General features: G+C 42.7%; 1 protein-coding gene across 10 annotated transcripts; it reads right to left on the reverse strand.

Moving 5' to 3' along the window:
- Window positions 1-4,667: 4,667 nt before the first annotated feature.
- Window positions 4,668-57,256, reverse strand: amph (amphiphysin). Of its 10 annotated transcripts, none has more exons than XM_035914932.2 (23): window positions 57,114-57,256; window positions 56,386-56,466; window positions 55,381-55,435; window positions 52,713-52,807; window positions 52,527-52,622; window positions 52,342-52,449; window positions 52,131-52,216; window positions 38,682-38,757; window positions 38,507-38,589; window positions 33,529-33,667; window positions 16,993-17,112; window positions 16,828-16,911; window positions 16,384-16,410; window positions 16,239-16,262; window positions 14,220-14,462; window positions 11,886-11,915; window positions 11,063-11,095; window positions 8,361-8,651; window positions 7,752-7,796; window positions 7,180-7,230; window positions 6,213-6,401; window positions 5,992-6,093; window positions 4,668-5,884 (listed from the first exon to the last, which is right to left on the reverse strand). In XM_035914932.2, exons 1-23 carry the CDS (start codon window positions 57,180-57,182, stop codon window positions 5,780-5,782), a joined length of 2,232 nt encoding a protein of 743 aa, XP_035770825.2. In that variant the 5' UTR covers window positions 57,183-57,256; the 3' UTR covers window positions 4,668-5,779. The 10 variants fall into 10 exon arrangements, with proteins under 10 accessions (XP_035770825.2, XP_087687521.1, XP_006807080.2 ...); XM_087831395.1 differs by having other exon boundaries at window positions 12,222-14,462; XM_006807017.3 differs by lacking the exon at window positions 11,886-11,915 and having other exon boundaries at window positions 12,222-14,462; window positions 16,993-17,103.
- Between the last annotated feature and the right edge of the window lie 527 nt (window positions 57,257-57,783).

Here is a 57,783-nt window from a genome sequence, read left to right on the forward strand (position 1 = left end):
CCAACAACACACAGAACCATGATACTGAAGGGCATCTCTAATGGTGACCTCTGCTGGCAGCCAGCAGCGAGTCATACCCTGACTGGCCACCAGGGTACGCTTTACCCTTGGGATAGGAGCCTAAAAGGCAGCCCCCTGCACTCACTGCCTTTCTGGTTCTGGTCCCAACTACCGTATCTGCCCTCACCCGTCGCTAGGACAGATACGGATCGCATAATTGGCATCCCGGTTCGATTCCGCATCCGTCGATAGGTCACATGACTAGGTTCGGTCACCTGACAAAAAATATTCGGTCACATGTTAAATGACCGATCCCTGCCATGTTGGGTGTCTAACGACCCGGCAGGGCCTGGGGAGTACAGTGGTCGTCGAATCAGCCCGACCAGACACTGCTATCTCCAACTTTGAACTTTTTATTCGGTCAAATTTTGACCGATTTTGCCTAAGTCCAGAACCGTTGGTGTTATCGACACCCTGGTCTTCACCAGGGTGTCCAGAGGACCCCAAAAACCCCCCATAGAGACCACTTTCATCCCTCTATGACACTTACTTTTTGAGTTATTCCATTTTATTCGGTCAACTACTGGCTATTACCCCCTAACCCTAACCTAACCCTAACCCCCCTAACCCTAACCCTATCCTATCCTATCATTTAAACCTCATCATACCTGCAGTGGGCCACTGGAGGGAGAAAAATCACAAAGCACTGAAATTCAAATTTTGCCCAGCAGACCTCACAGTGTGTCTGTGTGTGTGTGTGTGTGACAGAGAGAGAGAGACAGAGAGAGAGAGAGGGAGACAAATCACAAAGCACTGAAATTCAAATTTTGCCCTGCAGACCTCACAGTGTCTGTCTGTCTGTGTGTCTGTGTGTGAGTGTGTGTGTGTGTGTGTGTGTGTCTCTCTCTCTTTTACACAAAAAGCACATGTGAGTGCAGTTGCAACGCCTTTAATATACAATGCACAGGACTTGCCAGCTGGGCGCCCTCCTGTGGACCACAGAGGCAATAGATTGTCCCAAGCTGTTCAGATCCACGGCGTGAACACCTTCTGACACTTTGTACCGCATTGAGCCAGCAGAGGGAGCCCCTCTTGTCAAATCCCAGTTGCACAGCAGCTGCCCTGCTTCTGTCTGTGTGCTTTGGTGTGTGTGTGTGTGTGTCTGTGTGTGTGACAGAGAGAGAGAGAGAGAGAGAGAGAGAGTGCCACGTGCTGTGTATTTAAAAACCAAACACTCAAACAAACCAAAGAGAATGACAGACTCAGAAGGCGATTGTACTGTTTGTGGCAACCGATGATGTCTTGGTCTCCCCTTGTACAGTGCGTCTTGAAGGCATGTGTGGACCAGGAGATGACGCAGTGCTCCAAAGGCCTGGTTCTGCTGTCCCTTCTGCTGTCTCTAATCTATAAGTGGCCATTAGTGAGAAAAGCATCAGTTCCCTTAAACACTAGTAAAAAGCAGAGCTGGTTCAGCCTTTGGAGCGTAACTGAAATAAAAACAACTGCTAAATATTTTAAATTAACTCTTGAGTCATTTCAAGTTTTTTAAAAAACTTTTCTCCCAGCAGCTTCACACATACAAACTCAAACCTTTTTAAGTTTTCAGTTGTTTTTCTGCAGAAGCATAAAGTAATTGTAATTTTACTAATAATTTTCTGTAGAATTTAAAACTTTGACCACCAGGGGCGTTGTTTCTGACCAACATATGTTTAGGAAGTCTTTTTCCTTCATTACATTACCTTACATGATTATGGAATAATCCAACCCAGCTGTAAAGTGACGATAAGTTTTTTCACAGGTCAGTAATGTGATGGTGGACACTTCCTTAATCAGCTGAAGACAAAACGTCACAACAAGCCAGTAACTCATAATCTACAGAAGAGACGACCAGTCAGGCTCTGAGGTCTCATCCCCGGAGCTCCAGATTTCCTGACAGTCATTAGCTTTCATTTTATTGCTCCAGTTACTGGCATAGATTGTCTTTCAGAATAGAACGGGAGTTGGGAGTTGGGGCACTGGGCTGGCAGCAAAAAAATGTCAATCATATATATTTCACGTCTGCATTATTCATAATTGTTTTTCCTGTCCTGTTTGGTTCTTTAGCTGTCAGAATTGTTGTCTGAAGGCCAACAAAGATACCCAATGGATTTACTTTACCAAGTGGATCATCACGGCCTTGCTGTAGACCTTTATTTAGAATAAACCTTTATTATCCCACAGATGAGAAATTTCGGTGTTACAGAGCTGTGTCTGTGAACGGAGAACAGCCATGTGCACACCTGTGTGGATTTAATGTGCTCGTATTCAAAAGGTTTCTCAATGTAACAATCTGCTAGAGGGTGTAGGGAGCCATAGCCCCGCCCCCCATTGCATGAAGCAGGCATGGAGAAGATCCAGGTCCCAGACATCCAGAGGCCCCAGAGTGCGAGAGCCCAAGGAGGACCACTGGAGGGGCATCTGAGCCACCCTCCTGGGAAGAGCTGAGGAGAGCCCCAGACGAGGGTTCACCCAACAGCCATGGAGTTTTCTCTCACTGGTAAAGAGTGAGTTTGGTACCTCTGATGAGCAGAATCCAGTGCTCCTCAGTACCGACAAAGACCAACACAAGACTCTGCACCGTGTGACGGTAGCTCAGGTGTAAGGGTAGCATGACAGGATGGCAGGGTACGTGAAGGCAGCACAGCCGAAAAGTCAGGAGTCAGCACATCATCGTACAGATCAAAAAGAGGCTGAACAACTCTGAGGTCACACTGAGGTTAATTATGGAGTTCCACAGGGTTCAGTGCTAGGACCAATTCTGTTTACATTATACATGCTTCCCCTAGGCAGCATTATTAGAAGACATAGCATACATTTTCACTGCTATGCAGATGACACCCAGCTCTATCTTTCCATGAAGCCAGATAACACACACCAATTAGTTAAACTGCAGGAATGTCTTAAAGACATAAAGACCTGGATGACTGCCAACTTTCTGCTTCTTAATTCAGATCAAACTGAGGTTATTGTACTCGGCCCTGAAAATCTTAGAAATATGGTATCTAACCAGATTGTTACTCTGGATGGCATTACCTTGGCTTCCAGTAATGCTGTGAGGAACCTTGGAGTAATTTTTGACCAGGACATGTCCTTCAACGCACATATTAAACAAATATGTAAGACTGCTTTCTTCCATTTGTGCAACATCTCTAAAGTTAGAAATATCCTGTCTCTTAGTGATGCTGACAAACTAGTTCATGCATTTATTACATCCAGGCTGGACGACTGTAATTCATTATTATCAGGATGTCCTAAAAACTCGCTGAAAAGCCTTCAGTTAATCCAAAATGCTGCAGCAAGAGTCCTGACAGGGACTAGAAAGAGAGAGCAGATTTCTTCTGTTTTGGCTTCCCTTCATTGGCTTCCTGTTAAATCCAGAATTCAAAATCCTGCTCCGCACATACAAGGTCTTAAATAATCAGGCCCCATCTTATCTTAATGACCTTGTAGTACCATATCACCCTATTAGAGCACTTCGCTCTCGCTCTGCAGGCCTACTTGTTGTTCCTAGAGTATTTAAAAGTAGAATGGGAGGCAGAGCCTTCAGTTTTCAGGCCCCTCTTCTGTGGAACCAACTTCCAGTTTGGATTCAGGAGACAGACACTATCTCTACTTTCACGATTAGGCTTCAAACTTTCCTTTTTGCTAAAGCATATAGTTAGGGCTGGACCAGGTGACCCTGAATCCTCCCTTAGTTATGCTGCAATAGGCTGCCGGGGATTCCCATGATGCATTGAGTTTTTCCTTTCCAGTCACCTTTCTCACTCACTATGTGTTAATAGACCTCTCTGCATTGAATAATATCTGTTATTAATCTCTGTTTCTCATCCACAGCATCTCTTTATCCTGTCTTCCTTCTCTCACCCCAACCAGTCGCAGCAGATGGGTTTCTTCCTGTTAAAAGGGAGTTTTTTCTTCCCACTGTTGCCAAAGTGCTTGCTCATAGGGGGTCATATGATTGTTGGGTTTTTCTCTGTATCTATGAAGCGCCTTGAGGCGACCTTTGTTATGATTTGGTGCTATATAAATAAAATTGAATTGAATTGTGTTTTAGAGGCAGGTCTTCCTCCAGCTCCCATCTATCAGCACCTTGGTTGATTACCTCACCTACAAGTGATTGTCCAATCAGCAGTTCGTTGGCTGGAGGAGGACATCCATTCAATGCTGGATTGGTTACTAAGAACAAGCATCTGGACCCTGGATGTGAGTAATCCTGACAAAGAGTTATCTTGTGGAAAAAGGATTAAGGATCTTACTTAGGAGCTTCAGCATCATTTGTTTTTAAATCATTCATTGCAATTAAACACACTAAGGTGAGAACTGCAAGTCTGCATTTTGAGTCCACCAGGGAACCCTAGACATGACAATACTTAACCCCTAAAAATTCACGTTTTGGCCCAAACTTGGCAGGCAGGTGCATGCTGCTACCAGGATGCCACAGAATTTGTGGATTCTAGGCGTTAGGGTTATTCAGTCATTTCCAGTGAACCCCGTTTTAGAGCTGGCTATAGCCTAATGTAAACCATTGAAATCTTTAAAGAATAATTAAAAACATAATTCTAATAGCATACCCTTTTTTATCTTTTGACTGATTTCTAAACATTAAAGATACCATTTGGTCCAATTACTTGATTGAAACATTAATGTTTTATTATTTATTTTATTAGCATAGAACCATATACAATATCAAACATGGAATTTACTATTTAATTCATTACACCAATATTATCTCAAGGCTGTGTGCATCACATAAAGGTCTACTGGGAGGCTTCACCTGGCTATTAAAACCACTTTGATGAAGGTTTACATTTTCTAGAGTATAAGAGTAATTTTTCTGAAGCCTAAAATAATAATTGCAGACTGGTTTGTTAATACCTTCTATTTGATGAAACACTTAAACCGTTGACAAAAAAATTTCCTTATTTGCTTTTTTTTTTTTCTTGTAACCAAATTTTCAGATGATATGCCATACACAAATCTATGCGTAACACACAAGAAATTCTTTATTTGTCATCTTTAGTATATGTACTTTGAATATTTAGGATTTTCATGCAGCATTTGCACTACTTTGTGTGCCAAAACCCAGACAATAAACATCAGTATCCCCTTAGCAGAACCAAAGCAACACTGGCCAGTGAGTTAGTTCATCAACACATATTACAAATGAAAGATCAATCACCACACACCCAATAATGATAACACAGAAAACATCAACAGTGATTCAAGAGTTACAGTTACAACGTGTCAGAAAAAAGAAACCCAAGTTTCATGTTGCACTCACAAACAAATCACAGCATTAAAGTTTCTGTAGTCTTTCATAGCAAAACAAAATGATTACCACACAGTGCAAAGACAGTTTATCTTTTTCCTTTGTTTTCACCTGGTCACTTCAAGCTTTTTGTTGTTGAGTTATTATTGTTTTATATATAATTTCTATTTAAACAAAAGGCATATCTTACTTCCACAGGAGGGTGGAACATACTACCACACCATGCTTAAATCATCAGGGGAACTGGGAAGAGTACTACTCTCTCTCTTCTTTTTTTTCCTTTCTTTTTTTTTTTAAAATAACATTTCATTTTAGTACAGTTTCACCTGCCAGAGAAACTTTATTGTTTGTCCAGCAGACAGCTGCAGCAGGTACAACGTACAAGAAAAGGAATGGCTACATGCTGATTCAATGGCTGGGACACAGATTACTCATGTTTCTACTTATCATTTTGCCATGTCAGGGAACATCTTACTCCAAATGTTGAGTAAAGTTTTCTGGGAAAAGTCCTTTTTGAGCACCAGCTCCAAATGTTAACCAGTCGCTTTCCTTGATCCCTGTGAGCCAGCCGGCATCCTGCAGCAAACATACAAAAACATCAGAACAATCCTGTTAAGATGTTGTTTTTCATGTTGGTGAAGAACTTTTATTTATTACATTTCTGTGTGACCAGCTATTATCACCTGATCTTCCACTGAGGCAGTGGGAACCACCAAAACCACATCGCCTCTCTTCAGGTCAAGTTCATCTGAATTTGCAGCCTCAAAGTCGTGTATGGTCTCCACCTGCAGGTATCCATCATAGTTTACAGACATTAGACTCCACATTTTAACAGTTCGTTAGAAAAGTATTTTTCCTCCTCAATTGATAGCATAAAATATTTGCTTTTACTAAGAAGCCTCACCTTGTAAAGGAAATCATCAGGAAGTCCAGATGCTCCCCCAGAAGGACTGATATGCTTGATGTTCTGGTTTTCAGTTGTCACCCCATTGTCGCTGATTGTAGTGGGAGAGATGATGTCAGCATCTCGGTCATCATCACCTTCATTACTTGAGGCAGGCTCAATCACAACAGAAGGGATTGGCATATTTTCCTGCAAAGGACATTCAGCATTTAGCGATCACATCTAAATACTTTCATTTCATATTTATAGCATCACAGAAGGTTACTGCTGCAGAGCATCTTGCGAAATGAAATGTCCCACTTAATTTCGCATTATTTTTCTATGGCTGAAAGAGTTAGCTGATCTCAACCCAGCAGGGCACTTTTACAGTTAATAAATTCAAAACAGAGGGCAGAGAGCCACAAACAAGCAGCAGCTGATTGTGCTGCAGTAAAGACCTGCAGAGCATCTCAAAAAGCAAACAACATTCTAGTGTAATGATTCTACAGGCCGTTACAACTGCAAATGATTTGCTTTCAAGTATTAAAAACAATTCTTATATCTGAAATTATGTCAGTTTTTTAGTTTTGAGCCTTGGTTTAGACCAGGGGTCTGCAACCTTTAACACCCAAAGAGCCACTTGGACCTGGTTTCCACGCAAAAGAAAACTCTGGGAGCTGCAAATACTTTTTGAAATCTAAAATGAAGATAACACTGCATATATTGTTTTTTTTTACCTTTATGCTTTGTGTGAACAACTGAAGTAAGTAAGTAAAGTTTATTTATTAAGCGCTTTTCACAGACAGGCAGTCACAAAGCGCTGTACACAAATATTAAAATAAACAATACAATCAATAGACATTATACACAATGTAAAAGATCAAATGTAAATAATGTAAAGACACTCTCTCTCTCTCTCACACACACACGGGCATTGAGTTAAGTTTCATGATTTCTTCTGAATCTAAAGTGATGATGCTGCACTCACCGATGAAGCTGCTTCACTGGGAGAAGTTTTGGCCTGTTCAGCAGGAGGAATCTGTTTACAGACAGAAATCATTTCCATTTGAGAATATTTGTGTGGCCTTTGAATGTTTGAACAAACATTTAATAATAACTTTTGCTCTTGTAAAATTAGAACTTTGACCTCCCTGTTCACATGTGAGAAAAGAGATATGAAACAGTGACCACCACCCTGAATTCAGCATGTGTAAAATCACAGGGAAAAAAAGGGATTTTGTTTCAAAAAATGACCAACGTAGGGGTCAAACCATTATTCTTCAAGGTCTCTTTCAGAGACCTGCATTCATTCTCATCATTTCATTTCAACACTTCATCCATCCTCTTCAGGGTCATGGGGGGGCTGGAGCCTATCCCAGCTGTCTTCGAGTGAGAGGCAGGGTACACCCTGCACACGTCGCCAGTCTGTGCCAGGGCTAACACACAGATGCAGACAACCATTCGCACTCACATTCACACCTATGTTGTTCAATAATTGTTGCCAATAAAAAGTAAAAATGACAGTGAAAGCAAACAAACAGAAGAAGTGGAGTATCCTACCTCACTGACCTCTGCCTGTTCTGAGCCTGGAGATACCACTGTTGACTTTGGGAAAATAAAATAGATTTTGCGTTGATACCTGCTCAATGATCCAGGTAAGGAAATCCAAAAAGTTGATTCTGTTCATCTGGACGTTTTCAGTGGGAGAAACATTTTATCGTCATCCCACTGGAAACGCTACGTCCAGATGAACATAGACAACTTTTTGGGAAAACAGTAGAATATAACGATTTAAACTCAATGATGCTAATTGAAAAGGCTTTTGTTTTTGTTTTGTTTTTACAAGCAGCATTGTTTTATGACATTTAGTTCATTTTGTGTCATAAAATGGATGGGGTAGGGTAAAGATTGGGGTATGGGTTTGTTGGCATGAAATGAGAAGGGCAAAGGGTTAAAATCCTTACACAAAAAGACATTTCATGTGCACTGGATACAGGCTTGAAACAGAAGAATGATTTCCACACTGACACATCTCCAGTGTGGAGTTCAATGATTTTCTCATTCAGTGATGATGATGATACGATGAGATGGAGGTCACAGTGATGATATTGATGAGATGATGATTAGGTTATCACAAAAGGCAGCATTTTTACAAGGTTATCCACTCACAGCAGGCTTTTCCTCCTTCAGGCTGTCTGAACGTGTGTCTGTATCGTCCTGACCAGCTGGAGCAGCTCCAGATTCTTCCACCTCACCAGCAGGGGGAGCTGGAGGTTCCTCCATCTCTGCTCCTGCAGTGGAAGATACAGGTTCCTCTCCAGCTAAAAGAGGTGGGCACTCATCTTGCTCTCCTCCAGTAGTGAGAGATGGAGGTTTGTCTTCTGCTGCAGGCTCTCTTGAGCCTGCAGCTTGGGCCTCTGCAGCTTCCAGAGTGTCATTTGATTCACTGTTTCCTTCATTCTTTTGCAGAGAAAGATGGCATTCAACTTTAAATGTCCCACTTCATTTCACAATATTTAGTATGATGTTCATTAAACGCCAACAGAATTCATAATATCAGCTCCCAGCATTTAAACAGTTATATGATTACAAGTTAAGCTTTAGGTCAGTCTAAGACTTTTCACTGGCAGAAATAAATACATCTCAGGACTGATATCAAATATTTACATGATGTAAAAAAAAAAGTATGTAGTTACCTATGTAGGTGATAAGTACATACATATGCAGCTCTGTGAAAAACTAAGTACACCCTTAATTAAGGAATTAGGAGGTTCCATAGCAGCCAGGTGCTGAAGAAAATGCACCAATTATGATTGTTTATCAAGTGTGAGCACCTCTGTAAGAGCAGCTCTTCTGGAAATTTGCTGGTTTGCACCATTCTGGTGTGTGTTAATACAATGTCACAATCTTCCCTGGCGTGAACGTCACAGCAAATTTACCCCAACGTTAGATCATAGGATGGCTGTGGTTCAGTGGGTTGTCTAGGAGTCTGGAGGTCAATGGACGATTCCACAGCTATTTCAGCCTTAATGTCAAAGTATCCCTGGCCAAGATACTGAATTTTCCTCCAATGCATGCATTACAGTGTTTAACAAGGGATTTTGGCTTTTAAAACAAACAAAAAAAACCCACTTGAATGAATGTGTGTGTGAGTGGGTGAATAACAGGGCTGGACTGGAACAAAAAAATCAGCCCGGGCATTTTGACTAGAGACCGGCCCACCAGGTATTAAAGCCATAAAGCCTTTGAATGAAAACAAACACTGTTGTGACAGTGATGTACAGTCTTGTTGGTATATATGTATGATTTCTATACATTTTAGATCAGATAAAAACTTTGGTTTTTAAGATTCAGATCATTATATATTAAAGCGAGACATTTTAAATGAGAAGTACTTCTTTGTGCCCTCCTCTCCCTGTTAATGCCCTACCTGGCCCCCTGGCAAAACTTTGCTAGACCCGCCCCTGCACAGTTACCAGCTGTCAGCTACTTAGAAAAGGATCCTGGTGTTATTTGTCTCTCAGAAACAGTTCATAACTTCCCTTCAACTCATCCATGTCACCTAAAAGGTAAACCTGTTACTCCATCACCTATTCAGCTCTGATGATTCAGTAAGGACATCTCCTGGTTTCATCTGCATGTTTCCCTCTCTTACCACATATCCAAACCGATATCATGACCAGCAACTCTACTAACCTCATGAGTAAAATACAGTTCACTATCAGTAACACAGCACCCACCCAGCTGTATAGAAACTCCGTCATGCTAGCTAGTACGCAGTACGAGTTATTGTAACTGACTGTAAAAAGTCAGCACAGCGAAAATAAACTCCACATAAACTTGGTTTATATCTGACCCAGATACACTGCAGTCATAACTTCTTACCTGAAGTTCAGTTCACCTGACACTCGGACCGGCAGCCGCCTCGTGTCTCTCCTCCTCCTGCCTCCCCTTTCTCTCATCCACCTGCTGACTCTGTGGAAGCTCCGCCATAGCCACTACCAAACAACTGACTTATTTTTACACATCGGCCAGCATTAAAAAAAAACGTAAAAAAAACAAACATCGGTCCACCAGGCAAATGCCCGGTATGCCCGATGGCCAGTCCAGCTATGGTGAATAAGGCTTGTAAGCACAAAGCCTGCAGTGGTCAGCTAAAGCACAAAAGCAGTATGCAACTACAAGTCCATTTATCATTTACTGTGGAAAACTCCAAAAAAATACAAGAGCTCCATCTCAGACTCTTCAGTTTGCAGGTTTAAGCTTAAACTTCATGGCAGTATGACTTAAAAAAAAAGCCTGAGCATGCAGGACTGCAGGGGAAGGCTTCTTCTGTCTAAAAAGAAAGCCTCCTGGAGCAGTATCCTTCAGACAGACAAGACCAAAGTGGAGATGTTTGTCCATAACACACAAAATCAAACCCAGCATATCAGCAAAAACACCTGAGAGCAGCTGTCAACACTGTGGAGGAGGGACGATGATCTTAGTGCACCGTGAACTCTTGTCTAAGTGTTCTAGAGTCAGTGTGAGGCTGTCTGTCCCACAGCTGAAGTTCAGACCATCAGCAGCAGCACAAAGATCCAACAGAACGGCTGAAACAGGAAAGAATGGAGCAACTACGATGGTCCAGTCAGAGTCCAGAGCTCAACCTGAGTGAGATGCTGTGGTTGGACCTTCAGAAGGCTGTGCATAAGTGAGTGGACATAAACTCCTTCACAGTGACAGAGAAAGTCCCACAGAAAGCATCACAGCAGGTTAATGAAAAATGAAGTGGATTCAGTTTTTCACAGAACTGTAAATGGGTGTGTAGATACTTAGTTAGATGGAAGATGGGGAGGGGGGGGGGTTACACAAATGTTTATAAAACTCACCATCTTATCAAAATCTGCGAAAAATGATGGATCCTTAAGAGTGCATGTGTTTAATAAAAAGAGAAAAACAAGTCACAACTGACTGATTGAGATTTGCATCCTTTTTTAGCATTCACAAATAAAAGGGAAATATTTAAGAGATGGGGATCTAGGATAAGATAAGATGCAATCAAAGTTCTGCAACTGCACCTTCAAAAATTATGGTCCTATGAGAGGAGATCCATGATTTCAACAGTTATCATACATAGAGAATTTCCCCCCGTGAAAGTTTTCTCAGATTTCTTCTCTAACATGCTATGGTTAGAATCTTTGGAGAAAGCAACCATCTCCAGATTTAACTCAAATGCAGGTTTAAGGAGCTACGTTTGAAAAATTCAAATGTAGCAGGAGTGCTGTTGCTTTACTTTCAGTACATCTGCAGAACACTCTCATCAAACATTGTTGTGACATAGAACAGAGACACTTGGAGAGGAGACTAACATTACTTGGACAATAAAGGCTTCTTGGCTTTGGGGAAGTAAGCTGTTGGGTTCGCCGTCTACTTTCAAAGTCACTAGTCTCTGGCAGTGATCTCTGAACTCTGCATTGACCCCTTCCTGCTTGTAATCTTTTTACGTTGTTCTACTCTAAGTCTGAAAATTGTTTGTAGAAACTAGAGAAAATAGTAAAAATGACAATGAATTAGAGCGAATCATTGGTGAAACCCAAACTTTCAGTTGACTTAGTAAGAATGATCTTCTACCAAAACCCAGACACTAATCACAACAACTCAATTCATTTCAGTGTTTTGGATCCAAATACTTTAAGCTTAGAATAAAATTACCTGTGAAAATCCATTAAATGTATTGGCCACCTAAATTGAATTCCAGAGATATATGTTAGTATTAATAATATTAGAAGCCTTCAAGTAAGACCAATCTAATAACAAGATGGACTAGATTTGAAATGGGTGTAAACATGGAATGAACAAGCAGAGGATAGTAAGAGATGGAGGCAAGCAAAAGGAAAGGCAGGAGGAGCTCAGGCTGAGGTCCAGGTTTTAGGACTTTCACTGTTTCTCAGTCTCTGGGAGGGTGGTAGACAGGAAAGGTCTGTTTGAAATTTGTTTCTATTCTTTTCTAATCTACCATTCAACTACAGAAGGAAGGGAGTCAAGTACCTCTTCCTTTTCTGTATCTAGCTCTTGGTACAACTTTCCAAATCTCCGGTTTGCCGCCTCATCTTCGGACATGTCTGAATTTTCTGGTTCTTTGTGAATTCGGGGATTTTTTACTTCTTTATTTCCTGCTGCTGCTGTTCCACAGATGGATGCAGAATTTTTGCTGCCACTACCTTCCTGCCAGGAGGTATTGCTGGAAGCAGGAGCCCCGGTCCCTGAAGAGATGGCTGGGAAACTGTTGGAAAAATCCCACCCACTCTTTCTATCCCCAGTTAACACAGCCTCACCTTTCTTTGAAGTCTCAGCAAATGGATCAAATTCAAAACCACCCCTTTTGTCTCCACAATGTGATTGTGCAAAAGGATCTGAATCAAACGCACCTCCTCCCTGTTTTTCTTCAAAAGGATCAGAATCAAACGCACCTCCTCCCTTTGTTTCTGCAAAAGGATCGAAATCAAATGCACCTCCTCCCTGTTTTTCTTCAGAAGGATCAGAATCAAACGCACCGCCTCCCTGTGTTTCTTCAAAAGGATCGGAATCAAATGCACCGCCTCCCTTTGTTTCTGCAATAAGTTCTGGATCAAACGCACCGCCTCCCTTTGTTTCTGCAATAAGTTCTGAATCAAACGCACCTCCTCCCTTTGTTTCTGTAAAAGGATCTGAATCAAACGCACCTCCTCCCTGTTTTTCTTCAGAAGGATCAGAATCAAACGCACCTCCTCCCTGTGTTTCTTCAAAAGGATCGGAATCAAATGCACCGCCTCCCTTTGTTTCTGCAATAAGTTCTGAATCAAACGCACCTTCTCCCTGTGTTTCTGGAAAAGGATCGAAATCAAACGCACCTCCCTGTGTTTCTGCAATAAGATCGGAATCAAACGCACCTCCTTCCTGTGTTTTTGCAAAAGGATCGGAATCAAACGCACCTCCTCCACGAGTTTCTGCAAAAGGATCGGAATCAAACGCACCTCCTCCCTTTGTTTCTGCAAAAGGATCGGAATCAAACGCACCTCCTCCCTGTTTTTCTTCAAAAGGATCAGAATCAAACGCACCTCCTCCCTGAGTTATTGCAAAAGGATCGGAATCAAACACACCTCCTCCCTGTGTTTCCGCAATAAGATATGAATCAAACGCACCTCCATGTGTTTCTGCAAAAGGATCGGAATCAAACGCACCTCCTCCCTGTGTTTCCGCAATAAGATCTGAATCAGACGCACCTCCTCCGTGTGTTTCTGCAACAGGATCGGAATCAAATGCACCTCCTCCCTGTGTTTCTGCAAAAGGATCGGAATCAAACGCACCTCCTCCCTGTGTTTCCGCAATAAGATCTGAATCAGACGCACCTCCTCCCTGTGTTTCTGCAAAAGGATCAGAATCAAACGCACCTCCTCCACGAGTTTCTGCAAGTAGATCGGAATCAAACGTACCTCCTCCCTGTTTTTCTGAGATAAGATCAAAATCAAACGCACCTCCCTGTGTTTCAGAGAAATAAACTCTTTCATCTGTTTCTCCTTCAGCTTCACAGTGATCTTGATAAAGATCTAGTCTCTCTGGCACTGCTTCGGATGAATTATTTCTGTTTCTTTTGGCTGCAATACTAGAACAATCGGAAACAACTTCTCTTGTTTGAGGACAATCTCCTGGGACATCTCCACCTGCCTGAACCTTCTGGCTCTTCTCTTGGGTTCGATCATCATATGAAAGCTCATCATCAGCACTTGCCCAGCCTCCTCCCTGACCACCATCACCCCACTCCTCAGCAGTTTCATATTCAGATCCTGACCCTTCAGGAGACCTGGACCATTTGTCTCCTCTGTCCTCTGCAATTTCCTCAATTTGTTCACCGTACTCATTGGTGAATATAAGTCCCGGGGTAGACTTTCTGCGATCTTCCTTCCTTAATTCATCTGCCCCTGAATCTGCCTGCCCTGTACTATCATCCTCTCCACAGCACAGGGAGGAATGAAGGTTGGAATTAGGTTGAGATTCCCAGCTGCTAACCTCATCTTCAGCTGGTGTGATTTCACTGTCCCGGGTGATTGCTGTTGATTCTCCACCTGGCTGAATCCCTTCTCCCTGGGGCCAGCCCCGAGTCTCACCCTGCACCCCTTCTTGTGCCCCTTCCTGCCCCACAGTCGGACCTCCAAGGATAGCAGGTTCCTCAGCTCCTGAAGCATCTTCTCCGTTGGCTGACACTGAACCAAAATCAGCAGACCAGTCAGCGACAAAGCCGGTATCTGCAGCCTGCTTGGACAGGTAGCGAATGATGAATTAAAGTTTGCCCCTCCCCACTCTAACCTCAGTACAAGGTTGTGCAACACAGCATGTTATCAGGCAGACATGTGGTTTCATGGAAGGAAATGAGAATACAGTGTCGTCTGCACAAAGATGACCAGTCACAGCTGATCAAACTGTTTCAGTTTTCTGATAGAAGCACCTGCACTTCTTCAATGTAACTTCAAGGTGAAGTTTTAAAATAAACAATCAAAGAAAAAAAATCACTAGATTAGAAACCTTCTAGTCTACTGTTGGACTTTTGGGGGGCATTTTGCTTTCATTTGACCGTAGTCTATAGAATCGGTCAGGTCCTTGAAGAAGCAACGTGTACAACTCAGCAGTCATCTTAGATGTAAAGTAGATGATTATTTTTTTAATGAATGCAGATATAGCCATAACTTTAATTTCAATGGGACTCTGACCCATAGTCCCATTAGACGTTAGCTGCTGTATTTTTATTCTAGTGCCTTGCACCTGAACATTTTCACAGAGTTTGCACATTGAAATATATATTGTGGAGATTAGAATATTATTTTACTGTTACTATTCATAACCATTATCATTACAATTCGGACTGCCTTCGGCGCGTCGCTGTGACGTAATCGGTCTACAAATGCGGCCTCAGGAGGAATGCAGCCCGTGAATTTGGACACGACAAGAGTGTCCACTGGCCTGTAGGTGTAAATAGACTGCAGAGTCCTGGCCTGACGAGGTAGCTCTTCTGTGTTGTGCCATCTGCTTCACCAGAGGTTGTTTGGTTTCCCCGATGTATAAATCCTGGCAATCCTCCTGGTACTTAACAGCGTACACTATGTTACTCTATTTGTGTCGGGGGACCCGATCCCTGGGGTGCACCAATTTTTGGAGTGGCATATTTTGGGGTCTGAAAGAGACACCGTGTCTCAGCTGTTCTGATACAGCAGTCTTCATGTCAAACAGTCTTCATGTGCAAATAAAGAGTGTTGCTTGGCAACCAGGCATGCTGCAACTGTTTTGCATTAATTTCTTTGGGGTCAAAATGAATTAGTCGGTGGTTCTAGGTATGTGTTTGTTTGTGTTGTTTCTTTTTTAACCCACACACCTAAAATTCACAACATGAATGAATCCATTTTAGAGAAAGTTAAATATGAGATGATGGGGTTTTATTTATATATTTATATGATTTTTTTCCCCCAAACTAATTTTAAAAAGGTTATACTACTAGTACCACTACACATATAAACACTATAAGATTACAGCTTCCGAGAACCTATGCTGTGTTTTGGTGTATAAGTGGTTAATATATTTTTTGTCTTAAACTAAACAGGGGGTAAGACAACCAGCCTTGGGGAAATCTCCCATACGCTTTGGTCTTGATAAATGCTCAATCATCTATGTCAGGAAAGCCCAGAAAATGTATTCTGTTCATCTGGACACGGTATTTTGGAACGATGCATCCAGATGTACAGAATACATTTTGTGGGGCTTCCTGAATTTAACTAACTGCTCCATCTCCTCTTTTTGATAATGTTTTTTGAAACTGTGGAAATTGTAAATATGTGGCAACAGCTCTTCAGCGATACCACGACTAACTAAAATAATGATTTACATTTCCAAAGAAAGAAAAACTGACCCAGAAAGATCCATTTGTTGACCAGCGTTGACTTTGTGCAGACTATACTGGATTAACAAGACCATCTGATGGAGTGAATAACTTTATTAATAAATGATGTGTTACAGAGTGAACTATGTGAGTTTACTTACAGGCTGAGCAGCTTGGTTATTCGCCTTAAAAAGGGGATAAAACTGAATTTACCACTGCAATCTGGATTTATGGATTTACTTGATCGTTTTCTCATTAAATCAAGCTGTAGAATAAGAAGTAGTTGGGTTAGGGTTAGTTACTCACCGACCACATGTCCCATGGTACAGCAGTCTGAAAGGAGCAAAAATACTGAATAACTAACACAGTTTGTGAGGTACTGGCAGGAAGAAAGGAACAATGCTTGGACTGTTTGATTTGTCAAATATATTACAGTTTAAGAAAATCCATATAAAACCGCTTATCTTCAGAAGTAATTTTTAATACAACAAGAAGAAATATAAAAATCTAATCTGAGAATTAAGGACCGAAGAGCTACTAACAGGTGTGTCAGCAGCTGAAATGCCACCTGTCTTCTAGTCTGTTAGCTGATAGCAGGTGAATTATTTATCAGTTTGCTTCCCATTGTCATCATTACAGTAACTGAAGACTCAGCTCTCAATCGCTCCTGCTGAGATGTCAGAAATAAGACCTGTGCACTGCTATGGTTTTCAGGTGTATGTGTGGATGCTTTCGGGTAATAAAGGGAACCTGTGGTACTGGTGAAACGCTTTCATCTGGTTGAAAAGCATCAAAGTCCAGATCAAGAAGAGATTCGCCGGGCCGTTCATTGGGCTGCGGATGACAGTGCAAAAACAAGTAAGCAAGTCTGTAACTCACACGACATCTGCCGTCGTTATTCACATGGACTCATACCTGTGATGGCGAAGGAGCAGGTAAAAATTCTCCACCAAAGAGGTCGATGATCTGTTCCTCTACCACCTCCTTGGTTGGTGTGACCTTTGGTGGAGGAGGCACCGGTGGCCCCTTTTTAAGCTACAACGAACACAGCGAGCTGTTAACGATCATTTTGAAATAAATAAATAAATAAAAACATGCTGCCAAAGACAGACACCTTCTGACAAACTGTTTCAATGTCTGCACCAGCATTATGTGTCTAATCACTGCCACTGGACATAAAACACAAGAATCCCACAGAAAATGGATAGAGGCTGAAGCACTAAACCAACCTTTAAAACAGGGCTGGGGAACTCCAGGACTCGAGGGCCAGTGCACTGCAGGTTTTAGATCCCACCCCAAGTCAACACACCTGAATCGAACGATTAGTTCATTACCACGCTTCTGGAGAACTTCAAGCCATGTTGAAGATGTCATGGAAAACAGCTGACACGTCTAAAACCTGCAGGACAGAGGCCCTCGAGGCCTGGAGGCCTGGAGGCCTGGAGTCCCCCCCCCCTCATTTAAAAGGACTAACAGGCCATAGGAGGCGCTCCCACTTTCCTCCACCATGACATGTTTACTTTTCAGCTAAATTGTAAAAGTATGAAGCCAAATTTACTTCAATAGATGATTAATACTTATTTTAATTTTGATACTGTTTTTGAATTTGTTCATAGATTAGACAGTGATAGCTGCTATGTGCGTACAGATCACACAGAGTTTATGTCTGAGATCTGAGACCTTTATCACACAAGTACCAAATAAACCAGTCTGAAGAAAACCTTCAACTGTTCTGATGGCAGACGGCAGATTCTACAACACTGGTTCCTGTGACATCTTCAGAACTGTTGTGCTTTCCAGGAATTGGAGACGCACTCTACCATTTGCCTCGGCCCTGATGGAAAGCACGATGAGGTGAAGTGAAAGAGACCTGAGAAGGGCTCGGTCTGGTGTTTAGAAAGTTTGACTGGTGCATCACTGATTAAACATTTGGTGACAGACGTTGCTGATGTGGCTCTGCTATGGAGAAACAACATCATCCTTTAGATTAACTCACATACTTCACTCAGTTCTCAGTGTGATGTTTCATGCAGGTCATAAATGTTTTCCACATCATGTTCTCCTCCTGCTGCAGAGCTGCTCCATTGGGACTCCTTTATTCAGGATTTCTGTGGCTGAAGTCAGCTTAATTCATGGTCATGTTAACAAATCCAAACTGAACTGTGCTGAAGCTGAAACTCAATGTGGTCATTGTAGTCAAACTCATAAATCTGGATTAAGATATATATATATATATATATATATATATCTCACTCTTTCTCTCCATATCTCTCTCACTCGCGCTCACTCTCTCCATACGCCATCCCTGTCTTTGAAGCATTGAGTCAGGGTGGTGCCGCAGCCAAGCACCACTGTCGAGCAGGTGTTGTTGGCTGTAGGTGAGCAGGTGGGACATGGAAACATTTCGTATGCTTCACGTATGAATAAAGCGGTTGTCATATTCTTGAAAGAGCAGGGGTTTGTGCCCTCCACTCGCATCACTGTGTCAGGGGTACCTCCATTTATTCCCAATGTGGCTTTGGAGCAAGAGCTGAAGCGCTTTGGGAGATTTGCAAGTGGCTTCCAGACAGTGAGTCTGGGCTGTAAGGACACCAAGTTAAAGCATGTTCAGTCCCTTCGGAGGCAAGTGTTCATGTTTTTAGACTCCCCCACACAGACACTGGATGTCTCCTTCTGTGTCAAACATGAAGAAGGGTTCTACACGGTGTATGCTAGTTCTGGGAAGATGAAATGTTTTGAGTGTGGAGATGTGGGTCATAAGAAAATAATGGGTCCTCATAGGCAGCTTGCAGCGGGACCTGCTGTGGATGATAGTGGGGAGGGGGTGAGCGGGTAGCAGGCACTAAACGTGGCTGCGCCTTCGGCGTGGGGTGAGACCGCTGTTGCCCCGACTGAGGCTGTGCCCCTAGTGCGGTACGAAGCTGCTCTTGTCCTGGCTGAGGCTGTGCCTCCAGCGCGTGGTGAAACTGCCCTATCTACAGAGGATGCTGCGCCTTTGGTGCGAGGTGAGGTCGGCGTTTCTCCCGCGGACGCTACGGCTTTGGTGTGGAGTGAGTGATTGCATAACTACAACCAAGTCGAAAGAGAGGGTGGAGGCTGGACCTGCGGTCAGTACGTTGCAGAAATGGATGAAATGGGGAGCTCTGAGTTGGGTGTAGAGTGTGTTGTTGCCTCGGGGGAAGGAGGGGTGGAGGAGCAGCAGTGCAGGACGCCTGCTGGTTGTTATGGTAACGACGCGAATGACATGGGGTGTGATTCTGACTCTGATAATGTTTCTGTAGCAGACAGTGTATCTCAAAGTGCGGATTTGTATTCTTTGGAGGAAATCGTTGCTTTTCTGGATGACACCTTTGGTAAAAAGGTAAATGTTAGGGAATATTTCCCTGATGTTGAGAAATTCTTTCGGTCAGTTATGATTCAATTCAATTCAATTCAATTTTATTTATGTAGTGCCAAATCACAACAAAAGTCGCCTCAAGGCGCTTCGTAGATACAGAGAAAAACCCAACAATCATATGACCCCCTATGAGCAAGCACTTTGGCGACAGTGGGAAGGAAAAACTCCCTTTTAACAGGAAGAAACCTCCGGCAGAACCAGGCTCAGGGAGGGGCGGGGCCATCTGCTGTGATTGGTTGGGGTGAGAGAAGGAAGACTCTTCAGAAAGTTGTGGGATTGGACTTACTGGATGGTAAAAAGCGTTATCGCCTGAAGAAACATGTTACTGGTCTGAGGAAACAGTTGAAGCGTCTGAATTGATAGAGACAATGAAGTTTTTACGATAAAACATTATGATCATACAACACTGGGTGTTTCATCTCTGCTGGGTTTTTCTGTTTGCTTTCTTGATGGCTTCCTCTTATGTGCAGGGGTTGAGGGTGGCCTCCTGGAATGTGAATGGGTGCAGGGATGCGAATAAAAGAGCCTTATTAGCTGAGGTGATCAAACAGAAGAGACTAGATATAGTCTTTCTCCAAGAAACACATACTGACAGTTTAAATGAAATAGACTGGGATCTGTGGTGGCGAGGGCAGAAGTTTCTTAGCCATGGGACAAATTTTAGCGCAGGAGTTGCTGTTTTATTTTCTCCTTCTCTAAATGCAAATATTATTTTCAGCATAGAGATGGTAAAGGGCAGATTCCTTTTGGTGAAGGCTGAAATTGAAGGTTTTAGTTTTACTTTTGTTAATGTCTATGCACCAACCTTAGGGTCTGAATGTGAGATTTTGTTTAAAACATTAAAAGAAAAATTAAGTGGTGCTGCTCAAGGGGACTGTGTTGTGTTGGGTGGGGACTGGAATTGTTGTCTTGACTTTACTTTGGACAGGACTGGGGCGGAGCCGCATCTTCAGTCATCTTCTGCTTTATCAGATGTCCTACGGAACATTACTTTGGTTGATGCGTGGAGGATGAAGCATCCCTCATCCAGGCAGTATACCTGGGTGAAAGTGACTGATGGCAGGATTAGTGCAGCGAGATTAGACAGGTGTTATGTGTCTGTTTCATTTACTGCTCGAATTATTAACTGTCAGTGTTTTCCTGTTGCTTTTACAGATCATCACTTAGTTTTACTAGAGCTGTTTCTATCTACCACCAGCAAATCCAAATCTTTTTGGCGGTTTAATATAAAATTATTGCATGATCGGATATTCTGTGACAATTTTGGGGTTTTTTGGGATTACTGGAGATCAAGGAAGGGTGATTTTGATTCCCTTACTCAATGGTGGGAGGTAGAAAAGGCCCAAATTCATGTATTTTGTCAGCAATCTAGTTTTCTTTTTAACAGCCAATATCATGAGAACTGTGCAGGAACTTGAAAAAGAGATAACACATATGGAGAATGTGTTTGGTTCACAGTTAGGTCAGCAGAATAATGATGGTCTACATTCTAAAAGGCAAGAGCTTAACCATTTTTTACATGAGAGAGCTAAAGGAGCTTTGGTTCGAGCACGTTTCACCAGAGTCCAGGACATGGATGCTCCAACCACATTTTTCTTTAATTTGGGTAAGTCTGTGGTTCACAGAAAGCAAATGGTGTGTCTTCAGCTTTCGGATGGAAAGGTGACCACAGATCCAGCTGAGATGAGAAGGTATGCAGTGGCCTTTTACACAGACTTGTTTAGTGCGGATAGCTGTGATGTGGACTCTGCTTCGGAACTTCTGCATGGGCTTCCTCAGCTGAGCCCAGGGGATCGGGACGTTTTGAACAGGGATATGACCTTGGATGAGCTGTCTGCGGCTGTGTCTCAGATGGCTTCAGGCAAAGCTCCAGGAATAGATGGTTTACCATCAGACTTTTTTAAGCACTTCTGGAGTCTTCTGGGTCGGGACCTACTGGACGTGTTTAAGCCATGTTTTATAGAAGGGACACTTCCAGCTTCCTGCAGGCGTGCAGTTATCTCTCTCATATCAAAGAAGGGAGATTTAACCCTTCTTAAAAACTGGAGACCAGTGGACCTTTTATGTGCAGACTACAAGATTCTTTCCAAGGTTTTATCGAACAGACTGATAATGGTCATTGAACTGCTGATTGGTGTGGATCAATCTTACTGTATTCCGGATAGGTCTATGATTGATAACTTATTTTTAACGAGAGATGTGTTTGATATTTGTAAAGTGTACAATGCTAAAGTTGGCATCGTATCTATTGATCAGGAGAAGGCATTTGACCGTGTGGACCATGATTTTCTTTTTTCCACCTTGAAGACCTTTGGTGTTGGGCAGGGGTTTCTGACTTGGGTGAAGCTGTTGTATAGCAATGCTTGCTGTGTTATGAAGGTGGGAGGAGGGTTGAGTTGTCCTGTGCCGGTTCGGAGAGGGATTAGACAAGGTTGCCCTATCTCTGGACAGCTTTATAGCATTGCTATTGAGCCTTTTCTCTGTAGACTGAGAAGCAAGTTGAAGGGTTTCTCTTTGCCAGATCTGGTTCAGAGCCCTCCTGTCGTTGTGTCGGCATATGCTGATGATGTTAATGTTTTTATTACGGATCAAAGGGATGTGCAGGAATTGCAGGAATGTCTGGTTTTGTATGGAAACGCTTCCTCGGCTAGGGTTAATTGTGATAAGAGTGAGGCCTGCTTGGTGGGGCAGTGGAATTTGTCGAGTATTCCTAAGCTTCCTGGGAACCTTCGCTGGGGTCAAAGGGGTATTAAAACTCTTGGGGTTTACTTGGGGAATGATGACTTTGTGAAGCAGAACTGTGAGGGTGTGCGGGAACAGGTGGAGGCTAAGCTGTCTAAATATAACCGGTTGCTTCCCTACCTGTCCTACAGGGGTAGAGTTCTAGTAGCTAACAATCTAGTTGCCTCATCTTTATGACACATATTGCTTGTGTAGTGCCACCACCTGGTCTTCTGGAAGAGGTGCAGCGGCTTCTGGTGAAGTTTGTCTGGTCGGGACAGCATTGGCTTCGTGCGGCAGGCCTGTATCCTGTTTCCTCTGTCGCCATCACTGAGAGACTTTGCTGGAGATCGTGTCCTAGCTGATCAATGGGCTGATGACAGCGAATATGTTTTCCCTTCATTGATGGTCAGTCCTGCCTTTGTGGAGCAACCTGAGGGGAGTGGCGTGCTTCTCTCCCTGGGGACACCAGTGCTGGATAGTTTCTGCTCTTGTGGGAAGAAGCAGCTTTATTTATGCTGTGTTAAGGTGCTGAATTTCCGCTCTCTGGTTGGAATCAGGGAGTCAAAATGGACTGAGTTTTTTGCTTCGGATTCTACCCCTAAAGGCAGGTAGCAGCCTCCTGTTGAAAAATGGATGGCTGCCCTCCAGTGGAGGATTGTACATGGAGCAATAGCCACGAATAGACACAGAGCCCACCTGGACCCAAGCACTGGGGAGGGTTGTCCTTTTTGTTCAGAAAGGGAAATGCTGGAGCACTTAGTGGTCTGTTGTCCGCGGCTAGTGGGCTTATTTTCTTTGTTGCAGGAGTGGGTGGAATCTTTGGGGGAGACTTTCTCTGTACCTTTGTCTTTGGCCCTAAGTATTCAGTGCAGAAAAGACGGACCTTGTGTAACACTGATGAAGCGCCAATGAGCGGCTAGGAGCAGGACTCATTCCGCAATCGAAGCTTCCACTGGTTGGGTAGGAAGCTATCAAAGACGACGCTCTGTCCCCATTCTCTCAATATACTGATTTTCACACTCATACACACCATTCCCCCGTTTATGGACAATAGCGCTTGGACATCTCTCATGGACACTCAGATAAAACTCATGGACTTCAGTGTGGATCAGTGTTTTTGATGTCAACAAGTGTTGTTTATGGGGAACTGTTTTCTATGGTGCTTGGTACAAGCCGGAAGAATTGGCTTAGTTGTTTTGTGCACCCTCACTGGGTTTTTGGTTAATAGAATAGCTGCAGCAGGAGTGATTATTTAAGTTTTCCTTTTCTTTTCTTGTTAATTTTCTTTGAGGTTCGGTTAAATACATGATACCTGCAAAAGCATTTTGTGTTGTGTGTGTTTATTAATTACTGCCCATCAGCTCCTGTAGCATTCCTAGATCTTCTGATTAATAATAATAACCATAATACTTCACTGATTGATAATGACCATAATACCTCACCCAATACCTAGCCTGTATTGAGTCATTGGCGCTTCATCAGTGTTACATTTCTTGGCGAGCCAGCCAGGAGCTGATTTGGTTAGTAATTAATATATATTCAAACTCACCAATTTATTTTTCCCCATAATGGAAGTTTTTGAGACACTTGCCATTAAGATCCCAAATGCGGTTTTAATCGACGGAGTAACTGAGCACTCAGTTGATGAAGTCATACATTTCCTTGAACAGTATGGTGACATAGGCCGCAAGGTTACTATAGATTCACCAGAATCTGAATTTAATAACATGCTTGTCGCTGAGTACGCTTCGGGTTTATCTTTAACGCGTTTGTCTCAGTTGTTACCGCACACATCTATTTCAGATTCAGGTGACAAACTCCACATGGAGAGTCTATCTGAAATTTATGCATCAAAAGTTAGTGGTTCCAAGACAAATACTTACTTGGCAGACTTAAAAAGAATAGCCAAATTATCTGGGAGGGATTATGCATTAGTCCTCAGTGAGGGGATGACCCAGATACGCCGGTCCCTTGCAGAGCTCGACCCAGAGACTCTAGTGGTTGCAGAACCAGAAGATTCAAAACCTCCCGATTCAGTCTTTCCTCCTTCACTACCAGCCTCTCTTACGACAAAGTCCCCTTCTGTTGCCAGTGGTGCTGAAGTACAAGGTGGAGAGAGGCATTCTGCCTCCATTCCAGCGGCTGATCTCAACCCTCCTGAAGTACAACGCTATGTTGTGGAACACGTTGTTCGGAGTGGGGACAGCTCGCTGCATGCATTCCATCGACTGAGAGCGTTTTCTGGTAAAGTGCCCAGGCCAATTCAAGAGACAGATTATGATATATGGCGGTCAGGTGTGGAATTAGCCCTGAAAGATCCATCTATATCTGATCTGCAGCGCACCAGACTGATTCGTGACAGTCTACTGCCTCCTGCCTGTAATATGGTAAAACACCTCAGCCTTGACACACCACCAGAAGTTTATATGAAACAACTTGACTCAGCCTATGGTACTGTGCAGGATGGGGAAGAGTTATATGCCAAGTGGACATGGACACCTTCCAGGACAGTGGAGAAAAGCCTTCGGCCTATTTGCAGCGGCTGCAGGTGGCATTACAGCATGCAGCAAAAAGAGGAGGTGTTTTAGAGAAAGACATGAACAACAGACTGTTGAATCAATTCTGCAGGGGATGTTGGGATAACAATTTAATATCGGAACTCCAACTTAAACAAAAGAAACACAACCCCCCCAAGTTTCCTGAACTTCTCTTACTCCTTCGAACTGAAGAGGACAGAGAGGCAGCTAAGACATTAAGGATGAAACAGCATTTGGGACCGACAAAACAGAAAGCCACCGCTAATGCCCAGTTTGCCAATACTGGGGAAGAAACTAACCTCTGTACTGCGCTAACCACTCTGACTAAACAGCTCTCACAACAGATGGCAGCTATACAACAGCAGCTTGCAGCTTTGACAGCACTGCAGTGTAATGTCAAACCACCGGTTGCTGCCTGCCCAGCTTCAGCTTCAAGGCCCTATGGGCCGAAGAAGGTTGGTAAGAATCCAAAACCTAGCGTCTCCAGCCCTAAACCAGGGTTTTGCTTCCGCTGTGGAGAAGATGGTCACATTAAGCCACAATGTGAAAATGCACCCAATTCAGCATTGGTAAGTGCTAAGCGGAAACAATTTGACAACAAACAAAAGTGGCAGAAGCAAAAGTCCCCTGCTTCTGAGGATTTAAACTAGTTCCAGTTCCTGTTGAGGGACAAACAGGAGCTGAGCTGGACCAACCTTGTCCCGCTGAGAACAAAAAGCATGCCACGTGTGCAAAAATGCAGACAAAGACAAAGATCCACACTAGATTACCACCAGGATTAGTTGGATCCAGATGTACAGCAGAAGTCAACATCGCAGGTTGCAACTGCCCGTGTCTACTGGATACTGGTTCCCAGGTTACCACAATTCCAGTTTCATTCTATAATGAGCGTCTCTCTGATCAGCCAGTCCACCCATTGAATGAACTTCTTCATGTGGAGGGGGCTGCTGGTCAGTGTGTTCCATACCTTGGGTATGTTGAAGTTGCCATGACATTTCCAAAAGACTTCCTTGGGACTGACGTCCCAGTCCAAACGCTTGCACTTGTTGTTCCTGATGTGAGACCTGATTTTCCAACCTCAGTTCTTATTGGCATGAATACACTTGAAATTCTTTATGAACAATTCTCTTCTAGTAACTGTTCATCATTCCAGCCTACCTCTTACGGGTACAGAGCAGTTCTGCAAACTCTCCAAGTGACGTGCCAACAGAATTATAATGATCATCTTGGTGTTGTGACCACCCTTAGTAAATCTCCTGTGCTAATTCCAGCTGGCTGCACAGTTGTGGTCGAGGGTTCTGCCAAGCTTCTCAGCCCAGCTAGTCAATGTGTTGTCATTCAGCACCCGGGTTCAGGCCTGCCGGGTGGTTTGTGTGTCAGTAATTGTCTAGTTCCTCTTAAAGCTGGTACACACACTCAGGTCCCAGTTGTTGTATCAAACGGAACAGAGCAAGACATCTGCATACCAGCTTTGAGTGTCATTGCAGAGCTGGGAGCCTATGACTGCATAGTCTCTGAGCACAGTGTGACAAACCCCCCAGATCGGGAGATGTTGTCAACACCCCTCCCTTTCAATTTTGGTGAGTCACCAATACCAGCAGAATGGAGAAAACGGATCACAACAAAATTGAATGCCATGTCTGAAGTTTTTTCACATCATGACTTGGATTTTGGTTGCACTAAAGAAGTGAAGCATCATATCAAGCTCCATGACAATACCCCTTTTAAACACAAAGCAAGACCTATTCATCCCCAGGACATAGAAGCTGTTCGTAAACATCTTCGAGAGCTTCTAGATGCTGGTGTTATCAGGGAGTCGGAGTCATCATTCTCATCACCAATAGTGGTTGTCAAGAAGAAAAATGGAGACATCCGACTATGTATTGACTACCGCAAACTCAACCTTCAAACGATCAAGGATGCGTATGCATTGCCCAACTTGGAGGAGTCGTTTACAGCACTCACTGGATCAAAATGGTTCTCTGTGCTTGATCTCAAATCTGGTTATTATCAGATAGAAATGGATGAAGCTGATAAAGCCAAAACCGCTTTTGTAACGCCAATTGGGTTTTGGGAGTTCAACCGAATGCCTCAAGGAGTTACTAATGCACCTTCAACGTTCCAAAGACTCATGGAGAAGTGCATGGGAGACTTGCACTTGAAAGAGGTCCTGGTGTTTTTGGATGATTTGATCATATTCTCCAACACCCTTGAGGAGCACGAAGACCGTTTGCTGAGAGTGTTGAATCGCTTGATAGACTTTGGGTTAAAACTTTCTCCAGAAAAATGCAAATTCTTTCAGACATCCGTCAGATACTTGGGCCACATTGTTTCAGAAAATGGTGTTGAGACAGACCCAGAAAAGGTTGCCACCCTGAAATCCTGGCCAATTCCAACCAACTTGAAGACCTTGAAATCTTTTCTGGGATTCGCTGGCTACTATAGGCGTTTTATTAAGGGATATGCCATGATCGCCAAGCCACTCAACAACCTTACACGTGGGTACCCATCCACACACAAAAGCTCTAAAAATGAGACTTCTAAGAGCTCACAGTTTGATCCCAAGCAATCCTTTGGTTCCAGGTGGAGTCCTGAATGTCAGTTGGCTTTTGACACACTCATTGACAAACTTACCACTGCACCAGTTCTAGGTTTTGCTGATCCGGCACTGCCTTACATCCTCCACACAGATGCCAGCACCACCGGATTGGGTGCCGCCCTTTACCAGGAGCAAGAGGGGAGACTTAGGGTGATAGCCTATGCCAGTAGGGGTTTGTCATCCAGTGAAAGTCGTTACCCAGCTCACAAGCTTGAATTCTTGGCACTGAAGTGGAGCGTGACAGAAAAACTTCATGATTACTTGTATGGAGCAAGTTTTACAGTGGTCACGGATAACAACCCACTTACCTATATCTTGACTTCAGCAAAGTTGGATGCTACCGGCCATCGTTGGCTGGCTGCTCTTTCTACTTTCTCGTTCAAGATACAGTATTGAGCCGGCAAGCAAAATCTGGATGCAGATGCACTTTCCCGTCGGCCACATGATGGTACTTCCTCTAGTGAAACTGCTCAAAAAGATGAGGAGCTAATTAATCAGTTTACTCAACAACATCTCTTAAGCAGCAGTAACGGTGAAATATCAGTTGAAGTCGTCGATGCGATTTGCCAAAGCTGTGTTGTCAGGACCCAAGCTGAGTATAGCTTGGTCGAATCCCTGTCCATCAACACAGCAGTGCTTCCTGAGAATTACTCAGAAGATTCCCATGGACTTCCTGTTATTTCCACCCTATCCCGTTCTGAGCTTTATGAAAAACAGAGAACTGATCCAATTCTCCGGGAGGTTATTCACCAGTTGGAGTCAGGAGAAAAAGTTCCTCTGACAGCCAGGAAAGAGCTTCCTGAAATTCCTCTTCTCCTTCGAGAACTGAATAAATTAGAGCTGATTGATGGTATTCTCCATAGGACGAGATATAAAAATGAACAACCATCATATCAACTGGTCCTTCCGACAGAACTGCGGCAAACTGTTCTCCACAGCCTCCACAATGATATGGGCCACCTGGGAGTGGAACGGACCCTTGACCTTGCCAGGACTCGGTTCTATTGGCCAAGAATGGCCGTGGATGTGGAAAATAAAATAAAAACCTGTGGCCGGTGTATTCGCCGGAAAAGCTTGCCGGAGAAAGCTGCTCCTCTCGTTAACATTCGGACATCACGTCCACTTGAACTCATTTGTATGGATTTCCTCAGTCTCGAGCCCGACACCAGCAACACCAAAGACATCCTGGTACTGACAGATCATTTCACCAAATATGCCCTTGCCATTCCAACATCGAACCAAAAGGCAAAAACTGTGGCTAAATGTCTTTGGGAAAACTTCATCGTTTATTATGGAATTCCAGAAAGACTCCATACAGATCAAGGGCCAGACTTTGAGTCGAAATTGATAAAGGAGTTATGTGCCCTGTTGGGAGTCCAAAAGTGTCACACAACACCGTACCATCCAAGAGGAAACCCAGTAGAGAGGTTTAATCGCACTCTACTGGCCATGTTGGGAACTCTTGAACCCAAACAGAAATCCAAATGGAAACAGTTTGTAAAGCCACTCGTCCATGCATACAACTGTACCAAAAATGAAGTCACTGGCTACACCCCATACGAACTAATGTTTGGACGTTGTCCTCGTCTCCCCATTGACCTTGCTTTTAATCTTCCTGTACGTGAGAAAGAACATCAGACACATTCACAGTATGTACAAGACTTAAAAGCTAAGTTGAAAGAAAGTTATCTGCTATCTTCAAAGAATGCTGCGAAGAACGCTGAGAGGAACAAGACTCGATTTGACCAACGTATTATACCATCCAAGCTGGAAGTTGGAAGCAGAGTCTTGGTGCGGAACATAAGGCTGAGAGGTAAACATAAACTTGCTGACAAATGGGAACCAGATGTCTTTGTAGTGCTGAAATGTGCCAAAGATCTCCCCGTCTACACCGTAAAACCAGAATGCAAAGACGGTCCAATTCGCACATTGCACAGAGATCTCCTTCTTCCGTGTGGGTTTCTTCCTGCAACAGAATCAGGAACATCAGATGAGACTATTCCAATCACACCCCCTTTAACTCGTCAACAGCCCAAGAAACAACAGGAATCTCCTGAGTACTTTGTTGAAGAGGATGAATTGGAACCGACCTTTGTCCATCTTGCCCCGCTCCCGATGGGGTTTAGGGTGGAGAAGTCTCTCACCCCCCTACAGTCTTTTCCCAGTGGTGAGGAGGAAAAACTTCCACCAACATCTGTACCTGAAATGGAATCAGCTGGGGAAGCTCTGTTAGGATCTCAGAGGGAAGAACCATTGGAGTTTGATGCTGATGGGACATCCGAGAAAGATTTGCTTGAAATCTTACCCGAGCACGTTCTTGAAGCCGTATCTACAGACTTGTCCGGTCCTGAAGTCTCTGACAGCTTAACAGGCGAGCCTAGTCCTGTGACATTGCCAACTCTTAATAGCTCAGAGTCGGTTCTTGACCCCCCTCCGAGGCGGTCAACACGTCACAGATCGCCACCTAGGCGACTGCAGTATGCCCACTTAGGCAATCCATTGATATCAGTTGTTCAGTCTCTGTTACATAGTCTGTCAGATGCTTTAACCACCACAACCACCAATTCAAACCCTTCAGTCGTACATATTGTGTAGTGTTATTATGCGACGGGACGTGCATGTATTCAAGGGGGGAGGGTGTAACCCAGAGTAAAATCTGTTTCCTGCACTTATTCCTGCCATCGAATGCATCGCAGGTACATGACTCCAACCACATGACTTTGCTCAGCCAATCGGACGGCATGTGGGTCATAGTAAGCCTGTCCCGGCTTCCTCCTGTCAGATGCGTGGAGGCAAGCCAGGTGACAGAGCTGTTGCAGGTTTGTATTGGCAAACACTTGCTTTTTCCGTTTTAATGCTTCTTTTAACACCCACTAACTTATGCAACTTAGATGCTGGTTACTGTGAGCCAGAGCCATAGTGTTGTTGTGCACTGAACAGAACGGAATTGGTGAGTTTGAACTTTTAATTGATTGTTTGTATTGCTACCAGCTGGCGCTAATTGGTTGCTGCCGGTCCAAACAATTTGATTTTGATTTGACTGGTATTTGTTGAATAAATAGTGCTGTGAAGCTATATAGTCTGTATATAGCAGTTGAAATGTTTCAGTTGAATCCTTATTGGTTAAATATACTGTTTGTTTATTTGTGTACACAGGAACAAGAATAACTTAATGTTTTTAGCTTAATTGGCTGACATTTTTTGTATTATTCTTGTGAATTCTTATTGGCCTTGTTTATTTAATGCAGGCCAGGTGAACCCTTTTCGGGTATGAAAAAGGATGGCGAGCCAATGAGCGGCTAGGAGCAGGACTCATTCCGCAATCGAAGCTTCCACTGGTTGGGTAGGAAGCTATCAAAGACGACGCTCTGTCCCCATTCTCTCAATATACTGATTTTCACACTCATACACACCATTCCCCCGTTTATGGACAATAGCGCTTGGACATCTCTCATGGACACTCAGATAAAACTCATGGACTTCAGTGTGGATCAGTGTTTTTGATGTCAACAAGTGTTGTTTATGGGGAACTGTTTTCTATGGTGCTTGGTACAAGCCGGAAGAATTGGCTTAGTTGTTTTGTGCACCCTCACTGGGTTTTTGGTTAATAGAATAGCTGCAGCAGGAGTGATTATTTAAGTTTTCCTTTTCTTTTCTTGTTAATTTTCTTTGAGGTTCGGTTAAATACATGATACCTGCAAAAGCATTTTGTGTTGTGTGTGTTTATTAATTACTGCCCATCAGCTCCTGTAGCATTCCTAGATCTTCTGATTAATAATAATAACCATAATACTTCACTGATTGATAATGACCATAATACCTCACCCAATACCTAGCCTGTATTGAGTCATTGGCGCTTCATCAGTGTTACACTTGGTTCTGATAAATTTTTTGTTTGGCACAGCTAAGCTGGCAATATGGAAGACTAGGAAGAACCAGATGCTAGGTCAGGGTTGGACTGATGTTGTGCAAAGTCTAAAGGGCCTGTTGGCATCCCGTCTGAGAGTAGAGCATGCTTTTTACTCTCTGACTAATAGTCTGGACTCCTTTGAAACTATGTGGGGGATTGGACGGGTTTTGTGCTCAGTAGGAGCAGATGGGACACTTGTTCGTAACTTTTAAGTGTGTGTGCTGAGTACCTTAGTTAATGGTTAGTGTACAATGAATGTTGCTGATTATGTGGTAGCATTTTTGTGTTAGTTTTTTTAGTTTCACCTTTCAGCCTGTTTAGATTTAACTGTTTGGTATTTTCAGTTAGTTCTGCACCCACCCACAGGGTGAGTGGTAGGGCAGGTCACCTACTTACCGGAAGGTTGGTGGTTTGATCCCAGTCTGCATACCAAATCTTTGGGCAAGATACCACCCCATGTTGCTCTCTGAAGCAGTGTGTGAATGTCAGAACGCACTTAAAACAAAAAACAGTGCTTTACTGAATGGTTGAATGTATGTACAGTCCATTTACCATCTCTATGACATGATTACAATGTGAACCCCCACCATGTCAGACTGACAAGGAGGCATCAGACCCGACCCTGACTCATGTGTGGATCTTAACCCTCCTCCTTCAAAGTTCTGTAAGTAAGAAGAAACAGCAGAGTGCTCTTTTTCTTTCAGTCATCACTGAGATGTGATGACTTGTTTTCATTCGTTAGTACGGTCATAGTGTGCTCCAGTCTGCCGTGTCTCTATTTTAAAATTAGACAACAAATGTTTTTTAGAAATGATAAATCTCCTTTCTTTAATTTTGGTTGTATTTTGTTTTTGTAAAAATGTTTTTGATCATTTGTACACCAACAAACTTAATTATTATTGTACATCATACATAAGAATCTGCACATTACACAGCCAGCGTCTTTATTTGAGTCAATGAACCAATGCTCAGATATTCCTGTATTTTGACTTCAGGTGTCTGATGACATTTCAGTATCAGCAGCAGCTCATATGGGCTGGTTGACAATTGAGACCCTCCGTGTTTTGGTGTTTTTACACTATTTCCTGGTTAAGATATCAGCTCTTGCACTGCACCTTAGCAAACTCAACCAGTGTTGTAGAAACTTGCCATGACATTACAGACACACCAACATACACTGACATGTACAGAACGTTAAATGTTAGGAAAGGTCAGATCTCATGAACATCAGTAGAAACTAGGTGATGTTCTACTCTCGGGATCTACTGTGTTATATATGATCTGCAGACTGTATATAACACTGCTGTAGTGATCTACAGACGGAGGCACAGACACAGGACAGACAGCTCTTGTTCACTCACCAAATCAACAGACAAAAGTGTGCAGCAAAGAAAAAACAGTCCCAGAAAGTTACCGTGAAGTTCAAACAAACACACACCACTATCAGTCATGCATACCCATCGATCGCTTGTTATTATTGTTCAGTCTGATCAGGTCGAGTTTTGCAGTTAAAGACAATGGTGAGCTGTGACTTTGACATTATTGATCACTGACAGAAATTCCCATTCGCAGCCTTTGAGGTTGGAACAGCAAAGAGATTTCCGCCGTCAACAGTGGAGGACAAAAGTTGGTTAGCAGCACTGCCACAGAGTTCTGTTTTTAAAGGAAACACCTGAATGCTTTGGTAATGAGGCCATGTGATCGATCACTGCTGTGAGTGAGGTCGGGTGTTTAAAATTATTAAAATGTTCATGTTTTTAAAAACACAATCCAAATCCAGGGCTGTCAAACGCCAGTCCCTGAGGGCTGCTGTCCTGAAGCTTGTCCATGGTGCAACACACCTGAATAACGTTAGTGGCTAATTAGCAAGACTCTATAAAGCTTGACTGCAACCCCTAACCCTACTCAAGTAACTTAGAGTGAAGTAAAGGGTTTTGAAAAATGTACTTCTAAAAGTACTTTTATTGCACCATGTTCATTCACTCATGAGCTGCTGTTACACGAATCAAAGGGCTGAACTGCCTCCTCAGCTTGCAGTCAAGTCCTATAAAGTCTTGCTAATGTCATTCAGGTGTGCTGCAGCAGGAACACATGGAAAAGTTTAGGACTACAGCCCTCGAGGACTGGAGTTTGACACCTGCACCTATGAAATTAACTTCGGTCAAATATTCAAGTGCAAAACTAATTACTACATTTACATTTTTACATTCAATGAAAATTATTATTTTGTCCAGATACACAACTAGATCCAGTGACTAACATCTACATGGGAACTGACACTTACCTGCATTGGAGATTTGGGTCGAGGCGGTCCAGGTGAGATAGGACGGAGCATATGATTGGTGCTGAGATCTGGACTATCAGGTGGACTCTCGTCTTCTGGTGGTGATGGGGTTCTCGCGAGTCGTAGAGGTCCTGAATCACTGATGAACAGGACAGAAACTAAGCAAAGACTTCTGTCACACTCACATTCAAACTTAGTGTTGAAAAATTGTTAAACTGTTTATAAAATAATTAAATGAAGCAATTTTATTATGTTAATATATAAACAATGCAAATGTGCTCATAAGTGTGTTGGCGCGTGTTTGAGGGTTGAGAGCTTCATTCAGCGCTGTTGTCTGGATTTGAAAATTTGCAGGAACACGTAGAGTGCAGAGGGTTTTTGCAGCATGCTTACATACATGATAATGGTTAGAATAGTCTCTGGGTCAGGAAGTCCGAAAAAGATGTCCTGAACTGAAATCAGCAGAACAATAAGAGCAGATAGCCAAGGATACGCAGGGTGTATTTATGTGTCTGTGTCTTCCAGGAATCAGAGCAGACGGGAGGTCGGAAGTGAATGGATGGGAGGAGCACACTGCCACATTTGTGTTGGGAGAAGATGGCCATAATAATCTTTTGTTATTGTCACAGTATATAAGCTGGACAGCCCGTTTCACCGTTATTGTCAGGGCCCGGTGGATCAGCAGGTAGCTGATCAGTAGTATTGTTGTCTCTCTCTCGCCGGGGCGGAACTCAATGTGGGTTCAGGATCATGTGGTGGGGGAGTACGCTGGACAGACGGGTTCACCTAAACATTCAGTGATGGTGCAGTAGCAGTGGGAGACGCCCTGGTACGTCAGAGCTTCAATTCCCACCTGTTGCAGAGCTTGGACAGCATTCTAAGGGTGGCTGGGGATATTGAGTCTGAATGCACCATGTTTAGTACATTGATAATTTCATTATTAAGTGTGCCTATGCCAAGAGGCACACTTATTACTATTGCTCAGATTTATTATTATTATTATTATTATTATTATTAAGTGTGCCTATGCCAAGAGGCACACTTATTACTATTCGTCAGATTTATTCTTATTATTATTATTATTATTATTATTAAGTGTGCCTATGCCAAGAGGCACACTTATTACTATTGCTCAGATTTATTATTCTTATTAGGGTTAGGGTTAGTGTGCATAAGTGTGCCTATGCCAAGACCCAGTACAAGAATTATTCTTCTATCCCACCTACTTTTTGAGTTACACGACGTTTTGTAACACCAAAAAACGGCGGTTTTTGCCTCTCAGCGCTATCTAATTCTGACTGCTCATCACTCTGGTTTCCAGGCACCCCTCGCTCTTGTCAGTGGCGCAATTGGTAATGACACGGGTCTGCAGACCAAACGTCGTGGGTTCGATTCCACCTGGTTCAACTTATTGTTTTCCATTACGAATTAAATCACTATCACAGACCAGCAATTTATATTGCTAATTTATTGCAATCCTGTAAAGTTTTATGATTTTAGCAGCTTTTCTAATATGGACCTCAGCTTCTTGTTTAAGCTACCAATTAATAGACTATGACACCGTGTGTGTGTGTGTGTGTCACTGCGTTTCTCTGTGTGTTTGTCCATATTTGCAAATGTTCTTAGGCATGTTATTTTTGCCTTAGCTTTGTGTATCTGCTGGCTGTTCCTTCTTGCTTTTCTAATGTTTCTGCCAATTTTTTCACAGTTGAACAAGTAGTTTTGAGGAAAGTTCAGCTTTTTTCAGCTGGCCATTTTACTTCTCCAATATTTCTGCTTAAGTTATTATTAGTTTTCTGCTAAATTATAGAATATACAGAAAAGATTTGTACCAAATCATAGTATTTCTGCCAAAGCATATTATTTCTGCTAAGTCATTGTATTTTTGCTCAGTCTTAGTATTTGACCCAGAAGGTTAAGTGTCTTCACTTCTTTTCAGCACAAAGTTTTGCTTCTCCACCTGTTACAAGCACAAATTTAAGTTTATTCAACTCTTTTCTGCAGAAAGAGCAAGTTCATAGAATATTATCATTTTCAGTTTTCAAGTTTCAGTTTTCAAGTTTCAAGTTTCAGTTTTCAAGCTCTTTTCAGTAAAACCTTTAGCTCCTTCACCCCTTTTCAGCACAAAGTTTTGCTTCTTCACCTCTTTTCAGCAAATTTCAGCTTTTGCTCCACAGTGCACATTTTTTCCTCTCATCATATCTTTGTTTGTGACTTCTGCTTCTACACCTCTTTTCAGCAGGTAATTCTGTTTTTTCAGTTGTTTTCAGCAGATTCCACTACAAGGCATTCACACTGCATTTTCGCAGGCAATGCAACTTTTTCTAGTTTGGATTACCGTAATGACGACAATATCAACGGCGCGCACAGCGTCGCTGCTTTCAGGAACCATTGGAATTTTTAAGATTGCGCGAACCATTAATTAGTTACGGTAATCGAAGGGTGTATGCTTGGTGGAAAACTCCATATCCCACAATTCATAGCAGGCCTCTGCTGAGTCAAACAATGGCGGCCACCACTTAGTTTTTATTTTGCTCTTATTACTGTTTTTTTTTAATAAAATAAACTTTTAAGATATTTTCAGGCGAGAATGTAGCTGTGTAAACTTCAAATATCTGCTCGTTTTATCAAGACATCCCATATTAGCAACAGTGCTCTGACGACATCGGTCCCGCCTGACAGCTAGCCGGCTAGCTAGCTAGCGTGGCTTGGCTGAAAAGTGACCGGGCGTGACTTACAGTGAGAGCAGGTCACTCTCGTTTCACCCCCCAGTCTCTCGCAAAGACTCGGTATCACAGATGGACTTATTTTTCGTTTATATGGGCCGATGATTTATTTATTCATTTTAGTAACGGTATAAACAGTGAAAGGTGGTGGATCTGCCAGATGCTGGTCGATGTGGAAAAAATAACTCAGTTGTTTGGTGGTGGCTAACGCGGAGCTCAAACAGAGGGCAGCTGGTGGATGAGGGAAATCGAAGGCAGGAGAAGCAGACCCAAGGCGGCCGCCGGTCCGAGCGTCAGGTGAACTGAATTTCAGGTAAGAAGTTATGACCTGCAGTGTATCTGGGTCAGATATAAACCAAGTTTAGGTATAGTTTATTTTCTTTGTGCTGACTTTTTACAATCACTTACAATAACTTGTACTGCGTACTAGCTAGCATGACGGAGTTTCTATACAGCTGTGTGGGTGCTTTGTTACTGATGTTGAACTTTATTTTATTCATAAGGTTAGTTCGTAGAGTTTCCAACCGTTCTGTACAAACGGAATCGTATTGAGCTGAAAAGGAACACAGTTTGTCCCGTACTTCAGCTTGAATGGAAAAAGACACAAAGCTGGATTTATTCTGTTGTTACGCTGCACAGCCGACTCTTCTCCTCTCTGTCACTATCATGGGTCTTATGACCCAGTGTTTGAGTTTAGTTTATTTGATTGTTTATATGATTAAGCTCATGAGTTTTTCTAGTTCTTTGTTATTAGATTCCCCTTGTGTCTTCCAAACCCTGTTAAGTCTCCCTTGCCCTTCATGTGTTTCATGTCTGTTATGTTGTCAAGTTCATGTAGTCATGTCTGCGTTTCATTATGTTTCCTATTTTATTTTCTAAGAGGTTCTGTGTTTTGTTTTACTCTGTCCCTGTGGCGTTGTTACGTCCACGTTGTGTCTACTGTACCTTGTTTCAGGTCCCTATGTTCTGTCTTCTCAGTTGCTGTTAAGTCTGCATGTCTAGAGTTCAGTCAGTGTGTTTCCTGTTTTACTTTGAAGGTCCATGTCTCATGTGAGTGATTCTAGGTTACAGCAGGATACAAATAACATCAGGCTGATCCTGCCACGATTTGTCCCCCAGTCTAAATCACAGACAAACAGGATCCCACAGCTGTTTATGTTTTTAAACCCATTTTGCACAGAGAGGCATTTTTGAAAAATGTATTGATGCAATGTTGAATATTATTACACAGGAAAAAACAACTACAGTAAATTAATCACAGTGTGATGCCTCTGCCTTTGTAAACAGAGGGACAGTAACTGCGTGTAAAACCTGCAGACAGTCAGATTAACAGTGTTTTGTCTCTATCATTCTGCAATTCATCTCATGTAAACAGTAACGTGGCCACAGCGTGACGTGGAAAAAGGCACATACCTTTGACATTGCATAAACTCTGTATTCCTCGTCCACACGTAAACGCAAAAAACAAGTTTTAAAAAATCTCAGTTTTCAGTGATTCGAAACGCCGTTTACGTGGACGAAACAGCTGCGTGTTCAAAAATACCCGTGTAGGTGCGGACGCAGTGTAAAAGAGTTAGTAGTTTATTTCCTTACTACCTGTAATTTATTGCAGATTACTTGTATTTGTTTAATTGTTTACTAAATGTTTGAGGTGTGAAATGAACCGCAATGGAGCAAAATAAGGGTGTGTGAGGTTGGAGGATGTGTTTGTGCGTGCGTGTGCGAACATTTTTCTTGTAAAACAAAGGGAGGCGTAGCAAAAAAGTTTGGGAAACACTGTCTTAATCCTAAATAAATTCTAAAGAACTTTGAATCATTCTGGAAAAAGAACAGTTCAAATCATTAAAAGCCCCAAATTACCATGACATCTATGTCCATGATGAGTGCATTAAAACTTTGAAAAAAACCAAAACTCTATGGGTACTTTACAATGACCAGTTAATAAATCTGTGAAGGTTCTCAGTCATCCAGGTTATCGTAGTCCAGATGCTTTTCTTTCCAAGCTCCTTAGATGACCAGTTAATATGCATGTGTTTGAACTGTGGAAGGAAACTGGACTATTATCTTTAAATCCCAGCCACCCAAACTCTAGTTTGATTGGTTTATGTTGAAATATAACTAAAAACAGAATAATAAAATTGATTTTTTCTAAACCCATTGCTGCCATCACATTGTACAATCAGTTTAAGACACTGAAACCAAATGCTGATCTACCTTCGTTTTCCTCAGTTATGGAAAAAGCTTGTACTGACCTCGGAGCCCCTTGGATGGTGAATATCTTGTCAGAGTGCTGCTCTCGCAGTTGGGTCATCACTTCGTACAGTTCTCTGCACACCTGGATGGTTTAAAAGAGACATTTTTCAGTTCAAATGATTTCAAAGAAAAAAAGAAAAGCAACCCTGTTGGTTTAGGAAGTGAAAAACTCACCAGTGAGATCTCGCGATGAAACTTTGCTTCAAGACTCGTTACACTCTTGAAGGTGCTGATGTAGAAGCCAACTCGGCTGCACAACACAAAAGTAAAACTTGGTTGTTGTTGTTTTTAGAAATACTACAATTTGGGGCTGTGAATTTTTTTTCCTGTCCTGTCGGTGGCGCTGTCACTTGGTGTTCGCTCGCTCTGTGGTATAGTATCACTTCCTGTTCCTGCTCAAACACAGTGGTGTTTCTGAGTAGCTTATTTGCTTAGCAGTTTAATTAACAACTTTTAAATACATTCTTTTTTTTTCACAGTATAATCTTCACGTGCTTCATCCGAAGCACACTTTCTGTGTACTCACTACCTAATTTATAGCCAAAGTATTCACTCAGTGTCTCTGTACTGTTTCGCTAGCTTAGCTCGTAGCCGACCCGTTAGCACCATGGCTACTTCACCTGTCCCTTCTGCACTTTCTTGCTCATTGTGTCAGATGTTTAGTTACTCCTCGGCCTCCTTTAGCAGTAATGATATCTGTAACAAATGTAGCATATTTGCAGCTCTGGAGGCCAGGATTACCGAGAGAGACTAGAGACTCGGCTTTGCACCCTTCTCTCACCCTTAGCTAGCCAGGCCCCTGTAGCTGGTAGCGTAGGCCCCGCTAGCTGTTCCCCGGCAAATCCCAAGCAGCTGCGGAAAGAAGGCGGCTGGGTAACGGTGAGGAGGAAGCATAGTCCTAAACAGAAGCCCCAGGTACACCACCAACCCGTTCATGTGTCTAACCGTTTTTCCCCACTCGGTGACACACCCGCTGGGGGTCAAACTCTGGTAATTGGTGATTCTGTTCTCAGACATGTGAAGCTAGAGACACCGGCAACCATAGTCAATTGTCTTCCAGGGGCCAGAGCAGGCGACATTGAAGGAAATTTAAAACTGCTGACTAAGGGTAAACGTAAATTCAGTAAAATCATAATTCACGTCGGCAGTAATGACACCCGGTTACGCCAATCGGAGGTCACTAAAATCAATATTGAATCGGTGTGTAACTTTGCCAAAACAATGTCGGACTCTGTAGTTTTCTCTGGTCCCCTCCCCAATCAGACCAGGAGTGACATGTTTAGCCGCATGTTCTCCTTAAATTGCTGGTTGTCTGAGTGGTGTCCCAGAAATGATGTGGGCTTCATAGATAATTGGCAAACCTTCTGGAGGAAACCTGGTCTTGTTAGGAGAGATGGCATCCATCCCACTTTGGACGTTGGGACTTCCGTTTTCCGGCAATGGAGTAAGGTGTGTCGGCCACTAGCACCTGCCTAACTTTTTTAAAATTTTACTCTCTGAGCCCCATTTTGCTGTTAGATACGAATTTTTCGGGTCATTTGTAAGTGTCACGCTGGAAGGATGTCCAAGGGAAGGAGACAAATCGAGAAAAACCTTACTGGCGAGAGCTGTGCTAACGCTGGCGCAGCAGAGGATGCTAGTGCAGTCCTGAACCCGGCGCTTGTCGCCCTGCTCGAACAGCACAGAACAGCCATAGCCGCAGATTTTAAGGCTACATCGGATGTGATTAACGGTAAGCTGGACAAGATTCAAGCGGAAGTCGCAAATCAAGAACTACGAATTGGTGAGCTTGAATCGAACGCAGTGGATGTTGTTCAGCGTTTAGCGGCGCTCGAGGCTAAGTATGATTCACTACAGGAGGAAAACAAACTTTTCAAAACTAAACTTTCCGACCTGGAGAGTAGAAGCAGAAGGCAGAACATCCGTCTGGTGGGTTTGCCGGAATCGGTGGAGCCGGGTCCACGGCCAACTGAGTTCTTTTCCCGGCTGCTGGTGGAGGTCTTCGGCGCACAAACTTTGCCATCCCCCCCGGAGCTTGACAGAGCCCACCGTAGCCTTATGCCCAAACCGGGCCCTGATGGAAGGCCGCGCTCAGTCATTATCCGCCTCCACCGCTTCCAGATTAAGGAGCTGCTGATGAGGGAAGCACGGAGACGCCGAGGGACATTAGAGTACTGCGGACATAAACTTCAGTTTTATGAGGATTACAACGCCGACGTCCAGAAGCAGCGAGCCCAGTATAAGGATGTTATGGCCGAGTTATATCGGAGAGGCCTTCGTCCTTCCCTTCTCTTCCCCGCCAGGCTCCGCATTACTCTTTCAGATGGGAAAATCCGGCGATTGGAGTCAGTTGAGGAGGCCTCTCGCTTCATTCAAACCATGGAAGAAAACCGAGGCTCTCCATCCTGAGTTGGACACTGTAGCCGGTTAGAGCACTCACCCTAATTTACAACTATAACGGGTCGGACTAGTCTAAGTGGCGTCCTCGTTGTGACTGACATTATACAGCTGCGCTGTTGGCATAGCAATATATTCTTTGCTGTTCATTTTAAGGTAAAACTGGTTCGTTGTTTGGTTGATTTGTTTTTGTTCTTTCTCTTCTTCGTGGCCTGAAAACTGAGACCCTGGCTCGAGTTTAGGGGCTACTGTTCAAGGGTGCAGGTATGATGCTAGTGGTACGGGGAGTTCTTGACTAATATGGGAAGAAAGCAGGGGCTTACGCGGTTGCTTTTTAATGCAACCTGCTGGGTGATATTGGTGGGTGGTATTGTTTTAGGGTTTTTTTTTTACACAGTGATATGTTATTGTATTGCATTTTCTTTCTGGGGTGGGGTTGGTTGTCATGTTTTTGGTTTTTTTTTGTTTTTGTTTTGTTTTGTTTTGTTTGTTTGTTTTGTTTTTGTCCCCTCCCTTCCCTCCTTGGACAACTCTGTACATAAAAATATGGGACCTCCTCGATGAGCGGTAATCTTACCTTTGTTAGCTGGAATGTGAGGGGGTTGAACCACCCAATAAAGCGAAAGAGAGTCTTATCACGTCTGAAGCAATTTAAGCCCGGGGTAGTTTTTTTGCAAGAGACTCACTTGCAGGATTCGGATCACTCACGCTTGGCAAAATGTTGGTCAGGACAGATGTTTCACTCTAATTTTAAAGCAAAGGCCAGGGGTACAGCTATTCTTATCGATCGGAACATCCCATTTGTTCCATCTAATGTTGTGTCAGACAAAAACGGACGGTTTATAATAGTGTCTGGCAAACTCTGCGACAGGTCTGTGACTTTGGCTAATCTTTACGCACCCAATTTTGATGATGTGCAATTTTTTCAACGCCTGTTCTCACACCTCCCGGATTTAAATACTCGTTCTTTGATTTTGGGGGGCGATTTTAATCTTTATATGCATGCGGTATTAGATCGTTCATCCCCCAAACCTGCTACTCTTAATAAATCTGCAACTTATGTCAAGTCTTTTCTTGAAGATTATGGTCTCACGGATCCCTGGCGGTTTTTATTCCCTACTGGTAGAGATTATTCTTTCTTTTCACACATACACCACACCTACAGTAGAATAGATTATTTTTTTATTGACAATTTGCTAATTAATAATACTAGATCCTGCAGCTATGAAAGTATTACTGTCTCTGATCATGCCCCCCTCGTGCTCAAAATAGCTTTTCAGGGCTGCGACTCTGTGAGAAAGCTCTGGAGACTGGATCCGTTGCTGCTCACGGATGAACAATTTGTTTCTAACATCTCTTCTAAAGTTAAAATTTTTCTTACTGAGAATAGAACACCTGGTATGCCAAACAGGACTGTGTGGGAGGCTCTGAAGGCATTTCTGAGAGGAGAAATCATCTCAGTGGCAGCATTTAAAAGACAGTGTGATCAGCGGGACCAGAGGCTTATTTCAGACCAGATTTTAAACATCGACAGGCAGTACGCTCAGTCTCCTTCACCGGCGCTATATAAAGAACGCTTAAGTTTACAAACCAAACTCAATCTACTTTCCACTCGACAAGTGGAAGGATGTCTGATTAGGAACAAGAGCGATTTTTACGAACACGGTGGAAAGACTGGTAAGCTTTTGGCCACCCAACTGCGTGGTATTAGGGCTAAACAAATTATAACTGGCTTGAAGGCGGACGATGGAGTGGTGACTAGGGATCAGAAGGCGATTAATGACATTTTTTCTTCATTTTATTCTAAGTTATATACATCAGAATCTACTGTTAATGTAAAAGATTTACATGGTTTTTTTGACTCCATTGACATGCCCTCGCTTTCCCCAGAGCTCAGACAGACTCTGGAAGCCCCTATCTCAAAGGCGGAAATTCAGGCGGAAATAGCATCTATGAAATCTGGGAAATCTCCAGGCCCGGATGGATTTTCTGCAGACTTTTATAAAATATTCTCGGACGATTTGGCCCCTTTCCTTTGCGAAGTTTTTACAGAGTCGCTAGACTCTGGGGCACTTCCTTCATCATGCTACCAGGCCTGTATCACAGTGTTACTTAAGAAGGGCAAAGACCCGACTGACTGTGCTTCTTATAGGCCTATATCTCTGTTAAACACGGATGTTAAAATTCTGTCTAAGCTACTGGCGCACAGGCTGGAAAAAATTCTTCCTGCTATAATATCTCCCGACCAAACTGGCTTCATAAAAAATCGGCACGCCTTCTTTAACATACGGCGACTTTTTAATATTATCTATGCCCCCAGCCATGTTGTGCCTGAATGCCTTATTGCTATGGACGCGGAAAAAGCATTTGATAGGGTGGAGTGGGAATATTTGTTTTTTACTTTAGAAAGGTTTGGGATGGGCCCCTTATTTTGCTCATGGATCAAACTTCTTTACGCAAGCCCCACGGCTTCAGTGGTAACTAACTGTCGCTACTCTGACCACTTTAGGCTCCACCGTGGAACGAGACAGGGCTGCCCTTTAAGCCCTTTGCTTTTTGCCCTTGCAATTGAGCCATTAGCAATTGCAGTCCGTGGTAATGGGGACATAAAGGGCATATGGAGGGGGGGGATTGAGCATAGAGTTTCACTGTATGCCGATGACCTTCTTCTATTTCTTTCCAACCCGCTTACCTCCTTACCCGCTGTACTTAATATATTGAATGCTTTTAGTCGCCTCTCTGGATACAAAATTAATATGAATAAGAGTGAACTGTTTTTGATTAACGAGAGTGCTCAAAATCTGGATTTGGTAAATGTTCCCTTTAAAATAGTCACAGATCACTTTGATTACCTTGGGATATGTGTCACAAAGCAATTTAATTGTTTGTTTAAGAAGAATCTCTTCCCCCTGCTGGAACAGTGCAAGCATATGCTGTCCAGATGGTCCCCATTATCCTTATCTTTAATAGGTAGGATTAACTCAGTGAAAATGATGCTACTTCCAAAATTCTTATATGTTTTTCAATGCCTCCCTATCTTGATTCCAAAATCATTTTTTAAATCTCTAGACTCACTAATCACTTCATTTATTTGGAATGGTAAACCTCCCAAATTGAAGAAATCTATTCTTCAAAGGCCCAAGCCGGTTGGAGGTCTAGGCCTCCCTAATTTCCAGTACTATTATTGGGCCACCAATATCAGGTGTTTATTGTATTGGAGACACTACCATCTCGAACCGTCACCACCAGTTTGGGTTGCCATGGAGTCATATTCAAGTGGGAAAATTTCTCTACCTGCGACTTTAGGTTCATCACTCCCTTTGGTATTGCCTCTACCCAGTAACAATAGAGTTGTCCAGCAATCTCTTAGAATCTGGTCTCAGTTTAGGAAGAGTCTGGGTCTCCGGGCTTTCTCACTTCAAAGCCCGGTTGCAGCGAACCACCTATTTGTTCCCTCAATGGCAGATAATGCTTTTCATATCTGGCATAAAAAGGGCCTAAAATCCTTTGCAGACTTATATGAAGATGGACAATTTGTAAGTTTTTCTCAAATATCCGCCAAATTTGGCATAGCTCCAGCTCAGTTTTTTAGGTTCTTACAGGCCAGACACTACGTGCAGAGTGTGACAGCAGAATTCCCCCAGATGCCTCCACACAATCCAGTAGATGATTTTTTAATGGTAAACCCAACCTCAAGGGGCATAATATCAGCCTTGTACAGCTCAATTTCCAATTTACAAGGCTCTTCAATAGCTGTTATCAAATCTAAATGGGAAAAGGACCTTACCTTTCGTATTACGAATGAACTGTGGGACTCTATCCTTGGCCAGGTTCACAATATATCAATGTGTGCTCGACATACACTCATCCAATTTAAGATAGTTCATCGGGGGCATTGGTCCAGGGATAGACTGGCACACATATACCCAGGGGTGGACCCAGCCTGTGTAAGGTGTGGGGGTGCCCCTGCTACATTGTTTCATATGTACTGGTCCTGCCCTTCTTTGTCCACCTTTTGGAAATCTGTTTTCCATACCATGTCTGAAGTCCTGCAGCATCAAATTGAACCAGAGCCACTCTGTGCTATGTTTGGTGCGGTCCAGAATCTGAATCTGTCCATCTCCAGACTCAAAACATTAAACTTTTCATTATTGTTGGCCAGGCGAGCTATACTGCTGAAGTGGAAAGACTCATCTCCCCCCTCACACACGCAATGGCTAAAAGATGTAATGTCTTGTATGGATTTAGAAAAAATTAGATATACAGTTCGTGGGTCTAAAAATAAATTTTATAAACTGTGGTCCCCCTTTCTGGACTTCTTTGAAAGGCCCACAACTACTGTTACTGAGTAGTCCAAGGAACCCCCCCCCCCTCTTGTTTTTTTTTTTTTGTTTGTTTGTTTTGGGGGGGTTTTTTTTTTTTGGTTTTTTTTTTTCCTTTTATGAGTCTGTTTGTTGTTTTTTGCTTTTGTTTGGGTTTTTTTTTTCTCTGTTTGTTTTTTGGTTTAGTTGGGCAGCAGGCTGCCAATTATTTGTTGTTTTAGGGGTTAGGGTGGGAACAAGATTGAAATTTTGGAATATTCTGAAGCATTTTGTGTTATTGTATACATTGTATTGGAACCTTTGTCTAATAAAAAGACCTTTGAAAGAAAAAAAGAAAAAAGAAAAAGATCCATCCCACTTTGGATGGAGCAGCTCTCATTTCAAGAAATATCGACAAATTTATTAAACCCCTCAAAACATGACTATCCAGAGTTGGGACCAGGAAGCAGAGTTGCAGTCTTACACGCCTCTCTGCAGCTTCTCTCCTCCTGCTACCCCCCCAAAAACCCATCTCCATAGAGACTGTGTCTGCCTCCAAAAAGACAAAAAACAAACTAAAAACCAGCAACAAACAACTTAAACATTTACAAAGAAAGAACAATACAGTATCCACATCTGAACCAAAGAGTAAAACAGTGAAATGTGGATTATTAAATATTAGGTCTCTCTCCTCCAAGTCTCTGTTAGTACATGACTTAATAATTGATCAACAAATTGATTTACTCTGCCTTACAGAAACCTGGTTGCAGCAGAATGATTATGTTAGTTTAAATGAATCAACACCCCCGAGTCATTCTAACTACCAGAAATCTCGAAGCACAGGTCGAGGGGGCGGTTTGGCAGCAATTTTTCACACCAGTCTATTAATTAATGAAAGACCAAGACAGACTTTTAATTCATTTGAAAGCCTGATGCTTAACATTGTCCACCCCAGCTGTGAAACTCAGAAACCAGTCTTACTTGTTATCATCTATCGTCCACCTGGGCCTTACACAGAGTTTCTGTCTGATTTCTCAGACTTTATATCTAATTTAGTTCTGAGCTCAGATAAAATAATTATTGTGGGTGATTTTAACATCCATGTTGATGCTAAAAATGACAGCCTCAACATGGCATTTAATCTGTTGTTAGACTCAATTGGTTTCTCTCAAAATGTAAAAGAACCCACCCACCACTTTAATCACACTCTAGATCTTGTTTTAACATATGGCATAGAAACTGAACATTTAACAGTGTTTCCTGAAAACCCTCTCCTGTCTGATCATTTCTTGATAACATTTACATTTACAATAATTGATTACGCAGCAGTGGAGAGTGGACTTTATCAAAGTAGATGTCTTTCTGAAAGCGCTGTAACTAAGTTTAAGAATATAATCCAGCCACTGTTATCATCGTCAATGCCCTGTACCAACACAGAGCAGAGCAGCTATCTGAACGCTACCCCAACAGAGGTCGATTATCTTGTTAATAATTTCACCTCCTCACTACGTACGACTCTGGATACTGTAGCTCCGGTGAAAACTAAGGTCTCTAATCAGAAGTACCTGACCCCGTGGTATAATTCTCAAACACGTACCCTAAAGCAGATGACTCGTAATCTGGAGAGGAAATGGCGTGTCACAAATTTAGAGGATCATCATTTAGCCTGGAGAAATAGTTTGTTGCTTTATAAGAAAGCCCTCCGCAAAGCCAGAACAGCTTACTACTCATCACTGATTGAAGAAAATAAGAACAACCCCAGGTTTCTCTTCAGCACTGTAGCCAGGCTGACAAAAAGTCAGAGCTCTTTTGAGCCAACCATCCCTTTAACGTTAACTAGTGATGACTTCATGAACTTCTTCACAAATAAAATTTTTATCATTAGAGAAAAAATTACCAATAATCATCCCACAGATGTAATATTATCTACAGCTACTCTTAGTTCCATTGATGTTAAGTTAGACTCTTTTTCTCCAATCGATCTTTCTGAGTTAACTTCAATAATTACTTCCTCCAAACCATCAACGTGTCTTTTAGACCCCATTCCTACAAAACTGCTCAAAGAAGTCCTGCCATTGATTAATTCTTCGATCTTATATATGATCAACCTATCTCTAATAATCGGCTATGTACCACAGGCCTTCAAGGTGGCTGTAGTTAAACCTTTACTCAAAAAGCATCTCTAGACCCAGCAGTCTTAGCTAATTATAGGCCAATCTCCAACCTTCCTTTCATATCAAAAATCCTTGAAAGAGTAGTTGTCAAACAGCTAACAGATCATCTGCAGAGGAATGGTTTATTTGAAGAGTTTCAGTCAGGTTTCAGAGTTCATCACAGCACAGAAACAGCTTTAGTGAAGGTTACAAATGATCTTCTTATGGCCTCTGACAGTGGACTCATCTCTGTGCTCGTCCTTCTTGACCTTAGTGCAGCATTCGATACTGTTGACCATAATATCCTGTTAGAGCGATTAGAACATGCTGTAGGTATTACAGGTACTGCACTGCAGTGGTTTGTATCATATCTATCTAATAGACTCCAATTTGTGCATGTAAATGGAGAGTCCTCTTCACACACTGAGGTTAATTATGGAGTTCCACAGGGTTCAGTGCTAGGACCAATTCTGTTTACATTATACATGCTTCCCCTAGGCAGCATCATTAGAAGACATAGCATACATTTTCACTGCTATGCAGATGACACCCAGCTCTATCTGTCCATGAAGCCAGATAACACACACCAATTAGTTAAACTGCAGGAATGTCTTAAAGACATAAAGACTTGGATGGCCACTAACTTTCTGCTTCTTAACTCAGATAAAACTGAGGTCATTGTACTCGGCGCTGAAAAGCTTAGAAATATGGTATCTAACCAGATTCTTACTCTGGATGGCATTACCTTGGCCTCCAGTAACACTGTGAGGAACCTTGGAGTCATTTTTGACCAGGATATGTCCTTCAACGCACATATTAAACAAATATGTAAGACTGCGTTCTTCCATTTGCGCAACATCTCTAAAATTAGAAATATCCTGTCTCAGAGTGATGCTGAAAAACTAGTTCATGCATTTATTACTTCCAGGCTGGACTACTGCAATTCATTATTATCAGGATGTCCAAAAAACTCACTGAAAAGCCTTCAGTTAATCCAAAATGCTGCAGCAAGAGTACTGACAGGGACTAGAAAGAGAGAGCATATTTCTCCTGTTTTGGCTTCCCTTCATTGGCTTCCTGTTAAATCCAGAATTGAATTCAAAATCCTGCTCCTCACATACAAGGTCTTAAATAATCAGGCCCCATCTTATCTTAATGACCTTGTAGTACCATATTACCCTATTAGAGCACTTCGCTCCCACTCTGCAGGCCTACTTGTTGTTCCTAGAGTATTTAAAAGTAGAATGGGAGGCAGAGCCTTCAGTTTTCAGGCCCCTCTTCTGTGGAACCAGTTTCCAGTTTGGATTCGGGAGACAGACACTATCTCTACTTTTAAGATTAGGCTTAAAACTTTCCTTTTTGCTAAAGCATATAGTTAGGGCTGGACCAGGTGACCCTGAATCCTCCCTTAGTTATGCTGCAATAGATGTAGGCTGCCGGGGGATTCCCATGATGCATTGAGTTTTTCCTTTCCAGTCACCTTTCTCACTCACTATGTGTTAATAGACCTCTCTGTATTGAATCATATCTGTTATTAATCTCTGTCTCTCTTCCACAGCATGTCTTTTATCCTGTCTTCCTTCTCTCACCCCAACCGGTCGCAGCAGATGGCCGCCCCTCCCTGAGCCTGGTTCTGCCGGAGGTTTCTTCCTGTTAAAAGGGAGTTTTTCCTTCCCACTGTCGCCAAAGTGCTTGCTCATAGGGGGTCATATGATTGTTGGGTTTTTCTCTGTATCTATGAAGCGCCTTGAGGCGACATTTGTTGTGATTTGGCGCTATATAAATAAAATTGAATTGAATTGAATTGAAGGTTCTCAATGCTCCAGGTTATGGTAGTCTAAGGTGCTGGGAAAGTGATTGGACTTCATTATGTTTTGTGAAGACATTTCACCAGGGAAGTGGGGCGAGAGGACCTGGGGATGACGCTCAAAGCTGGGATGCTATTATAGTTTTGCGATGATGGTCACCTGCAGGCACCAAGTTTTATATGAATCACCTTTTTCTTACTATTTCTTCTTTTAAGCAATTTCCCTAACTTTAAAGCGTTTCAACTCAGTGACCTGGCAGGGCTCTAGAGTGCGACCAATTTGGTCGCAAATGCAACGAGTAACTGTTCGAGTAACAAAAAAATAAATAAAAAATACTCTGCAACTCTGAAAGTCTCCATGTGGTCAACAGCAGACACACATTGTGCCCCCATCGTGGTCTAAACCAATCAAAGATAGTCAGGGGCGGGACCTCTCTGATTGGTCGTGGTCCAGATATTCATGTAATCCGTGTATACGTTTGAAAGTCCAGGGCAGGCGGACAGAGAGAGGTGAGTAGCTTGAATAAAGTGATATCGATTCATATTCACATCCTGAATCAACTTTTAAATATAAATGTATATAAATGTATTTTGTCAGAAACGCCAGAATCTCAGGTTAAAGCTCACAAAACTATTTCAACAAACAGCAAATGAGAGCACGTAAACAGATGCCACACAAAGACGTAAACGCAGAAAGCGGACCCGACACATCCAAATCAGCTTTCTCTTCCTCGGCTTTTCTCGCTGAAAAGCCGACAGCTCACGATTCTGATGCGTCGGGTCCGCGCTGTGTTTACGTCTTTTTTTGCGCTCGATTCTGAGCTGCAGGTTTTGTCTCCAACCAAAGTTCACTGAACCAGCAGCAAAAGAAGCAACAAACTACGCTTCACATTTGATAAACATCATCATGAATTCCCTCTTACTTTTGCTATTTTGCCTCCACCACGATAACAATCACACTTCATGCACAGCTCTCTCTCTCTCTGTGTGTACTTCAAGAACAGTTTCCCCATCTCAAATCGTGATAAATGCACTGCCCAAGTGGCCCCTCTCCCCACTGCCTTTCAGCAGCAGGCGGTAGCAAACAGGTCGTCAGAGGAGGCCGATGTGATGATTAAGTTTAACATTTACTACAATATTGCCAAAGAGTGCCAAACACTTTAAGCACAAGATTGCTAGTTAATCATTTACAAATCAGTATTGTCTGTATGGACTGCAATCCCCCCCCCCCAAAAAAAAGGTGCACATGTAAAACTGCTGTGTTTTAGAAATCTACTTTTATTATCCAAATGGAGACACTGCACTGTACTTGTTATTAATCTCTGTCTCTCTTCCACAGCATGTCTTTATCCTGTCTTCCTTCTCTCACCCCAACCAATCACAGCAGATGGCCCCGCCCCTCCATGAGCCTGGTTCTGCCGGAGGTTTCTTCCTGTTAAAAGGGAGTTTTTCCTTCCCACTCTCGCCAAAGTGCTTGCTCATAGGGGGGTCATATGATTGTTGGGTTTTTCTCTGTATCCATTATTGTAGGGTCTACATTACAATATAAAGCACCTTGAGGCGACTGTTGTTGTGGTTTGGCGCTGTGTAAATAAAACTGAATTGAATAGAGGAACTGCAGGAATGAGTCACTGATCCATAGTCTGATCAATTACCAATTCAATTAAACATATTTGTTCAATATGTGCGTTGAAGGACATGTCCTGGTCAAAAATGACTCCAAGGTTCCTCACAGCATTACTGGAGGCCAAGGTAATGCCATCCAGAGTAAGAATCTGGTTAGATACCATATTTCTAAGATTTTCAGGGCCGAGTACAATAACCTCAGTTTGATCTGAATTAAGAAGCAGAAAGTTAGCGGCCATCCAGGTCTTTATGTCTTTAAGACATTCCTGCAGTTTAACTAATTGGTGTGTGTTATCTGGCTTCATGGACAGATAGAGCTGGGTGTCATCTGCATAGCAGTGTAAATGTATGCTATGTCTTCTAATGATGCTGCCTAAGGGAAGCATGTATAATGTAAACAGAATTGGTCCTAGCACTGAACCCTGTGGAACTCCATAATTAACCTCAGTGTGTGAAGAGGACTCTCCATTTACATGCACAAATTGGAGTCTATTAGATAGATATGATACAAACCACTGCAGTGCAATACCTGTAATACCTACAGCATGTTCTAATCGCTCTAATAGGATATTATGGTCGACAGTATCGAACGCTGCACTGAGGTCTAGCAGGACAAGCACAGAGATGAGTGCACTGTCAGAGGCCATAAGAAGATCATTTGTAACCTTCACTAAAGCTGTTTCTGTGCTGTGATGAGCTCTGAAACCTGACTGAAACTCTTCAAATAAACCATTCCTCTGCAGATGATCTGTTAGCTGTTTGACAACTACTCTTTCAAGGATGTTTGATATAAAGGAAGGTTGGAGATTGGCCTATAATTAGCTAAGACTGCTGGGTCTAGAGATGCTTTTTGAGTAAAGGTTTAACTACAGCCAGCTTGAAGGCCTGTGGTACATAGCTGATTATTAGAGATAGGTTGATCATATTTAAGATCGAAGAATTAATTAATGGCAGGACGTCTTTGAGCAGTTTTGTAGGAATGGGGTCTAAAAGACACGTTGATGGTTTGGAGGAAGTAATTATTGAAGTTAACTCAGAAAGATCAATTGGAGAAAAAGAGTCTAAATGAATATCAATGGTACTGAAAGTAGCTGCAGATACCAGTAGAAACCATCGCAGGTTGCTACATATGGCCTGGAACTAATCAGTGTTTTAATAATAACTTGTTCAGTCTGTCAGGGATCATGTACAAAAGCAGTCTTCTCTAAGATGTCAGCATTAAAATCCAGACTCAAACCAGGAGCTCGTTGGTCAGGAGCTTTAACCTTTTTTCTTATAAGTTACTCACCCTGAAATTTTAGTTGCCCACTCAAACCTAGCATGCTATGTCAAAACTCACCGATCCCAAAGAGTTGGCAGTTCTTCCTGTAGACCAATATTCAACTCATCAAACACCTTCTGTGCCTTTTTGAGCTCCTCCTCTGCCTACAGACAAAGTTCATGATTAAATCAACTACAAAACACCTGCACAGATACAACAGCTGCACAGATAGCAGGAAACAGCTGATCCTTTATCTTGTGAATGTCCGTCCACACATGAAATGACTCACTTTGATCATCTTGCGGTCATTCTTCATCCCAGATGTCTGCATGGTTTCCATGTGGTGTCGGGCACTGTCATAGTCAATGAGTTTGCGGCTTCTTTTGGCGACACGGGTCTGAAACAAAAAGAAGTTGAGCTTTCATGACATGCATCCATTTCAGAAAATCATTCCCTAACCAAACTGTTGATTGCCTTGAGATCTGGAAACTGCTGCAGGTATGCATCCAGATTTAGTAGTGTCGAGTCCACCAGCTTGTTGTGGAAGTCTTCCCACAATGCATCACAGTCCTGCAGAAAATAGACACCTAGGTTTATGGTACATATTTCAGGTGGATTTTGGTGTTCTTGTGTACTCTGGGATGTTTTTATGACTCTGACCTTCCCGATGGTCAGGACGTCATCCTTTCCATGCCAGTCGGGTTCATAGACTTCGTGCAGAGACTGAGTCAGGTTGATGGATGCTTGCTGCATCCCTGCCAATGACAGTACAATTTCAGCTGGTGGTCACAATGGCAACATTTAACTTTGCTACTCACTGCGTAAAGAAGACAAGCTTTTCTCTATCATCCTGTCCGGAAATTTTAAATAGTGAGGTCAGAGCTCTGCCCACCTGTGCCCTCTAACTGAAACCTTTTCTGTGAGGTTAGTTTACTCAGGAGTTGTAGTTCAAATTAATTCAGTTCCATTTTAATTATACAGCACCAAATCATAACAGTCACCAATTATTACTTCCAGGCTGGACGACTGTAATTCATTATTATCAGGAAGTCCTAAAAACTCCCTGAAAAGCCTTCAGCTAATCCAAAATGCTGCAGCAAGAGTCCTGACAGGGACTAGAAAGAGAGAGCAGATTTCTCCTGTTTTGGCTTCCTGTTAAATCCAGAATTCAAAATCCTGCTCCTCACATACAAGGTCTTAAATAATCAGGCCCCATCTTATCTTAATGACCTTGTAGTACCATATCACCCTATTAGAGCACTTCGCTCTCGCTCTGCAGGCCGACTTGTTGTTCCTAGAGTATTTAAAAGTAGAATGGGAGGCAGAGCCTTCAGTTTTCAGGCCCCTCTTCTGTGGAACCAGCTTCCAGTTTGGATTCAGGAGACAGACACTATCTCTACTTTCAAGATTAGGCTTCAAACTTTCCTTTTTGCTAAAGCATATAGTTAGGGCTGGACCAGGTGACCCTGAATCCTCCCTTAGTTATGCTGCAATAGACGTAGGCTGCCGGGGGATTCCCATGATGCATTGGGTTTTTCCTTTCCAGTCACCTTTCTCACTCACTATGTGTTAATAGACCTCTCTGCATTGAATCATATCTGTTATTAATCTCCGTTTCGATTCATCGATTAAAATCTATTCTGGTTTGGATAACGTGATATCGATTCATTAAAATCCTGAATAGATTTTTTATATAAATGTATTTTGCCCAAAATTCCAGAATCTCAGGTGAAACGTCACAAAATTTTGACAACCACCAAACATTTAAAACAGTAAATGAGAGCAGGAACACGGCTTCTGCACAAAGACGTAAACACACAGCGGGACCTGCGGATCAGAATCAGTGAGATGTCGCCTTTCTTACCTGACGGCACGGACACGGTCGGGGCTGAAAGCCGACAGCTCGCTGATTCTGATGTGTCGGCGGCTCCGCGCTTTGTGTTTACGCCCTTTTTGCACTGATTCTAATATTGTTAGTTTTATCTCTCTCCAAACAATATTGACCGAACGAGCAGCCAAAGAAGATCCAAACTTCACATAAACATCGTCATGGATTCCCTCTGACTTTTGCTGTTTTGCTTCCACCACGATAAAATCACACTTCATGCATAGCTCTCTCTCTCTCTCTCTCTCTCTGTACTTCAACAACAGTTTCCCGTCTATCCCCGAAATCTGTTTTCTGCATTATTCGCTTGCTTGTTACGCACCAGACTACCATTGTTTACAGGCTGTCGGCCGCTGTTTTTTTTTTTTTCCTTTTACATTCTTCCGAAAAGAAAACCTAATTTCTGCCGCTCAACAGGCTCCTGAACAAATTTAAACTTTTTAAAAATTATACAAAATGCAAAACGCTTAGCCGTGTCTCTAATAAAACCACTGTAACTTCAGAGGTAACGTTCATGTGTTCATTAATGGTTTTCTTTCGTTTTTGATCTACTGCAGAATATTTTTATAAAATCCAGAACAGGAAAATCTCCTTCATGTTTGTCTGTGTTTTATCTTCAGCTACTTTGACACAAAGACATCTGCTGTGACGCTCACACCTGTGCATGTGTCAGCTTCCTTTTTATAGATACAAAAATATGTAAATGTACTGATCTGAATTATAATATTTCTGACTGTCTGAGGCAAAACTTCCCAGATTCAAATCGAATCAAATCGAATTGAATCAAATCGTGGATCGAATCGATTCTAGAAATGAGTGACGATACCCAGCTCTAGTTATAAAGCACCCTAAAGCGACTGTTGTTGTGATTTGGTGCTGTATAAATAAAACTGAACTGAGTTGAACTGAATATTGAATAGAATCCTAGTGAGGGGCAGCCAATCATAACAAAGCAGTCTTGAAGGGGAAGAAACTAAAAAAGCTTTTTTAAGACAGAGGATGAACTGATGCCACATTCCAGGTACCTCGTAATTCAGCAGGCATCACTCCTGAGTTCGTATGTTTCAGTAAGAAAGTGCAATGTGAGAAAACAAAACAGGATTTGTTTTGGTTCTTAGCAAGATAGAGTCCTTCAGTTATTACTGACAATACAGCATAATAATATTTTTTGTACTTAAAAACTCCCCTGCAGCACATTCATGGATAGAGCCTGGTCAGTACTCTCTATGTCTTATTTAGTGATTCACAAATACACCACAGCGGCAGTACAGATTCAAAGTTGACTGCCGCCATCGTGGACTGTTTACTTCTGTGGCTGCTCTGACTTTCCAAGTAGGTTGCAGCATTAGATAATGAAAGATCATTATAAACTGTGAATCAGTGTCACTGAAGACGTTTCTTTCATTTGAGGTTTGTATCACGTAGATAATGAGCCATACAGACCTTTAATGGCAGACATGTAGGCCTTCATCTCCCTCTGCAGCCGAGAACCTTCAGACTGGCAAAGCACATACAAACATGTGATATCAGTTATTTTACACTGGAGGAATTTGGTTTCCTCCTGTTCAAAGGGAGTTTTTCGTTCCCACTGTCACCAGAGTTTTCTCTTTATATTATAGGGTCTTTATCTTACAATATAAAGTGCCTTGAGGCAACCGTTGTTGTGATTATGCACAATATCAATCAAATCAAACATAAACTGAGGTTTTTCACACTAAAGGCATGAACTGATTTGGAGTCCAGGTAACTTAAAGTTTAACTCTGTGTTTTCAAGGTTACACACAGTGTTTACCAGGTTACATTGCCATGGTAAGTGGTGCTGTACTCGCCTCACATATTCTGTTAACTGCCAACTAATGAATCAGATCTCTGGAAAATAAGGCCACTGCAGATCTATTAGAAGGGCTGAGATCTCATCTACAGCATGCCTGGGCATTAAAAACACCGGGTCAGGTGGCTGCCTGGCCCCTTTCAGGTCAAAGGGAATAAAGCATATATCATGCAGTTTCTCCCCATCAGAGAATGGCTTACCGTTTACCAGGTAATCACAATGTAATTTTGTTGCTTTTATTTTGAAAGCAACTCTTATTTTACACATTTACATCTGTATAAAATGAAAAGTCTTTGAATTTTTGAAATTAATATGAATGCTGATTAAACAGTGATCAAACATTGGTGTTTTTACATATACACTGCCTGACTGTAACACCTGCTCCCACCAGCAGTGGTTTATAATGAGGTCAAATATGGAGACGGTCAGGTTCAGCTTATTAACCAGTTTGTCAGTAATTATCCTGCCTTTGTCTTCAAGTGTCAGTGAGAGCTGTACATCCAGAGCAGAAGTCTTCGACCTTCCAGCTCTGTATAAAATCTGTAAGTAAAGCCAAGTTGGCCTGGTAAATGGTATTTGTATAGCGCTTCACTTAGTTATCCCAGGTATCGTCTTACCTCCTGCCTCCGGAAGTTGATGACCACCTGTTCAAACTGCTCATCTTTGGTCTCGTCTGCTTTTCCCAACTTCTGCAGAACCTGAAAGAGAAATCACATCAAAGTTTTTAGCAGCGCTCACGCTGGTGCTTCAAACGCTGGTGAGATGAGTTTTGTCAGCCACAGTAAAGCTGCCACCTGTCACACAGGTGTGTTAGATCACAGGCTGAAGGAATCCTACGATTTCTCTTTGAGTGGATGTTTCCTGTTTCAGGTGTAAAACAGCTTAATTACGTTTGAGGAGAGGGGCGGGCATCAACTCACAGCTGTGCGGTGCGCCTGTTTGCGCCTGATAAATAAAACACAATGACGTCATCACGCCGTGGACAACACTGTCGACCTTGGACCTGGGAAATACGTCACTAACGTCTTTAATTTTCAAGAGGAAAACGTGCGTGACGCGTTTTACCGCACACGTGACATCACGATCTGCTTCAGCCAATCAGAACGCGCTCTATTTGTTTTTGATGATTTTTCCGTTTCTGATGATTTTTCTCCTCAGCCCGTAGCTAAGCACGTGACCTCCGAGCGGCTCAATAGCAGATGATCAGTAAAACATCGATCCTCATGTGTGAGCGATCGGATTAGAGAGCGGCGGTGACCGGGCCTCCTGCAGCCTCCAGCACCGCTCCTCCATCCGCCCTCCGCATCACCTCCATCACCTGCTCCTCCTCTCCTCCCCCTCTCACCTTCTCCTGGGCTCGGTTCAGGCGCTTCTGCACGTTCTTAGCGAAGATTCCCGTTTTGATTTCCGCCATGACGACCGCACCGAGAGAGAGCGGAGGATTACCGGAGACACGGGAGGGGGAGGGGTGTGTAAGTGTAGTGGGCGGGGCCGAGGACTCGGCGCTCCTCTGATTGGACGGTGTGTGTGTGTGCGTGTGTGTGTGTGTGTGTGTGTGAGTGTGTGTGTGTCCGCGAAGCTTTCAGACTGTCACGGGTTAATCTGCAGGTGGAGCAGCTTACTCACGAGCTATTTCAGGTTTTAACTCAAATCTACAGTAAACAGGAAGTGATGTAAAGCCTGTCCTGACGTCATTAAGCAACAAAACGTTCTTTTTCTAGGTGAACAAACGTTAAGGCCTGACAGCGCATATGGGCTAAACTCCTGACCCTCGCATAGAAGCTCCTTCAGCTGTGACAGGTGTGACAGCTAACCCTAACAACCAGGTGTGGATCTCTGATCAATAATCAATAAGGAGTGATTGGTTGTGTAGCAGCAGAGTGATCCAGGGGCGTAATTTCCAGGTGGGTTATGACCCCCCCCCCAATAATCCGACCGAGCCAATATAACCCCCACAATAAAATTATGAATGATCTTGCATAAATAGGCGGTTGATTTTCTTTACTCATTTCAGT

Source organism: Neolamprologus brichardi, chromosome 18 (assembly GCF_056152115.1).
Source record: "Neolamprologus brichardi isolate AB-2024 chromosome 18, ASM5615211v1, whole genome shotgun sequence".
NCBI lineage: Eukaryota > Metazoa > Chordata > Actinopteri > Cichliformes > Cichlidae > Neolamprologus > Neolamprologus brichardi.

Excerpts from the sequence above, each read along its gene's own strand:
- amph (XM_087831395.1), bottom strand. The coding sequence starts at position 57,182 with ATGGCGGAAATCAAAACGGGAATCTTCGCTAAGAACGTGCAGAAGCGC. Across the intron at positions 55,436-56,385 it reads TCAACTTCCGGAGGCAGGAG|TCTGAAGGTTCTCGGCTGCA; the intron begins GTAAGACGATAC and ends GTGCTTTGCCAG. Across the intron at positions 6,094-6,212 it reads CTGATGATTTCCTTTACAAG|GTGGAGACCATACACGACTT; the intron begins GTGAGGCTTCTT and ends GGATACCTGCAG.